General features: G+C 40.8%; 3 protein-coding genes and 1 long non-coding RNA gene across 12 annotated transcripts; 2 read left to right on the forward strand and 2 right to left on the reverse strand.

The window, feature by feature from the left end:
- Window positions 1-8,459: 8,459 nt before the first annotated feature.
- On the reverse strand, window positions 8,460-9,816 carry LOC149768152 (uncharacterized). Its single transcript, XR_016400015.1, has 2 exons — window positions 9,680-9,816; window positions 8,460-8,623 (listed from the first exon to the last, which is right to left on the reverse strand). It is a non-coding gene; the product is annotated as an uncharacterized LOC149768152 (long non-coding RNA).
- A 12,877-nt stretch (window positions 9,817-22,693) lies between these two features.
- LOC148702395 (uncharacterized) lies at window positions 22,694-27,038 on the forward strand. Its single transcript, XM_089929849.1, has 2 exons — window positions 22,694-25,872; window positions 26,380-27,038. The coding sequence occupies exon 1, from the start codon at window positions 24,111-24,113 to the stop codon at window positions 25,518-25,520; it is 1,410 nt and encodes a 469-aa protein (XP_089785975.1). The 5' UTR covers window positions 22,694-24,110; the 3' UTR covers window positions 25,521-25,872; window positions 26,380-27,038.
- A 1,620-nt stretch (window positions 27,039-28,658) lies between these two features.
- On the reverse strand, window positions 28,659-32,342 carry LOC149768153 (UDP-glucose:glycoprotein glucosyltransferase-like). Of its 9 annotated transcripts, none has more exons than XM_089929861.1 (4): window positions 31,722-32,342; window positions 30,317-30,754; window positions 30,040-30,193; window positions 28,659-29,031 (listed from the first exon to the last, which is right to left on the reverse strand). In XM_089929861.1, the coding sequence occupies exons 2-4, from the start codon at window positions 30,580-30,582 to the stop codon at window positions 28,822-28,824; spliced, it is 630 nt and encodes a 209-aa protein (XP_089785987.1). In that variant the 5' UTR covers window positions 30,583-30,754; window positions 31,722-32,342; the 3' UTR covers window positions 28,659-28,821. The 9 variants fall into 9 exon arrangements, with proteins under 9 accessions (XP_089785987.1, XP_089785986.1, XP_089785985.1 ...); XM_089929860.1 differs by having other exon boundaries at window positions 31,674-32,342; XM_089929859.1 differs by having other exon boundaries at window positions 30,317-30,807; window positions 30,987-32,342.
- Window positions 32,343-45,128: 12,786 nt separating this feature from the next.
- On the forward strand, window positions 45,129-49,612 carry LOC149768154 (uncharacterized). Its single transcript, XM_089929847.1, has 2 exons — window positions 45,129-48,608; window positions 49,121-49,612. Exons 1-2 carry the CDS (start codon window positions 46,415-46,417, stop codon window positions 49,363-49,365), a joined length of 2,439 nt encoding a protein of 812 aa, XP_089785973.1. The 5' UTR covers window positions 45,129-46,414; the 3' UTR covers window positions 49,366-49,612.
- Window positions 49,613-64,028: the final 14,416 nt, after the last annotated feature.

Here is a 64,028-nt window from a genome sequence, read left to right on the forward strand (position 1 = left end):
TCTTTAATGCTGAAGGGTCTTTTTGGAAAAAAATAAAAAAGGAGTGATTCCCACCTCATGGGAAAGTAACTTTCCCATGTTTCTCATGGGAAAGACTTTTCCATGAAATGTGGGAATCATATTCCCATGGGAATACCACTTTCCCATCTCTCTCCTTTGAAAACTCCAACCAAACAAGAGGCATTTCATTACTTTCCCGTTGACCACACTTTCCCCCCTCGTTTTCCTGCGAACCAAACGAGCCCGTAAAGGTAGCAGACCACAATGGTGTATACGAAAATCCATAAGTGTGGGGCTCAAAATGGCTTGGGTTAAACTGAACCCAGACTGAAATTGGCTAAATTGTCATTGATTGGACTAAGCCTCCAGGGAAGAGTGTGGTTCATTTTGGATCAGCATCCCATCAAGAAAAATTCCATCCAACTAATCCCATTCTAAAAATATCCAATTGAACCTGTTGCTGGAAATTCCGAACTCGGGGGCCGCCGCGAACCGAGAAGGGGGAGGAGCCTCCGCTGCCGGGACGGTGGGTGGCGGTGCGCCGACGGCTAGTGGCGTCCTCCTGGGGGGCGTAAGTCCTGCAAGAAAAACCGGTGGCCGGGCTCCCCGGCGCCGGCCCTCCGATGCTTAAGTCAGAGGGGGGCTTAACTTTGAAGAAGAGAGAGGGATTGTATGTAGAAGTCCGAAAAAATCCCCTTGGGAGGAAGAGGCCTCCCCTATCTTAGAGGGAGAAGCTCCCCTTTTATAGGGAGAGTGGCAGGATTACCTGTGATGTGACTGGACGAATTAATGGGTTACCGTCACTGTCAGGGAGCTGTCACGATTGATCGGACCCGTTGGGGTGGTTGAACCGCCGGCCGTGGTGGGCCTGGGGTCCGTAGATGACAAGCGCATTGATTGCTGAGTGAACCGGTGGTCAGAAAGAGCCGTACGCTTTGATGGTTCAGTGATCCGGAGATCATCTTGAGCCGTGTTCATTTAATGACTGAGTGCATCGGAGGCCTGAGGGGGTCTCATGCATTAATGATAGGGTGTGCCGAATGCCTGCGGAGATCTTGTGCCTTAATGACTTGGGGATGGTGGCAGATTGAAGTGGAGTCATATATTTGTTGTCAGATCCTTTGGAGGGTTAGGCGGAGATTGGATATTTGGCCAAGGCATGGGCTCGGCGGGGTTGCCTTTCTGGTCGGCGCTCTCTGGTCTCGGCCTTCTGGTCTCGGCTCTCTGGTCTCGGCCTTCTGTGCTCGGCCTTCTGTGCTCGGCAGCCTTCTGTGCTCGGCAGCCTTCTGTGCTCGGCTCGGCCTATGAGCTCGATCACTTAGAAGAGCCCGATCACTTGATGAGCTCGAGAGCGGAAGAGCTCGATCACTTGGATGAGCTCGAGAGCGGAAGAGCTCGATCACTTGGATGAGCTCGAGAGCGGAAGAGCCCGATCACTTGGATGAGCTCGAGAGCGGACGGATTTGGGTGCTATAATTGCATTTATGGGGTGGTCCATTTTTCCACCAACACTACCCTCCGACTTCCGAGTTCGAGCTGCCTTTTGGCTCGGACGAAGGAAGTAGTCCAGTCGTCGATCATCCTGTAATATAGCCAAATATATATGGAGATGTGCGTGCCAAGCAGGATGTACCTTTCATGCAGTTAGAGTTATAGTGCTTTAGGTCGACTCAGCGGCCTTCTTTGGCTTGTGGTCAACTCAGCAGGGTGCCCCCACTCAGATCGGGGCGTGTTGTCGTAGGAGGCGTCGAATGGCGTTGAAAGACGTCGAATGGCGTTGAATGTCGTCGAATGTCGTCGAATGGCGTCGAAGTGTCGTCGAATGGCGTCGAAGTGTCGTCGAATGGCGTCGAATGTCGTCGAATGGCGTCGAATGGCGTCGAATGTCGTCGAATGGCGTCGAATGGCGTCGAATGTCGTCGAATGGCGTCGAATGTCGTCGAATGGCGTCGAATGGCGTCGAATGTCGTCGAATGGCGTCGAATGGCGTCGAATGTCGTCGAATGGCGTCGAATGTCGTCGAATGTCGTCGAATGGCGTCGAATGGAGTCGTGTGTCGTCGAGTCGGCGTCCCGAGCTTAGCTAGAGCATCATTGGAGACGCATACAGGAGACGGACTTCGTCCGTTGGCGATCGTGCGCCCTATTCGGGGCGACGTTGGTCGTTTTTTGGATTCTCCGACCTGGAAATAGATAAAATATTGAAATTATTTGAAGCCAAAGTGGCGTCCTGTACCTTTTGGAGATATTTTGATGGCTTCCGAGCTTCGAAGTCCCTTAGGACTTAGCTTGGCACTAGCTTTCTTTGGCTCGATTTTCTGGGGGAGGTGTTCTGCATTCGGGCTTCTGAGCTCGGGCTTCGGAGCTTGGCAGCCTTCTGAGCTCGGCGGCCTTTGGTGCTCGGCCTTCTGAGCTCGGCGGCCTTCAGAGCTCGGCCTTCTGAGCTCGGCGGCCTTCTGAGCTCGGCAGCCTTCTGGACCATGAAAGGATTTAGCTTCATAGTACTTTCTTGGGGTAGAATCTCCTATGAATCTAGCCAGAGGAGCGCTCATCCTTTGGAAGGCATACAAAATAAGGCATCAGCCGAGCTTTCATTATGTACTAAAATCCTTTTTTAAAACCTTGCAATGATGAGGGAAATAGCTACAGCGTCGTCATAAAGAGGGCTCAACACCCTTTTGGTCTTCATCAGAAAAGGAGATGTGACTTTCACAGAGCACGGATGCTTTGAGGAAGCTCTTTTTTCCGAGCTCGGAGCTTCTGGTGCCTCTAGTTGCCCGCCCTCTGATGGTATTGATGATGCCCGTGAGAGGTCAGTTGTCATTCTGCTCCTTATGCGGCACTGAATTTTGTTCCTCGGGCTCTCTCCTGTAGGCATGATCACGGACAAAATAACTCAACCGACCTCGGCAGACAAGTGCCTCGATCTCATCACGAAGCTCGTAGCAATCCTCCGTATCATGGCCGCGATCTCGGTGGAAGCGGCAGTACTTTTTCGAGTGCTTCCGCGACTCTGTCGGACGCATTCTCAATGGAGGTCGGAGGTAGCCCCGACCCTCAATCTCCATGAGGATTTCTGCTCGGGTGGATGTGAGAGGAGTGTACGTCTGAAATTTTTGGAGGGGAGACCCCGGGCGAGCTAGGCTCTTGGGCCAAGGAGGCTCTTTCTCATGCCAGGGGAATCTGCTACTTGGTTGGGAGTGCTCCTGGTGCTTCTTCTGCATCTTGGCAGGTTGTTCGGCTTCCTCCCGCCGAGAGGCCATGGCTTCCTCAGCCTTGGCGTACTTGCGAGCTCGGGCCAACATTTCCGTGAGGTCCGCAGGGAAGTTCTTCTCGATAGAGAAGAGGAACCTGTAAGACCGGGCTCCAGTCTTTAGTGCCGACATGGCGATTGACTGGTCCAGCTCTCGGACTTCCCATGTTGCGGCAGTAAACCGATCCAAGTACTCCTTGAAGGACTCTCCCTCCTTTTGTTTGATGTCAAGGAGGGAGTCCGACGTCCGCCGCTGGGGCTGGCTAGCGGCAAAATTATTGGCAAACTGCCTGCCGAGCTGCTCAAAGGAGGAGACAGTACTCGGCTTCAGCCCGGTGAACCAAAGCCGGGCCGGTCCTCGGAGCGTTGTTGGAAAGGCTTTGCACATCATGGCCTCCGAGGCTCCTTGTAGGGCCATTAAGACCCGATAACTCTCCAGGTGGTCGAGGGGGTCGGCCCTGCCGTTGTAAGGCTCCACCTGGGGCATCTTGAACCGCGGCGGGACTGGTTCGTCATCAATTTGCTGGGAGAAGGGGGACTTTGTGGTGAACTCAAAGTCACCATCACGTCCCGGTTTCCTTCCATGGAGTGCCTGGATCTGGCGCTCCAGCTCCTCGACCTTCTTGTCGAGCTCATCATTCTGGGGGATCGCTGCAGCGGTCCATTCTGGTGCAAGTTGCCCTGGAACTGACTCGGCCTCTGAGGGTTGGGGCCAGCCACCAGGGCCTCTAGCTGGGTGTTCTCTCCAGAGGGAGGCCTGGACTTGAGAGTCCTGACCTCGAAAGGGAAGTCCGCTTGTAGGAGGCTCCGGTTGAACTGGGGCCGGAGGGGGCGGTACCGTCGGGGCGCCCCTAGGTTGCAAGCCTTGGACAGCGGTAGCCTATTTAGCCCCAATTGTTATATATCGGACCTGTGACCATCTCATCGTTTCGGCCAGTCAATATTGATATGCCCATGTTCTCATTCAAGATTCCTCATGCACTGTAATGTTTTCTCTAATGACTTGACCATTTGAAAGTAAGATTAGGCCCTTGGTGGCAGAAAGCACAGCTTTAGAGAAAGCAACTGACAAAATGTGATAGCCATTTCACTGCAAAAGGCATTGCCATGTAAAGGTAGCAGACCACAATGGTGTATACGAAAATCCATAAGTGTGGGGCTCAAAATGGCTTGGGTTAAACTGAACCCAGACTGAAATTGGCTAAATTGTCATTGATTGGACTAAGCCTCCAGGGAAGAGTGTGGTTCATTTTGGATCAGCATCCCATCAAGAAAAATTCCATCCAACTAATCCCATTCTAAAAATATCCAATTGAACCTGTTGCTGGAAATTCCGGACCCGGGGGCCGCCGCGAACCGAGAAGGGGGAGGAGCCTCCGCTGCCGGGACGGTGGGTGGCGGTGCGCCGACGGCTGGTGGCGTCCTCCTGGGGGGCGTAAGTCCTGCAAGAAAAACCGGTGGCCGGGCTCCCCGGCGCCGGCCCTCCGATGCTTAAGTCAGAGGGGGGCTTAACTTTGAAGAAGAGAGAGGGATTGTATGTAGAAGTCCGAAAAAATCCCCTTGGGAGGAAGAGGCCTCCCCTATCTTAGAGGGAGAAGCTCCCCTTTTATAGGGAGAGTGGCAGGATTACCTGTGATGTGACTGGACGAATTAATGGGTTACCGTCACTGTCAGGGAGCTGTCACGATTGATCGGACCCGTTGGGGTGGTTGAACCGCCGGCCGTGGTGGGCCTGGGGTCCGTAGATGACAAGCGCATTGATTGCTGAGTGAACCGGTGGTCAGAAAGAGCCGTACGCTTTGATGGTTCAGTGATCCGGAGATCATCTTGAGCCGTGTTCATTTAATGACTGAGTGCATCGGAGGCCTGAGGGGGTCTCATGCATTAATGATAGGGTGTGCCGAATGCCTGCGGAGATCTTGTGCCTTAATGACTTGGGGATGGTGGCAGATTGAAGTGGAGTCATATATTTGTTGTCAGATCCTTTGGAGGGTTAGGCGGAGATTGGATATTTGGCCAAGGCATGGGCTCGGCGGGGTTGCCTTTCTGGTCGGCGCTCTCTGGTCTCGGCCTTCTGGTCTCGGCTCTCTGGTCTCGGCCTTCTGTGCTCGGCCTTCTGTGCTCGGCAGCCTTCTGTGCTCGGCAGCCTTCTGTGCTCGGCTCGGCCTATGAGCTCGATCACTTAGAAGAGCCCGATCACTTGATGAGCTCGAGAGCGGAAGAGCTCGATCACTTGGATGAGCATCACTTGGATGAGCTCGAGAGCGGACGGATTTGGGTGCTATAATTGCATTTATGGGGTGGTCCATTTTTCCACCAACACTACCCTCCGACTTCCGAGTTCGAGCTGCCTTTTGGCTCGGACGAAGGAAGTAGTCCAGTCGTCGATCATCCTGTAATATAGCCAAATATATATGGAGATGTGCGTGCCAAGCAGGATGTACCTTTCATGCAGTTAGAGTTATAGTGCTTTAGGTCGACTCAGCGGCCTTCTTTGGCTTGTGGTCAACTCAGCAGGGTGCCCCCACTCAGATCGGGGCGTGTTGTCGTAGGAGGCGTCGAATGGCGTTGAAAGACGTCGAATGGCGTTGAATGTCATCGAATGTCGTCGAATGGCGTCGAAGTGTCGTCGAATGGCGTCGAAGTGTCGTCGAATGGCGTCGAATGTCGTCGAATGGCGTCGAATGGCGTCGAATGTCGTCGAATGGCGTCGAATGTCGTCGAATGGCGTCGAATGTCGTCGAATGGCGTCGAATGGCGTCGAATGTCGTCGAATGGCGTCGAATGGCGTCGAATGTCGTCGAATGGCGTCGAATGTCGTCGAATGTCGTCGAATGGCGTCGAATGGAGTCGTGTGTCGTCGAGTCGGCGTCCCGAGCTTAGCTAGAGCATCATTGGAGACGCATACAGGAGACGGACTTCGTCCGTTGGCGATCGTGCGCCCTATTCGGGGCGACGTTGGTCGTTTTTTGGATTCTCCGACCTGGAAATAGATAAAATATTGAAATTATTTGAAGCCAAAGTGGCGTCCTGTACCTTTTGGAGATATTTTGATGGCTTCCGAGCTTCGAAGTCCCTTAGGACTTAGCTTGGCACTAGCTTTCTTTGGCTCGATTTTCTGGGGGAGGTGTTCTGCATTCGGGCTTCTGAGCTCGGGCTTCGGAGCTTGGCAGCCTTCTGAGCTCGGCGGCCTTTGGTGCTCGGCCTTCTGAGCTCGGCGGCCTTCAGAGCTCGGCCTTCTGAGCTCGGCGGCCTTCTGAGCTCGGCAGCCTTCTGGACCATGAAAGGATTTAGCTTCATAGTACTTTCTTGGGGTAGAATCTCCTATGAATCTAGCCAGAGGAGCGCTCATCCTTTGGAAGGCATACAAAATAAGGCATCAGCCGAGCTTTCATTATGTACTAAAATCCTTTTTTAAAACCTTGCAATGATGAGGGAAATAGCTACAGCGTCGTCATAAAGAGGGCTCAACACCCTTTTGGTCTTCATCAGAAAAGGAGATGTGACTTTCACAGAGCACGGATGCTTTGAGGAAGCTCTTTTTTCCGAGCTCGGAGCTTCTGGTGCCTCTAGTTGCCCGCCCTCTGATGGTATTGATGATGCCCGTGAGAGGTCAGTTGTCATTCTGCTCCTTATGCGGCACTGAATTTTGTTCCTCGGGCTCTCTCCTGTAGGCATGATCACGGACAAAATAACTCAACCGACCTCGGCAGACAAGTGCCTCGATCTCATCACGAAGCTCGTAGCAATCCTCCGTATCATGGCCGCGATCTCGGTGGAAGCGGCAGTACTTTTTCGAGTGCTTCCGCGACTCTGTCGGACGCATTCTCAATGGAGGTCGGAGGTAGCCCCGACCCTCAATCTCCATGAGGATTTCTGCTCGGGTGGATGTGAGAGGAGTGTACGTCTGAAATTTTTGGAGGGGAGACCCCGGGCGAGCTAGGCTCTTGGGCCAAGGAGGCTCTTTCTCATGCCAGGGGAATCTGCTACTTGGTTGGGAGTGCTCCTGGTGCTTCTTCTGCATCTTGGCAGGTTGTTCGGCTTCCTCCCGCCGAGAGGCCATGGCTTCCTCAGCCTTGGCGTACTTGCGAGCTCGGGCCAACATTTCCGTGAGGTCCGCAGGGAAGTTCTTCTCGATAGAGAAGAGGAACCTGTAAGACCGGGCTCCAGTCTTTAGTGCCGACATGGCGATTGACTGGTCCAGCTCTCGGACTTCCCATGTTGCGGCAGTAAACCGATCCAAGTACTCCTTGAAGGACTCTCCCTCCTTTTGTTTGATGTCAAGGAGGGAGTCCGACGTCCGCCGCTGGGGCTGGCTAGCGGCAAAATTATTGGCAAACTGCCTGCCGAGCTGCTCAAAGGAGGAGACAGTACTCGGCTTCAGCCCGGTGAACCAAAGCCGGGCCGGTCCTCGGAGCGTTGTTGGAAAGGCTTTGCACATCATGGCCTCCGAGGCTCCTTGTAGGGCCATTAAGACCCGATAACTCTCCAGGTGGTCGAGGGGGTCGGCCCTGCCGTTGTAAGGCTCCACCTGGGGCATCTTGAACCGCGGCGGGACTGGTTCGTCATCAATTTGCTGGGAGAAGGGGGACTTTGTGGTGAACTCAAAGTCACCATCACGTCCCGGTTTCCTTCCATGGAGTGCCTGGATCTGGCGCTCCAGCTCCTCGACCTTCTTGTCGAGCTCATCATTCTGGGGGATCGCTGCAGCGATCCATTCTGGTGCAAGTTGCCCTGGAACTGACTCGGCCTCTGAGGGTTGGGGCCAGCCACCAGGGCCTCTAGCTGGGTGTTCTCTCCAGAGGGAGGCCTGGACTTGAGAGTCCTGACCTCGAAAGGGAAGTCCGCTTGTAGGAGGCTCCGGTTGAACTGGGGCCGGAGGGGGCGGTACCGTCGGGGCGCCCCTAGGTTGCAAGCCTTGGACAGCGATAGCCTATTTAGCCCCAATTGTTATATATCGGACCTGTGACCATCTCATCGTTTCGGCCAGTCAATATTGATATGCCCATGTTCTCATTCAAGATTCCTCATGCACTGTAATGTTTTCTCTAATGACTTGACCATTTGAAAGTAAGATTAGGCCCTTGGTGGCAGAAAGCACAGCTTTAGAGAAAGCAACTGACAAAATGTGATAGCCATTTCACTGCAAAAGGCATTGCCATGTAAAGGTAGCAGACCACAATGGTGTATACGAAAATCCATAAGTGTGGGGCTCAAAATGGCTTGGGTTAAACTGAACCCAGACTGAAATTGGCTAAATTGTCATTGATTGGACTAAGCCTCCAGGGAAGAGTGTGGTTCATTTTGGATCAGCATCCCATCAAGAAAAATTCCATCCAACTAATCCCATTCTAAAAATATCCAATTGAACCTGTTGCTGGAAATTCCGGACCCGGGGGCCGCCGCGAACCGAGAAGGGGGAGGAGCCTCCGCTGCCGGGACGGTGGGTGGCGGTGCGCCGACGGCTGGTGGCGTCCTCCTGGGGGGCGTAAGTCCTGCAAGAAAAACCGGTGGCCGGGCTCCCCGGCGCCGGCCCTCCGATGCTTAAGTCAGAGGGGGGCTTAACTTTGAAGAAGAGAGAGGGATTGTATGTAGAAGTCCGAAAAAATCCCCTTGGGAGGAAGAGGCCTCCCCTATCTTAGAGGGAGAAGCTCCCCTTTTATAGGGAGAGTGACAGGATTACCTGTGATGTGACTGGGCGAATTAATGGGTTACCGTCACTGTCAGGGAGCTGTCACGATTGATCGGACCCGTTGGGGTGGTTGAACCGCCGGCCGTGGTGGGCCTGGGGTCCGTAGATGACAAGCGCATTGATTGCTGAGTGAACCGGTGGTCAGAAAGAGCCGTACGCTTTGATGGTTCAGTGATCCGGAGATCATCTTGAGCTGTGTTCATTTAATGACTGAGTGCATCGGAGGCCTGAGGGGGTCTCATGCATTAATGATAGGGTGTGCCGAATGCCTGCGGAGATCTTGTGCCTTAATGACTTGGGGATGGTGGCAGATTGAAGTGGAGTCATATATTTAGTTGTCAGATCCTTTGGAGGGTTAGGCGGAGATTGGATATTTGGCCAAGGCATGGGCTCGGCGGGGTTGCCTTTCTGGTCGGCGCTCTCTGGTCTCGGCCTTCTGGTCTCGGCTCTCTGGTCTTGGCTCTCTGGTCTCGGCCTTCTGTGCTCGGCCTTCTGTGCTCGGCGGCCTTCTGTGCTCGGCAGCCTTCTGTGCTCGGCCTGCTGTGCTCGGCTCGGCCTATGAGCTCGATCACTTAGAAGAGCCCGATCACTTGATGAGCTCGAGAGCGGAAGAGCTCGATCACTTGGATGAGCTCGAGAGCGGAAGAGCCCGATCACTTGGATGAGCTCGAGAGCGGACGGATTTGGGTGCTATAATTGCATTTGTGGGGTGGTCCATTTTTCCACCAACAGAACCCAAGAAAAAACCAGTGAGAGCAGCCGACCAATATAGTTGATAAGATAAATAGACCGTACCTGACCTAGACTAACCTGTCTTCCCTGTAGCTGTTCTTGGAACTTTTTATCTGTCCACGTTCTCAGAGACTCTTCACCCACGGCTGGTATTCTATCATGAGAAATGGTATGCTCACACCAAACCTCAATACTTCTTTCAAAGCCCTTCTTCTTTTCCAGAAATAAATGTAACAATAACAAACTGGTGAACCATTCTTCAAATTTGCTTTTGCTGTTCTTCATTAAGTCTTGTTCTTCAATGGATTGATGCTATCGTGTTGAACGCCACATAGATGATTCCTGTCACTCTAAGACCCTCCCATGTTAACTGACCTGGCTGGAAGAGCCTCCTCAGGCTTTTGGAGGATTCTATTTACTACTGAGGGCTCGTTTGGTTCGCGGGAAGCATTTTTCTTCCTAGGAATATGATTCCTGGGAAACAAATTCCTAGGAAGAGGATGCCTAAAAAAGTATTTTTGGCATGTTTGGTTGACCATAGGAAAGTGACAAATTTCCAAGGTGCTTATGTTTGGTTGGCCATCCACTTTCCTAGGAAAGTTATATATAATTCCTATTATGCCCTTAATAAAAATTAGATTTTTAATGCCTCTTTAATGCTTCTTTAATGCTGAAGGGACTTTTTGGGAAAAAGTAAAAATAGAGTGATTCCCGCCTCATGGGAAAGTAACTTTCCCATGTTTCTCATGGGAAAGACTTTCCCATGAAATGTGGGAATCACATTCCCATGGGAATATAACTTTCCCTTCTCTCTCCTTTGAAAACTCCAACCAAACAAGAGGCATCTCATTACTTTCCCGTTGACCACACTTTCCCCCCTTCTTTTCCCGCGAACCAAACGAGCCCTGAGGATTTTGCCGATTGCGACAACCAACTCTGTTGATATTGTACAATTTCCCTTTGTCTTGATGCCAGTTCTAGCATCTAATCCGAAAGTACCTCGCTATGAAATTTTGCTAAACACCATGTCTTCAAACCAACTTTAGCATCTGCCGAAACCAAAATAAATAGCAAAGAGAAAATAGCTTCAGCAAATGTCAAATAATTTCTCAGAAAATGCTACGAGACTCTGAAAGTCTTAGGTATCAGTGGTTAAACAAATTCAATGAGATGTGATTTGCACAATGAGACTCCAAAACCTCCACACTAGCTATACATGCTTTTTCTACATTGAAAAACCTTTGTTTGTGTATACATTGAAAAATTTTACTTATGCGAAAACAATGCTACTATAGCTTTTATGCTGTTTCAGACAATCTCCATGGTGAAAAGGTCCCTCAAAGCAACAAGAAGACAGAACCCAGATGTATTACCATTATCAACAGTACCATCACGCAATAATACTATGCTAATATTTTCACTCTACTTTCACTTGAAGACCTGTCAAGCGCTAGCATTACATCCCAGTGAAACAGATAAGGTGGTTAATGGACAAATCTTGTGCAGTCATTGACCAAAGTTGCCAAACACATGCAGTATTATTCAAATTATTGATGAATGCACTGCATGCAAAAGGGCAATGCTTTTATATAATAATCACAGGTATAAAACTAGGCAATATATTGGATATATACTATGTTAATAGCTAAACAAAGGATTCTCTCAATGTTTATGTTTTCCTGCAGGCATATGGTGCCAGAAGTTGACAGCTTGTGAGGACCGTTAACATGTTCTTTTGCACCCAAACAAATGTTTACATGTTCCACATGGAACCACATTCTTTGCTTCAGTATTTAAACAGACTATATCTAGAATCAGTCCATAAGCTTCCAGTAGCGCCATTGAACTTCAAGCAGGCGAGCACAAAGATCCGATATGTCTCATCTAGCAACAGATCATTGTGAACTGGTTACTTACCATCATCAGCCACTTGCAAACATTAAACAGCTATCAATTGTGAGGCCCAATAGTCCCACATCGGAAAGACTCGTTCTGGCGCCACCAAAGGGGGGAACACGGGGCTCCCCTGCCAGATATTGTCCGGTTCTGGGGCTTCACGCAAGCGTCCTTCACCCCTCCCCGGTTTTGTTTTCTACCCAAAACGCGTCTGCAGGATTTGGAGACACCCGTCTCATATGCCCAGGCTCTGGAACGAGTCTTTCCGATGTGGGACTATTGGGCCTCACACCATGGTGGGGAATACGAGAAATCCTGAGAATGTCACAACAGATCCAGTGGGGTTGAAAGCTTATGTGTGTGGTGAGTGACTCCTAGCAACTCAAAAAGACCAAGGATTCTAAGTGGGAAGAGCAGTAGAACGTAGAAAAAATCGGCCAGTATAGAGTGAAAATAGTCAGATCATATTGCCTATTCCCTTTATTTTGCATTCAGAATTTGACAAGTGCGGAACCATTCTGAATCATTTTTTTCATGTTTTGAAGAAATTTTTTTTGGTGAAATTGATATTTAAGGAAAAGCAGCAAGTCTTACCTCCAGCTAAAGACAGCCTTATCCCAGTCCACGTAAGTACTGAAAGACCTCCCAAACAAGTACACTAGAAAGAAAGATTTAGCATTACTGACCTTAATGAAAACAGCTCTAATCAATTGTATTGTTATAACATATAACTCCAGAGACAAGCTGAAGTATTATGTCCTGCAACAACAGAAAAATATCTTAAATTTGCAAACATTTGGAAAAAGAAGAAATATTTAGCTGCAGTAAAGTCTCATTTAATAGCTAAATAAAATTCCCCTGTATTGAACATACCAGAAAATACTGAATTTTTTTTCGAACGGATTGGTTATCAATACTACATGTATTGAACTTGGTAGCCTATGCATCGATTTGCAAATTTTTCATGCATTTGTTTATTTATATAAGATATGATATATGATCTGCTAAACTATGTGTTTTTTCCAACTCTACCATCATTGTGGACTACCAGTCAGAAATCACCTTACTGGGACCTAGGACATACCTGATCTGTCAATTGTTACACTAAAGAAGGTTCCGGTTTGCAAATTTACTCTTGGGAATTAATTGGGAATATCCCAGTGAATCCCTTATGGTTCCTCATGGTAATGGTTCCTCCAGTGAATCCCTTATGGCCACCTCCCTTGGTTAAAGGTCATTATCACATTAATTTATGGCACCTCTTTGTTATGTTTGCTTATGAATAAATTCTTCATAGTTCCAGTGAAATATGGAAGATAGATTAACAGTTTGCTTTGTTTCAGCTGTGCTATTAAGACATAATTGACGATTCAAATTTCAACTAAACAAAGTCAGTTTCCTTTCAGGAGTTATGACTCAAGAACATACACTTTAGGTAGGTAAATGTGCATCTTGAGAAGCCAGATCGCATCGTTAGTTATGTAGATTTTTCAGTAATTTTGAATTATTATTTTTCAGAGATGGACCAAAATCTGGTCTTGGGATTAGGCTAGGATATGGGTCATCTAAACAATAGAAGCATGATTCTAATTTCACTAAACCAAAATTCTTGGGAAACTCCCATAAGAACAGGTGAAGCTTGAAGTTACCACCCTGGCTCTCTTTAATTGATAGCTCCAAATATCTGTTTGAGAAGGTGGTGGTTGTTGGGGGCCCGTTGCGCGGGGGGGGGGGGGGGGGGGGGGGGGGGGGGCGGGGTGGGGGTGTTATCAAGAAAGTGGACAAAGAAGAGTGAAATTGAGCCCTATATCGAGAAAGAAAATGGCAACAAGATCATAGACATGTAGAGTGTCATTCCAATGTTATTGGAAGTGCATGAAGAGATACAGATGCAGAGTGGAATTGAAAAAAAGCTAGGGTTTGATAGGTTATCTACTATTTCGAGGTTCCCTAAGTTCTGCCCGAATTACACATAGATTTCCAGAACCATATTAAAGTCCATAGTGAGTTATTTGTAAATAACCCATTGTCTTATGGCAATTAGTTTAATATTAGAAAGATTCTTCGCCAAAAATGGCCCATAATAATCGAACATGAGAAACTTATAACAATATTATTTGAGATCTGTGTAGGTAGATAAATATTTAGATTATTCAAAATTTATGTAGGTAAATGAATAATCTAATCATCTGCCGATCACTTTGAGATTCTGTGCATGTGGATCAATATCTAAATCATCCATATAGTTGCTTGGAGATCCATACATGTAAATGACTATTTAGATTGCTTCGAGATCTATGCAACCGAAAAAATAATTTTGATCATCCTCTCATCATTTTAAGATTTGTGCAGATAGATGAATATATAGATCATCTTGATTCTTTAAGATCTGTGCAGATGGAAAAACATTTGGGTCATTCGAGGTTGCTTTGACAGATGTGCCGGCACCGTCACCTTCTTCCTCTTAAATCACCTCTTCTTCTCTTCTTCCTCTTCCTCCATGTTGCCAAAGGCCGATGGAGAGCACATGCAGCAGCACCGGCATGCCTCTCGCAGCACCATCGGTGCATCACTCCTCCCTTTGTGGTGAATCCCTCTCTTCTACCCAATGTCTAGGGATCTCCATTTGCTCAAACTCTAATTTCCCGACATTTCCCCTAATTTCCTCTAATCTCTCGATTTCCAACTCCAAATTTCGCCCCAATGATCCGCCGCCTAATTTCAACCTCTCTTGCTGCCTCGATACATTCTCATCCTCTAGCCTCTGTTGGATACAAGACTTGGATTACCCTCTTGACTCTCTCAATTTTGGCATCCTCTTCGACACCGCTCTACGTCAATATCTCATGTCTTCTCTATCTTTATTTTCTCGTGTATTTTTATCTAGGATTATTAGTCAATAAGGATGCGCAATTGAGAGGCAGCGCTCAATTCTTGCCAACCATGGTTCGCCAGATTCCAGAGGTGAAAGAAAGACAAATTTTATATCAATTTATTTTTACCTCTATTGAATTTGTTAGTGCTTTTTATTCAGGCAATTAATTGCTCTGTCTGTCCATGAACAAAAAATTGAAAATTTCCTTTCTCCTTATCACCTCTCTGTTTCAAGATCCATCGTCATTCTTGCAAATATATATGCTGGGGCAGGTTATCTAATCGTTGCACTTACTAACAATTTCCTTTTGCTCCTTTTCTTCTCTCTCTCTCTCTCTCTCTCTCTCTCTCTCTCTCTCTCTTTTCTTGTTGATTTGGTATTATTAAGTTATATGTTTGCCATCAGCTTTGTAACCTGAAGGCATGGAGCATATCTAAGGTGTTCTGCAATGCATTAATGCCTCGATCTCCTTGTTCTCGACTTCTCTATAAATTAATGTTTTTCAACGCCCTGAGCTCTACAGTTAGCTTCATTAGTTATCTGAATACAGACGAGGAAAGGGAAACGACTGATTGGAGACCTACAAACATAATGCTTTGCATTCCCAATTAAATTATAAGTTCTTGAACGTCTTTGCATGTCTGTAAATCCTGTTTGCCAGATGAGACATGTTTTAAACTTTTACATCAGCATCTTGCTATGTATTCTACCAATTTAAGAGATGAGCAAAGAAAAGTAATAGATTGTTCCATTGCCCAGGTTCAGAGATCCTTTTTAATATAGACAAATTGATTTTTGCACCTTACTGGATATTCGTCTTCAGAAAATTCCTCTGGGTTAATAGCAACCGTTTCTTGTATGATGGAAAACCAGACGATTGCTCATCATTCACAAGGTTTTGAAGTTGGTGGTGGTATGGAAAGATGGATGGCTTCTTATCCTTCAACAGGGTTTTCAACATTATAGAGGCCTTGGATGATAACAAGATCCATTGATGTGCTAAAGTCTAGTCAGACCCCATGGTACAAAAGAGACTATTCCCCAGGGTTTTGGCACCCGAGACTAACTTTATCTGTGCTTTATAAATCATCTCATGGAGCAAGTATTATTATGCATAATATTGAAAAGAGACTCAAGATGGTAGAAATTAAGTGGATTGACTAGGGATTGAATTTGGGAAAGTGAAACAGCCATACAACAGCGTGACATTATTTTGAGAATCTTTCTCCAGGGGGAAAGAACAGACAAGTAGTCATCCAAAATCATTTAAATATAAAAAAGTTTGCTATTATTTTTACTTGCTACTATTCTAGTGGAAGGTACGATGATGAAGCCGTCAAAACTGAATTTTTAAGTTTCCCTGCTAGAACAAATTAAGCAAACACAGATCCTGAAATTTGTCAGATTATGATATTAAACAAAATAGGCTTTGCACCAACAGTTGTAGATCTTATTACAACCACTAAGAATAACAATGCCGATATAGCAGCCAATAAATGATACAGGAAGCTCAGCAGCTGCATCCCAAGTCCCTAAGAATTTGGTAAAGATGTTACTTAGGAGTGAGGTAGATATCCTAGCTACCATATCCTTCTGCAAATTTGGAAACCATCTAAAATCTAAAATACAAGGTGATGCGAGTCTAAGATGGTCGCACAGAGCAATTCAACAGTTACAGGATTCTTTTGCAACTCTACTAGCTTAAAGAAAGCGTATTTAGCCCTAATTTTTATATCTCGGGACCTACAACCATTTCACTATTGGGGCCATTCATTATTGATATGCCCATGTTCTTATTCAAGATTCCTCGCGCCCCGTAACGTTCCTTCAAGATAAATTCCACCCAACTTAACCCCCTCCTAGAAATATCCAATTGAACCCAAGAAAAAACTCATGGAGACAAATAAGCTTGACTTGACCCAAAGCAACCTGTCCTCCAATTGAATAAGATATGTACCCAAGAAAGGCATTATCCCGAGAAGCACCGTTTTCTATTCTTGGAGCTTTTCATTTGTTTCCAATTGAATAAGATCTGAACTTTTTGTCGGATCATAAAAGTATTCAATCAAACTTGGTTGCCCTCCCCTTCTCTCTGCTCTTCATCATGTGCGACTCTCTTCATAAAAATATCCTATTGAATAGAGTTTTATAAGATGACTTACACCCACCGAGATGACAGTTTTGTCCGGAACGAGTCGAGAGATATAGTTGTATGTATTCATTTTTTATTTATTCAAATTTTTTTATTAATTTTACTTCTTTTAAAATATTAATGTGACTGTTTTTTTTATAGAGAGATATAGGAAAGAGTTACAACTCTTATTTCAGAGCGCGTCGGGGAGTCATCATCATCTGACGTGGCCAGTCGCGTCGAGGCTCAGGTCTATGCTAAATTGATGGGCCCAGAACATTATGGTTGAGTGAGGGGTTATGGTGTTGGAGTTACCCCCACTCAGTTGTCTGCAATGAGCCGATATACCTAAGATGCCATACAAGGTAGTAGCATTATAGAGGTTTGTAGTCTGAAAACAGAGATGGCACAGATAAAGCAGTCATATGAGACAAGAATAGAGGAGATGAGGTAGAGTCATAGGACCGATATGGAGGACTTGAAGCAGAGCCAAGAGTTGAAGATACAATCTTTGCAAGATTAGCTTGACTATATTTCATCTTTTTTGCAGAGATTTGCTTCTCCACTAAAAAACTAAATCTATATGAATATTTTACGTAATTATAATGTATTCTTGTACGAGCGTGATAACTTCTGTATTCTTAGTTTCTAAAATATATTTTTTTCTTGTAGGTTGTTGATACTTCATCTACTCGTAGAGATGATGATGCCGTCGACCCTTGATACATCGTAGATTGTTTATTTAGGAATTTGAGATGTATGTTTTTAATATTTTTGAAATACAATGTAATCAAATATGATAATATGAACATTTTGAATGAAAAGTTCTTGTTTGTGGCGTGCATTTTGTTATCTATGTGATTTAGTGTATTTGTTTTGTTGGAATTTAGTGTTTCTTTTAAACGTCGGCAATAGCAAATGGCACGGAATCTTGCACGCCTTTACCGATGCTTTAAAGCGTCGGGCAAGAACGAAGATAAGCTGACACTTTTAAGCGTCGGCCTAGTCCGACACAAACCCACGATTTTAAGCATCGGTCCATATTGGCCGATGCTTTTAAACGTCGGTTAACTCCCAGTAAAACGACGCTTAAAAGCGTCGGCATAGATCTCGTTTTTGGCCGACACTTTTTGGAAGCGTTGGTGCAAACTATGCCCACCCCCACCTGCCCGACGTTTTACCCACGCTTTTGGACCCGTTGGCAGGAAATCTACCGACGCTTAAAAGCATCGGTAAAGACTCAAAAAAGCGCCGGGATATATCCTTTCTTTTGTAGTGCCTTTTTCCTATAGCTATTCTTGGAACTTTTCATCTGTTTCTAATTGAATAAGATCTGAACTTTTTGTCAGATCATAAAAGTATTCAATCAAACCTGGATGCCCTCCCCTCCTCTCCGCTCTTCATCATGTGCGACTCTCTTCATCACGGATGTGACTCTCTCCATCATGAACATCTCTCTCCATCATGGGCGACTTTCTCAATCACGGACGACTTTCTCCATCACGAACAAATCTCTCCATCACGAACGACTTTCTCCATCACGGACGACTTTCCCAATCATAAGACATCGATGCATCGCCCAATAAAATCACCTTTCAATTTTCAATCACCCTCTGGCTCTGCTGGCTACTTCAAGCCTCTAAATTTCTAATCTAATATGTATAATGGACTGCTAGACTTTTCCATCACCACATGATAATTAGAGAGGTTTTTTTTTTTTTTGTGATGATAAGGGAGGCAAAAAAAGTCATCGGACCATTAATGATAAGGGAGGAATCTTCAAAGTTCTTTACCCCAAAACAAAACATGAGTAATCACAGAAAGGGAGAGAAAAAAGACGAGGAATCTTCAAAGTTATTTACACCAAAACAAAACATGAGTAATCACAGAAAGGGAGAGGAAAAAGACGTGAGTGTCGTCAATTCTAATCTAATAGGAGATGGCCTGCTTGACTTTTTATTTCTGATATAATAGAGTGTCTGAAATTTGGCTAATTGTTATTCTGCTTGACTTTTCCATCACCACATGATGATTAGGGAGTTTTTTTTTTTTTTTTTTGTGATGATAAGGAGGCAAAAGAAGCCATCTGACCATTAATGTTAAGGGAGAAATCTTCAAAGTTCTTCACCTCAAAATAAAACATGAGTAATCAAAGAAAAGGAGAGGAAAAGGATGTGGGTGTCATCAATTCAAATCTAATAGATGATGGCTTGCTTGATTTTTTATTTCATCTAATCTAGTAGAGTGTATGAAATTTGGCTGATTGCTCTTCTGCTTGACTTTTCCATCACCATGCCCCTGCGCGTAAAAAGGCACCCAATCCTCACCTCAGCACCAATCAACGGAGCCAAAAAAAAAAAAAAAAAAAATCACCCGGCACTCTTGGACTGCCGTTTTTCTCCTGTCGACTGAACAGCCAATTAATACTTATCCTGAACCGCTCTATTCTCTCCCTCTCGGTCATTCCCTGTAGCATAAAAAGTGTGATTGCATATCTCTGTCCAACATAAATGTATGTTGTTTGTGAAAGCGCTTTTGTTCCAGCATAACAAGAATTTACTGCAAAGCCAATGAAAATATCAAGGGACCTAAGTGGCATGAGCTCCCTATTCAACTTGAATCCATCGCATTCAATGCATGAAATTAATTTAACATGGTAGAATTAGTTGATGGTAGCAGTCCTACTAAATGCAACTACTTCATGAGCCGACGATGGCTAATGAAATTTTTGGGATTGAGGGTTTTTTCTCCCCAAGATCTGATTATTATTGCACATCCCAAAAGGATGAGTGCCGCTGCCATCCCATTATATGCAAAACAAATAAATGATCAAAATGGCGGGAGAATTTGAAAGATGGATTGAAAGACTTTTTAAAATATGAGTCCCTCGGTATACTTGCAGGAAGGAAACCCTGGTACATTTCTTTGTTCTTGGTTAGTGCTCCTGCGTTCAGCTCCCTCCTTCTTCTCGCAGAAATTGGAAATTAGAGTTAAACAGTCCCATTTTCCTGCTGCAAGGCCCAGCCTCTATCTTTTTTGTCTTGCTGATTAGAGATTGGAGTGGAGATTTTATAAATTTTCTTTAGAAAAAAAAGATAGTTGGAGCACTGCACTTATCTTTGTATTGAGACACACAACAAAGGACAGATCATCAAAAAGATCATCCCTTAAGTGACCCTATTTTATAATTATGAACTCGTGCTCGACTCACTTTAGCACCCGGTTTGCATTATCTATAATTCAGAAAAAGACAAGCATGAAATTATTATATGTCATGGGACAAAATTATCATCAGGGTGAGTAGATATGCAACAAAATTAAAGAATTAGGCCAATTGGTATCACCAAATGTTTGCCTAGGGGAATGCAATGTTCCACTTGCTATTTGAAGTGGTTTGATACTGTTTTTGCCGTATGTGATGTGCTTATTAACAAGTTTATGAACTTGGAAAGAGCATTAATAATTTTGGCAGATTGACGCAGACTGCAGTGGTTTAAATGCAAAGTTGCAAACAGTGAATTGGTGCAGTCGTTGGAGCCAATGCCGCCAGCCGAGTCCATGTTCACTGGTCCATATGGCTTGGTGACAAAAGGAGGGGGCATGTGCGACCATCATTACGGAAGTAGTGACATATGTTTGGCCCAGACCACAATGGCGTGAAACAAACTCCAACGTGTGGGGCTCAAAATAGCTTGGGTTAAAGAAAAACCCAGACTGCAATCGGCACAATTATTCTTGACTGGACCCAACCTCCGTGGGAAGGTATGGCTCATCTTCGATTAGCATTCCTTCAAGATAAATTCCGCCCAACTTAACCTGTCCTAGAAATATCCAATTGAACCCAAGAAAAAACTCATTGAGAACGGACGACCATATAGTTGATCAGACAAATAAGCTAGACCTGACCCAAAGCAACCTGTCCTCCAGTTGAATAAGAGATGTACCCAAGAAAGGCATAATCCGAGAAGCACCGTTTCCTATTCTTGGAACTTTTCATTTGTTTCCAAGTGAATAAGATCTGAACTTTTTGTCAGATCATAAAAGTATTCAATCAAGCCTGGTCGCTTCCCCTCCTCTCTACTCTCCATCATGTCCGACTCTCTCCATCACAGATGACTCTCTCCATCGTGGACGACTTTCTCAATCATGAGACAAGGATGCCTCGTGGAGTAAAGTCCCCTTTCAATTTTCAATCACCCTCTCGCTCTGCTGACTGCTACAAGCCTCTAAATTTCTAATCTAATATGTACGATGGACTGCTTGACTTTTGCATCACCACATGATAATTAGGGAGTTTTTTTTTTGTGATGATAAGGGAGGCAAAAGAAGCCATCAGACCATTAATGATAAGGAAGAATCTTCAAAGTTTTTTATCCCAAAACAAAACTTGAGTAATCATAGAAAAGGAGAGGTTCTTTACCCCAAGACAAAACATTAATAATCACAGAAAAGGAGAGGAAAAAGACGTACGTGGGTGTCATCAAGTCTAATCTAATAGATAATGGCTTGCTTGGCTTTTTTTTTTAATCTAATAGAGTGTATGAAATTTGGCTAATTGTTCTTGTGCTCGACTTTTCCATCACTGCATTATAATTAGGAAGGGTTTTTTTTTGTGATGATAAGGGAGGCAAAAGAAGCCATCTGATCATTAATGATAAGGGAGAAATCTTCAAAGCCCTAAAACCAAACATGACTAATCATAGAAAAAGAGAGGAAAAAGACGTGGGTGTCATCAATTCTAATCTAATAGTGTATGTAATTTGGCTAATTGTTCTTTTGCTTGACTTTTCCATCACCACATGATAATTAGGGAGGGTTTTTTTTTTTGATGACAAGGGAGGCAAAAGAAGCCATCTGATCATTAATGATAAGGGAGAAATCTTCAAAGCCCCAAAACCAAACATGACTAATCATAGAAAAGGAGAGGAAAAATAAGTGGGTGTCATCAATTCTAATCTAACAGATATCTACGATGGCCTGCTAGACTTTTTTTTTCCTAATATATTAGTGTTTGAAATTTGGCTAATTGTTCTTCTCCTTGACTTTTCCATCACCACATGATAATTAGGGAGTTTTTATTTTTTATTTTTTTGTGATGATAAGGGAGGCAAAAGAAGCCATCTGACAATTAACGATAAGGGAGGAATCTTCAAAGTTCTTTACTCGAAAACAAAACTTGAGTAATCTAAGTGAGACACATCCCCCGCAAATTTATTAATCAAAATGGTATGCATGAATTTTCACTTTTATTGAAAACAGAATAATATAGACTAGGTTCTTGACTGGAATTCTATTATGCGAGAATTACAGGATTTCAATCATGCAAATGTTGCTTGTCCTATAACTTTGGTATGGATTGAATAAAAGATGGTTGCTTATGTGTAAGTTGATTTTGCCGGTCATTTGAATTAAAAAGCTCCAAATAATTTCATCAGCTTGATGAAATGAAACTACCACAGGCCAACGGTCGTGTTGGGTCTCAAAATCACTAAAGGAGAGGGTAGGATAGCAAAGCAAGCAATTGTGCAGGACATGTATAGCATGGAAACTAAACATGCTTCATGTCAAAGTCAATTGAAGCTAATCAACCGAGCAACATGCCCCCGCATGTAAAAGGGCACCCAATCCTCACCCCAGCACCAATCAACCGAGCCAAAAAAAAAAAAAAAATCACCCGGCAGTCTTGGAGTTTCCTAGAGCTCTATGGATTCCAAGCCCTTGCACCCTTAAGCCAATGATGATCGGGCTCTTTGACAGTAGCTTCTTCAAACAAAATACAAGATTTCTCCAGATCCCTATTTCCGGTAGAACAATGGAACGAGTTCATGTACCGCGGTCTATATTTTGGAGGCTTCCATTGGGCTCATTAGATGGATTCTACATGATACAAGATTTCGCATACTCATTAGATTGCCTAAATATATATTTTTATATATCCTATTTTCAGATTTGCCTAGTTACATCTTTTGTTCGAGCAGTCCATATACAAAATTGCATTCAAACAACTTGGAGGGTAACCTCGTCGGCCTCTCCTCCCCTCTGCTCCCCACCCGAGTGACTCTCTCAATCATGGGCGACTCTCACAATCAAGGGTGACTTTTGCAATCACGGGCGACTATCATGACCATATAAAGAAATATGCATATTAGTTTGAAAACTCCGAGTTTGCAACCTCTACAATTGCTAGCATGCCAAAGCATCTCTACTCCAAAACAATACTTCTTCCCTCGGTCTATAAATAGGGCTCTCCAATCCCCATTTCGGTACCAACCAGCACAACTAGAAACCACGTACGGAAAACTTAGAGAGCCTTATTAATTATGGATCCTAGTCGTAGGCAAATCCTTCTTCCTCTAAATCATTTATCAATTAGCCTTCTCCTGCTATTCTTCTTCCTTCTTCACTACTCATCAGCAACGACAATTGCTGCAACTGCTGCTTCTTCAATCGTTGAATCCCAAGCGAGAGTTCTGCTCCATTGGAAATCCACCCTTCAAAATTCACACGCCCAACAACTCGGTTCTTGGTCTCTCTCCAACAACGTGTGCATGTGGCATGGCATCACCTGCATGGAGAATGGAGGCCGAGCTGTGATCACGGGCATCAGCCTACCTCGTGCGGGCTTGGTAGGTAAGCTCGACGGCCTCAACTTCTCTGCCCTCTCATCTCTCACTCGCCTCCACCTCCGACGCAACTACTTATTTGGAGCAATCCCGCCTAGCATACGCACGCTTTCTGCTCTCACCTCTCTCGATCTCTCACATAATCGCCTTTCCGGCAATCTGCCCCTCCCTCTTGCCAGCCTCTCTAACCTGACTGAGATCGATCTTTCTTCAAACAAATTCAATGGTGAGATTCCTCCTTGTTTCTTTGCCAACTGGACCAAACTGATCTCTCTCAAATTCCAACAAAATTTACTTGGTGGCACACTGCTTCCAGAGATTGGCCAGCTCAAGAGTCTACGTGTGCTTTATTTATACGAAAACAATCTCGCTGGTCCCATCCCTTCGACCCTTGGTAACTTGACCAACCTAAGATTCCTCTTCCTTTACAGAAATCAGTTCTCTAGTAATATTCCCCAGGAACTGGGCAATCTTGTTAACATGTTGGATCTACGAATCTCACATAATAATTTAATAGGTTCCATCCCCTCCAGTTTAGGAAATCTCATCAAACTCAAAATTTTGTACCTTAGTGTAAATAATTTATTGGGCACCATTCCGCATGAATTAGGCAACCTAGTGAACTTATATGAAGTATCTATTTTTGAAAATCAACTATCAGGCTCCATCCCTTCTACTTTAGGAAACCTCAGCATGCTTGACTTCTTAGACCTCTCAGAAAATCAACTATCGGGCTCCATTCCTTCTACTTTAGGAAACCTCACCATGCTTGATACCTTGCACCTCTACACCAATAATTTATCTGGCACCATTCCTCGTGAATTAGGCAACCTACTGAACTTACGTGATCTAGATATCTAACTAAATCAACTATCAGGCTTCATCCCTTCCTCTTTAGCAAACCTCACCATGCTTGACCACTTGCTCCTCCACACCAATCATTTATCAGACTCTTTGCCCCAAGAACTAGGTAATCATACCAACCTCATCACTCTAGAGGTAGCTGACAACAATTTCTCTGGTTACTTACCTTCAGAGATTTGTAAAGGAGGTGCGCTTCAATATCTTGCTGTGGAAAAGAACTACTTTGAGGGCCCCATTCCAAGAAGTTTAAAAAATTGCTCTAGCTTATTTAGAGTTCTCCTTGAAAGAAACAAGCTTAAAGGAAATATCTCTGAAGACTTTGGGATATACCCGAATCTAAACTACATTGACATGAGCCACAACCAATTATATGGCCAGATCACACCAAATTGGGCACATTCTCAAAATTTGACATGCATCAAGATTTCAGGAAACCTACTTACTGGGAACATACCCTCTGAATTCGGGAAGTTGCTTCACTTACAAGTCCTGGACCTTTCCTCAAATCAACTTGCAGGAGAAATACCAAGAGAGTTAGGTACCATGAGCTTATTGTTTAACCTGACTTTGAGTGATAACAAAATATCTGGAACAATTCCTTCAGAGTTTGGAAAATTATCCAAACTGGAAATTTTGGATTTATCTAACAACGACATCAGCAGCCCAATACCACCACAATTAGCAGGTTGTATTAAACTTCGCTTCATGAATTTGAGCAAAAATAAATTTGATGGGATCATTCCGTCTCAACTTGGAGAGTTGAAAGGATTGCAAGATTTACTTGATCTGAGTGATAATTTTTTTGGAGGAGAGATACCATCACAACTGGCAAGTTTGACATATTTAATATCTTTGAACTTGTCCCACAATAATCTGTCGGGTGCCATTCCTTCATCTTTTGGAAGCATGTTGAGTTTGTCATCAATAGATGTATCGTACAATAATTTGGAGGGGCCAGTTCCGAGAAGCAAATTGTTTCAAAATGCTTCAGCAGAGTGGTTTATCCATAACAAAGGTTTATGTGGTGAGGTGCCAAGTTTGCCTTCTTGTGGACCAACCACTGTAAGCACTCATTATTCAACTAAAAACCACATTATACTCTTTGTTATCACTCCTATAGTGGGCAGCTTGGTTCTTTTCGGTTTGTCTACTATAATAATTATTGTTCTTCGTAGGAGAGGAAAACCTACAAAGAAAAAGGATACTAATGTTATTATTGGCGATCTATTTTCGATATTGAATTTTGATGGAAGAGTTGCTTATGAGTACATCATCAATGCCTCCGAAAATTTTGATGAGAAATACTGCATCGGATGTGGAACATATGGCAAAGTTTACAAAGTAGAACTTCCAATGGAACAAATGGTGGCTGTTAAAAAACTTCATCCAATGGAGGAAGAAGTATTTGATGAGAAAAGTTTCCAAAGCGAGATTCAAGCATTAACCAGAATTTGACATCGTAACATTGTAAAACTTTATGGGTTTTGCTCCAGTTCAAGTTGTAAATTTCTTATATATGAGTATATTGAGAAAGGAAGTTTAACTAGCATCCTTCATAATCAAGAAACAGCAGAGGAATTGAATTGGGAGAGAAGAGCTCATATTATCAAAGATGTGACCCATGCTTTATCATACATACACCATGACTGCAATCCATCCATAGTGCATCGTGACATCTCCGGTAATAATATATTATTAGACTCTGATTTTAAGGCTTATCTTTCAGACTTTGGCACTGCAAGAATTCTGAAATCTGATTTATCAAATTGGAGCACACTAGCAAGCACATTTGGATATGCTGCCCCAGGTAAGTCATTCTTCCAATTTGTCTTGCTTATTATTTAGTTATTCTATTTGTTATATATAAATATATTCTTATAATTTGCTTTATTTTTCTATTTCAATGTCTTATGTGGCTTACCATGCTTTTGAAAAATAGGATTAGTATATATTTGCCAAATAGAGATTTTTCAGTAAACTTTTGATGATGATTATATCTTTCATTTGTGAATTTATCCATACCAGAGCTTAGATATTTAAATAAAAGCAAACTAGTGCCTATAGATAATTAATATTTTCAAATGATGGCTATATTATTTAACTAGTAATTATTTAAAGAAAATAAAAAAATAAAAACTATTACTAAGCATAAACTTTAATTAATCAATAATAACATTTATTTTACAAACATCAAAGTATTTCCAAAAATTAATATATAAAGTAAGTTTGGAGACAAGATTTCGGCATTTTTGTTAAGTTTGAGAAAAAATATTTAAATTGAAAATAAACAGATTATTCCTTTATTTTTTTGCAGAGCTTTCGTACATGACAAGGGCGAATGAGAAATGTGATGTATACAGCTTTGGCATCGTAATATTAGAAGTAATAATGGGAAGGCATCCACGTGATCTTGTCTCCTCCCTATCTTCATTAGACGTCCAGCAGATGCTATTTAGTGATGTATTAGATCAACGCATCTCACCTCCTGCAGCTTATATGGTAAAAGAAGTGGTGCTACTGGCTATTATAGCATTTTCATGCATCCGTGCTGTACCACAAGCACGACCAACCATGCAAAGGATATCTCACTTATTCATAAGTGGCAACATTCCAACTATTCACGAGCCGTTCAACTCAATTAAATTATGCCAATTGGTGGAGTTTTTAACATAGATGCAGTGCTTAATAGCTACAAAAATCTTAAGTAGTTCTTTCATGTTGCATGGAATAAGTTATTGTAACTCTTTTTTATTTTTACCTTCTAGAAACACCATTATATGAACCTCTACTCTATTGTTCCCATTCACTACTCTTTTCAACAAATTTAAGGGAAGTGTCTCACTTCGTCCATTTTCCCAAAATAGATTGTTTTCTTTACCTTTCTTTTTATATGTAGTGTCATCACTTAATAGATGGCCTATGATGCTGTGATCCATGTGATAGTTTCAAGTGGAATGATTTGTTTTTAATGGATCTATGAGTATTAAAAGGACGGGAAAAAAACAAAAGTCTGTGATCGATCATTATGATATAACCATGGCAGCATTCAGAAAATTCTAGATGCAAAGGAGACTTCTTTTTAGAATTGTATGCATAGTCACGGCCCGTTGTCAAGTTGGCAAATGTAAAGTCGAGCAGGACTAGAAAGACAAACTTCTAGTATGACTCTCGGAAGAAGAATAAGCAATTAATGTATTTTAAATAATTTTTTTAAAAAATAAATTTCTGAATCTTACTTAAAGGTTGGATAAATATTCAAAAAGAAAATAAGAAAGACAATGGAAAGAGAATGGTTTGAGGAATCTATAAAGAAGACAAAACATTTCTTAGTCAATAATAGATATAGCTAAATCATTAGGACACGACATGGAAGACATGTCAACAGACATGTAAAAATCCCGATGCCAATACTTCCCCATGTAAACAAAGTCCTCCAGATAAAAGCCGCCCAAAGTAATTTCTCCGATAAATACCCTAAACTAGAAATATTCCTAATTTAAGTATGAATTTTAATCTATTCAAGCTCTACATAGAACATAATAGTTTTGCAGGCTCACGCTTAACTCTCTTAGGCCATGGTTCATGGTTGGTTAAGGCTATAAGGTCGTGCTTGACCATGCTAATGACTTAAACTTGTCTTTTGCTTTACTTGGATTGGGCAGGACAAAGCCTAATCTACTAAGATTAAGATGTCAGTTGCCGGCAGTGATCCATTTTGATGCCCATTTCATTATTCCAATGCTAGTTCACTCTCTGAAGATTTTGGGTCGCAGCCAAATAGCTCGGGTAGAACAGGCCAGTATGTATTGTTTGCGTAGGAAACCTGTGAGCTCTTGTAGCAGGTCCAATACAACTGGGAGTAGAAAGGGGAAAAAAGTAACCAAAGATGAGTGCAGGAAAACCTCAGCCAATTCATTGCTTGTTTCCTTTACGACCTTGGAAAATCCAGCAAACGCTCACTTTTGAGGCGGAGGAGAACCTTGAAAGTTAAGTCATATCAGCTCCGGCCCTTTCTTGGTTGGAGAGCAGCTGATTGGGATCTGCCTATTTGACTCGATATTTAAAGAAAAGAGAGAGAGAGAGGGATGGAGAGAATCTGCAGCACCATAAAAATTGTGGAAGTGCAGGAATAGGAGGAACCGCATTAAAATTTGGCATGGTTTGTGGAGAAATTAAAGGAATTTACTAGCAGCAAAACAAAGTAAAAGCATATTCTCCAAGCTGTCCAAACACTGGACAATCCATGAGATTCACCAACTGATACATTACCTTTGCATCTTGGCATAAATGCATTTAAATATAAAAAAGTTTGTAATTACTTTTACTTGCTAATATTCTGATGGGTGAATTTAAAAGTATATTTAACAAAAGTAACACAACCATTCTAAATAAAGCGAGTAAAGAAATGATGGGGTACAAATGTGATAGGCAACAAGGTCAGGGCACTGTTTCTTGAGAGTTTTCCAAAAACTTAAGCACAACATAAACGAGAAGTGAGCAATCCAATGACGTCAGCTAAAATGTAATCCAAATGAAAGCCTAACCAAAAAAAAAAAGATTGGTCTAAAGTGGCACATCAGTTGGAGCAGCAGGTTGAACTGGTGCATAAAAGAGTACAAATTAAAGTATATCTATCATCAAGTCTGCAAACAGATATACAAGAAAAAACCTATGAAACTTCAATGCCATAAAAAAAGTCAGTTGTTGCTAATTTTGGATAGCACTGAGAAGGAAGGAAAAAGGCAACATTTGAAAATTAGGCATATAGCATTTTGCTGAGAGTCCTGCAACGACCTTTCTTGACTGTGCTATCATCCGTAGCTTTGTACTCCATGTTCTTCAAAGCAAGTTCCACACCATACCCACCCAAATTTACTACATCTGAAGAACCAACAGCACTACAATAGCTGCTCGCTGCTTGACATCCAGAAGGCAATACAGGTCTCACTACGTATTTAATTTTTCCCTAAGAACAACAGAAAACACATTTAAACAAAAAATAAAAAGAACAGGGCAGCAAAGTTCTGACAGTGAATCTAGAAAGAGAGTAAATAAAATGGCTAAGAGCAGACAAACTGAAAACAGTTACCAACATAATAAAGGAAACTGTATGTTAAGTTGTTTTCATTTAGGAAGAATGAAATGACTAATAAAAAATAAGTTTCAAGTCCACATTATGGCAAATCTGAAGGTTGGGCCTCAAACTAATACATAAGAATGCCGTAATTATGATACAAAAAGGCATTGCAAGGCATGATATATGATATCCATGAGTAAGCAAAAGGAGAACAAATAAAAAGTAAAAAAGAACATTTCGAGTCAGTACAACCCAGTAACAGGCAGAACCAGCTGGTGCTGGCCCTGTCCTGGTTGGTACTGGTCAGCATAGAATCGTACCAACTAGGTTGCAAGTTCTTCGCAAAGACCCAGGTACCATGGGCATCCCAGGTACTGGTACCTCACTGGTCCAATCCAGGAAGCCTGTCTTGCTTCCTTGGTCCAGGCTTTGACTACCCATTTCAGCTCAAACATTGATTTCATGTCCTTGAACAAACATGCATCAAAAGTTTCCCTCCACCCTTATATCTTCGTCATCAGTACTTCTTTCCCCCTCTATTTCCCATAAATTTCTGTGAGTTAGTCATCCTATGCAGTCACTCCAATCAAACAAACATCAAAAGTTTCATCAATCAAGTAATTGTAAATCTTCCATGCTAACACTAGGTGTGCTACATTTCATTAAAATTGGAAGTAGAAAAATGTTAAGGACACATCAAATGGAACAATCAGTGAGTTTAAATTTTATTGAGTAATCACATCTCATGCAAGGAAAGAGATTGGTTTTGCAGTTTTTTCTTAACAATATGTATGTGCGAACATTGTTAATTGCTATATGCCATGTTATTCTAACTGAGAGACAGGAATGTGTTCACTGTTCTACATATAAAATAAATAATGGCTCATTAGTTAATACCTTTTTTGATGCTTCCACCAAGGTAACATGAAAGTTTTTAAACCAGTCTGTTCCAAGAGCTCCATATAGAATAGCAACTGGACTGGCAATACTTGAACCAAAATATATGTGATCAAAATCAAAAAGTTCAGGCTGCTCAGCAGATTCCACAGCTCTGGCAAAATCCAAATAAACATATAACCTCACTATATAACAAGGAAGCAGAAAAGATCAACAAGAGTTGCAATGACAGAAATAGAAATTCAACAAAGCCACAGAAAAAGTGGATATGACTTACAGTTTTGCTGAAGTGTCAAACCATGAAAGAAGTTCGGTAACATTGAACAGTAGTCCACTACCAGTATCTACGTAGCAGCAACTTCCCTCAGGGCTTCTCGGGTTTCTGCTTATGAGAAAAGGCTCTGCCTTGACTCTCGAAAGTGGCTCTGACAAGTCTCCCATAACATGTTCTGAGTTGGTTTCGTCGTCAGAAGGATAAGAAGATAAAGAATCCTCCTCCAACTGCCAGTAGAGCATTAGTCTAGGCGATGCTGACCGAAGCATAAGAGAAAATTCAAAAACTGATCCCAAGGGTTCACTTTGAAGCGAGCGCGCATCATGGACAATTTTGTGAATGTAGCATTTGGCTGTCAAACAATCGGAGCCTTTATCTGGTTCGAGCCAGAGATCAGTAAACTCCCAAAACAGGTTTTTCCATTCTTTAGAGAGCAATTCTCTGTTGATATATGTTGTAATAATTCTTTAGTAACCCATCAAACTGAAGTGCACCTTAACCAAAGAAGATATAAACTTAAAAAACAAATAACAAGCAAAATAATACTTCAATGCCAACAATGCATCATACACCAGTGCCAACAATGCAACTATAAACTGAAAGCAAACACAAAAATTATCATGCAAGAGAACAACAAAATCACAGATTCTCAGTTACTCATACCTTTACTTACCACCAACAGAGAGTTCTCGGCTAGGGCAAGCATCCAGATTCCATCAGGCAAGCCTACTTTTGAATTTCTTTGGAATTTCATTTGTTCAGGAAGGGGAAAAGAAAATCTTAGTCCCCTACTTTTTGATAAGTTAACTATTACACTCGTACCAGCAGATTTCCCAAGTCTTTTTCCTAAATAAAAGGGATATTCTCGATGCCTGATTCTCACTAACACCATTTGCAATCAGAGATACATAGTTCAGTTCCAACTCCTTGACTTTCTTTACAAAATCAGAAAAACTCCATCTTGTAGGCAAGATCAAGTTTATCGTTGGCGACACAACTTACAGTTAAGAGGGGAAAACATCAATAGAGGATCAAATAAGAGTAGCATATGAATTTTATAACCAAATAATGGAAGGCAGGCCAATCGCTCCCTAATAATAAAAGAAGATCAAGTATGTTCATATCCAGCGAGATCCAATCCTTTCTTCCAAATAAAAAATCAACAAGATCTTGGCAATGTCATGAATTCAACTATTCAGCGAAAAGAGAACAAAGAATAGATGAAAGTAACATTCAAGATTTACAGATCTAATCAGATACCTCACTTTCCAAATTACGAAATTTCATCGTGCATATTATGTCCAAAAGGAGTTAAGAAAAGTAACGCATGAATGTAAAAAGGATTCAAGAAGAAGGCTACTCGGCTTCCAACAGCAACGGAGTGCCGGTCCACTTAGCCCGGAGCTACCTGGAAGTTCTTCGGCCGACGGTTCTCGGCGAAACACAAGTCTCCGGCGAAGTTCAGAACGAGGAGGAGAGAGATCAAGAACGCCACAGAAACCCTAGATCGGCGACGGAGCTCCGTGGCCGGATGAATTTTGGGAAAGAAAAGCTCCCTCACGCGTAAAGAAATCCGAAGAAAGGAATGGAACGGAAGGAAACGCGAAATCCGAAGAAAGGAATGGAACGGAAGTAAAAGTTAAAAATTTCGATGTTTGTGAGTTTTTTTTTAGTGAAGTGAAAGAAAAAAAAAAAATTTGGTCAATAATTTTTTTTTTTCTAGAAGTATTTGAGGAGAAAAAAATTGAAACTTTATAGTACCTATTTTACCCCCTCTATTCATAAACATATTCATATTTTAGTAAAAATGTTAAAAATTTTTTTTTTTTTTTGCTCTTCAAACTTCCAAATAAAGAGAAAGGTAGTACTTTCAGAAAAATTTATTCTATTTCATCCTTTTCTTTTTTTTCTCTTCATTAAAATATTTCTTTCTTTTTTTCTCCCCTCAAAGCTTCCAGGATCCAACGCTCTGGTGGACTCGGCCGTGGTCTCGGTGACCGGCCTCAGCGAAGGTGAACGGTATACGAGCAGCGAGGATATATAATAAATTCGAGACTCGGGGGACTGTCCAATCGGGGGACCCTGTGCTTTACATCACACGCTTCATCATGTCTCTAATCGCTGGAGGGAATATCTGGTGCGGCATAAGACAACCCGGTTATCTGAGCCGTTGGATGTTGATACCTCGATTCAGGGCTTCGCTCTCTTTTCTCGCTTTTAAGCCAATCGGAAGGCTGACATGGTTTCCATTGTTTCGTGAACGGTCAAGTCGCATGACATTACGTGGAAATCCGCGGTATCGCGCTGGCACGTAGAATTGCGCCGCATCGTGGCCTGGTGAACATTACGACGGCATTCTAATGCGTCTCCTTTCTACTTTCTAGATAATCGATCATGACGACATTAATTCTTATATTTCCATTATTAGGAATGTGATGTAACTGCAAGGGATCCAAAATTGCTAGCACAGTCACTATAAATTTAAAATAATTAACCACGAGTATTTTGAAGTTTAAGCAATGCCACGTGTGAGATGCCATGCCCGAAGTCTCTCTCTCCTCTCATTTCTCCCTAACCATTTAGCCTCATCGCTGCCAATCTCTCCCTCATTCTCCTCGATGAGTGTGATCGGCCTTCCTCTTTCTTTCTCTCCTTAATGGTTGATACAGGGCAGCCCTCCCCCATTTTTTCCTCTTTCTTGTTTCTTCCTTATGGCCAGAACGGTAGCCTCGGTTAGCTTTGGCATTATAATATTAGAAGTCATAAAGAAAAGGCACTGGGGTGATCTAGTCTCCTTCTTATTATCATTAATGTCTACTAGATATTATTCAGAGATGCGTTAGATCAACGTATCCCATCTCTTATAGCTTATATGGTAAAAAAAGTGTTGTTGCTGGTATGTTAGCTTTTGCATGCATAAGTATTCTACCACAAGTATGACCAACCATGCGAAGGATATCTTACTTATTCATAAGTAGCAACATTCTAACTATTCACGAGCCGTTTAATTCAATTAAATTAAGTCAATTGGTGAATTTTTAACATATATTTAGTGTTTAAGAACTGCAAAAATCATATGGTTATTCAATGTTGCATGCATAAATGATGTTAATTTTTCTACTACAAAGCACTTTAGAAGGTAGCTATTTCGGAGAAAGTTGAGTGTTCCTATGGTCGGTACTGAAGAATACCTGAAACACCAGCAAGCTTCCTTCTAAATGGAGCTGGTAGCTTGGGCTATCAGGTGTGCAACAAGAGCGAAGCCAACCATCACTTACTATAGGCATATGGTCTTCTCTAACCACTTGTCTAAATCTTGATGACCGACCTCCTAATCTTCATGCATTCTGGACACCTTGGAGGCGAAAGAAATCAAGCCATTAGTTAGAAAAGCTTGGGTCAACTTCTTATGGCACTTAGCTGGCACGTTTGGTACAAGCAGAACTAGAGAACTTTTCTATGGAAAACAATACCATAAACGCGAGACGTGGACTTAGCACTCCTGAAACCTCCACTTTTTTCTGCTGCAGGTAGCCACAGCCTACGTATCAATCTCGAAACTCATTTATATTTTTTTTAAGCAACACCATTATATGAACCTCCGCTATAATTTGTACTCATTCACTAATTCTTTTCATTAAATTTGGAAGAAATGTCTCACTTCCTCTGCTTTTCCTCAAACAAAAAAATCTTTTTTACTTCTTTTTCCGTGTCCTGTCATCACTTAAAACGAAAGGTTTGATGCCACGATGCATGTGATAGTTTCAAGTGGATTTATTATTTGATGGATCTATGAGTTAAAAAAAGGGGAAAAAAAACAAAAGTCTGCTCAATACTTCGAAGGATCATTATGATATAACCATGGAAGCATTTAAAAAATTCTAAATGCAAAGGCAACATTATAAATATAGAATTATCTCTTCAAATAGTATATATAGTCACGTCCAGTTGTCAAATTGAACAGAAGTATGTTTGAGCAAGACCAACTGGATAAATTTCTAGCATAGCTCCTGGAAGAAGAATCAGCAATTAATGTATTCTAAGTGAGATTTTTTTAAAAGAAATAAATTTCTAAATCTTAGTTAAAGGTTGAGTTGTGACATGGCCCAGTTTCTTCCCTGCTTACATTTTCAAACCCAGAGCTCACCCAAGCCAGACTGAGTTGTCATCAACTCTTGCATTTATGCATTGCATTCTTGTGCGCATACATGCATACTAAGTTTCCTACTCCCAGTTAATGTTAATCTGCTCGATACCGCGATTCTTCTATCTCAAACGCGTCTGTGATCGCAATCACCACCGTCAGATTTTGATTTATTCACGAGATGCCATGGATTTGACAGCAACCCGGGTTAGCAATCCTTTACGTCTCATTAAATTAATTCGGGAGCTTTGAGTTTGTAAGTCCAGAAGGTGGAAGAAATCTGAGTCAGAGATGACACCAATTGTTGGGATGTGCGAAGCGAGAGAATTAGGTTTGATAGGGATATTACGAGGATAGCTAAAATTCTCTAAACATCACAAAAATATTTTGGGATAGGAAATAGAGGTACTATGAGAAAGATGAAAGTTTTCATCTAAGTTATTTCATACTTATATAATTTTTAGGATTGGATTTAGAATTATTATTTTCCAGAGGTGGACCAAAATCTTATCTTGGGATTAGGCTAGGATATGGGTCATCTAAACTATAGATGCATGATTCTAATTTCACCAAACCAAAATTCTTGGGAAACTCACATAAGAACAGGTGAACCCCAAAGTTACCACCCTGGCCCTGGCCCTCTTTAATTGATAGCTCCAAATATCTTTTGATCTTGGGGCATCAAAGAAGACGACCGAGAAGGTGGGTGTTAGGGGCCGGCCGTGGCAGGGGTGAATGGTGAAAGAAAGCAAAAAAGGAAACAAACTCTTGCATTAAAATCTATGAAATCTTTGAGGAACACTAAATAAAAAATTGTATGAAGCAATTATCAATTTTTTTGTCAAGAAAGTGGAAAAAGAAGAGCGAAATTGAGCCCTAGAACGCGAAAAAAATGGCAACAAGATCATATAGCTGTAGAGTGTCATTCCAATTTTATTGGATGTGCATGAAGAGATATAGACGTAGAGTGGAAGTGAAAAATGCTAGGGTTTGATAGGTTACGTACTATTTTGAGGTTTTCTAAGTTGTGCCTGAATTACACATACGTTTTCAGAACTATATTAAAGTCCATAGCAAGTTATTTGCAAATAATCCATTATCTTATAGTAATTAGCGTAATATTAGAAGGCTTGCATGCAAAGAATGGCTCATAATAATCGAATATGAGAAACTTATAAGAATATTATTTGAGAACTGTACAGGTAGATAAATATTTAGATTATTTCAAAATCTATATAGATGGATGAATAATCTAATCATCCATCGATCATTTTGAGATTCTATACATGTGGATCAATACCCCAATCATCCATGCAGTTGCTTGGAGATCCATATCTATAAATGACTATTTAGATTGTTTTGAAATTTGGATAAATAATCTTGATCATGAGCCAGTAATTTTGAGATTTGTGCAGATGAATAAATATCTCGATCATCTTAATTTAGATCTGTGTAGATGGAAAAAATATTTTTGGATCATCTGGGTTGCTTTGGGAGCTGTGCAGGCATCATCCCATTCTTTCTCTCGAATAACCTCTTCTTTTCTTCTTCCTCTTCCTCCGTGTTGCCAACGGCCGATGGAGAACACATGCAGCAGCACCGGCATGCCTCTCGCAGCTCCATCGGTGCATCACTCCCCCGTTTGTGATGAATCCCTCTCTTCTCCCCAATTTCTAGGGATCTCCATCTACTCAAACCCTAATTTCCCCTAATTTCCTCTAATCTCTCGATCTCCAACTCCGAATTCCGCCCCAATGATCCACAGCCTATTTTTGACCTCTCTTGCTTCCCCGATACATTCTTATCCTCTTGCCTCTGTTGGATACAAGACTTGGATTACCCTCTTGACTCTCTCGATTTTGGCATCCTCTTCGACACGATCACTCTAAGTCAATATCTTATGTCTTCTCTATCTTTATTTTCTCCTGTAATTTTTTTGTAGGATTATTAGTCTCCGGACGCGCAATCGAGAGGCAGCACTCACTTCTTGCCAACCTGGTTCGCCAGATTCCAGAGGTGAAAGAAAGACCAATTTTATATCAATTTATTTTTACCTCTATTAAATTCGTTAGTGCCTTTTATTCAGGCAATTAACTACTTTGTCTGTCCATGAACAAAAAATTGAAAATTTTCCCTCTCCTTATCACCTCTCTGTTTCAAGATCCAATGTCATTCTTGCAACTATTTATGCTGGGACAGGTTATCTAATTCGATGCACTTACTAACAATTTTCCTTTGCTCCTTTTCTTCTCTCTCTTTTTTTTTTTGTTGATTTGGTATTATTAAGTTATACATTTGCCATTAGCTTTGTAACGTGAAGGCATGGAGCATATCTAAGGTGTTCTGCAAAGCATTAATGCCTCGATTTCCTTGTTTTGAACTTCTATATAAATTAATGTTGTTCAACTACCTGAGCTCTACAGTTAGCTTTGTTAGTTATCTGAATACAGACGAGGAAAGGGAAACGACTGATTGGAGACCTACAAACATAATGCTTTGCATTCCCAATTAAATTACAAGTTCTTGAACGTCTTCGCATGTCTGTAAATCCTGTTTGCCAGATGAGACATGTTTTAAACTTTTACATCAGCATCTTGCTATGTATTCTACCAATTTAAAAGATGAGCAAAGAGAGGTAATAGATTGTTCCATTGCGCAGGTTCATAGATCCTTTTTAATATAGACAAATTTGCTTTTCGCACCTTACTGGATATTCGTCTTCAGAAAATTCCTCTGGGTTAATAATAACCGTTTCTTGTATGATGGAAAACCAGACGATTGCTTATCATTCACAAGGTTTTGAAGTTGGTGGTGGGATGGAAAGGTGGATGGCTTCTTATCCTTCAACAGGGTTTCAACATTATAGAGGCCTTGGATGATAACAAGATCCATTGATGTGCTGAAGTCCTGTTATACCCCATGGTACAAAAGAGACTATTCCCCAGGGTTTTGGCACCTGAGACTAACTTTATCTTTGCTTTATAAATCATCTCATGGAGCAAGTATTATTATGCATAATATTGATAAGAGACTCAAGATGGTAGAAATTAAGTGGATTGAATTTGGGAAAGTGAATACTTATCATGGACATAAATTTGAGCTGTTATGGACAAAGCTCGGACGGACTGACCGTGTTTCTCCTGTCGACTGAACAGCCAATACTTATCATGAACTGCTCTATTCTCTCCTTCTCAGCCATTCCCTGTAGCACAAAAAGTGTGATTGCATATCTCTATCCAACATAAAAACCCTGTCCAACATAAAAAGTGAATACTTATGTTGGACATTGATGTCCAACATAAGTGGCATGAGCTCACTATTCAACTTGAATCCATCGCATTCGATGCATGGAATTAATTTAACATGGTACAATTAGTTGATGGTAGCAGTCCGACTAAATGCAACTACTTCATGTGCCGATGATGGCTAATGAAATTTTTGGGATTCAGGGTTTTTTGATTATTATTGCACATCCCAAAAGGATGAGTGCCGCTACTATCCCATTATATGTAAAGCAAATAATTGATCAAAATGGCAGGAGAATTTGATGGATGGCTGTGATATAACTACTGATTATGAAACGAAAAGTTTGATACTTGATTTTCCAGTACATTTTTCATTTTGGATGACTTAAAAAAATAAATATAAGCTATGCCTTTATCCAAAGCATTATGTTGGAAATGCTTCATATAGATTTCATATACTTCCTCAACCAACTCATAATTAGTTATTTCTATAAAAAAAGGTTACAGAACATTATGACGTGCAAAACTAATACCACATGTGCCTCCACAAGCATACTTATCTCCAACACCATTCTAGGATCGGAACAGGTCTGTATTTATTATTTGTGTCTATCGTCAAACTAAAAAAAAAAAGAAGCATCATTTGTGTAGGAAACCTCCGAGCTCTTGCAGCAGGGAGGAGAAGGGCCAAAAAATGAACCAAAGATGAGAGCAGGAAAACCTCATCCACTTCAGAGCTTGTTTCCTTCCAAGACCTGGGTAAAGCCAGTAAACATTCATTTTTGAGGCACAGGAGAATCTTGAAAGTTAAGGACCTAATGTCATGATGCTCTGGTCTTTTTTTGGTTGGAGGGGAGACTTTGACTTGGAGAACCTCAGTTGGAAATATATGGCGAGCAGGCGGCAAGCTTTTTGGAAGGATACGGAAAGCAAAGAAACCGTGTTACAAGGGCTGATATATATATATAGCCAAACCATCTAAAATCTAGAATACAAGATGATGTGAATCTAAGATGGTCGCACAGAGCTATTCAACAGATACAGGATTCTTTTGCGACTCTACTACCGTTTCCTGTAGCTATTCTTGGAGCATTTTATCTGTTTCCAATTGAATAAGATCTGAACTTTTTGTCAGATCATAAAAGTATTCAATCAAACCTGGTCACCCTCCCCTCCTCTCTGCTCTCCATCATGTGCGACTCTCTCCATCATGGATGCATCACCAAGTAAAGTCCCCTCTCAATTTTCAGTTACCCTCTGGCTCTGCTAGCTGCTACAAGTCTCTAAATTTCTCATCTAATATGTACGATGGACTACTTGACTTTTCCATCACCACATAATAATTAGGGAGTTTTTTTTATGATGATAAGGGAGACAGAAGAAGCCATCTGACCATTAATGATATGGGAGAAATCTTCAAAGTTCTTTATCCCAAAACAAAACATGACTAATCACATAGGAGAGGAAAAAGAGGTAGGTGTCATCAATTCCAATCTAATAGTTGATGGCCTGCTTGACTTTTTTTTCTCTAATCTAATGGAGTGTATGAAATTTGGCTATTTGCTCTTCTGCTTGACTTTTCCATCACCACATGATAATTAGGAAAGTTTTTTTTTTTTTTTTTTGTGATGATAAGGGAGGCAAAAGAAGCCATCTGACCATTAATGATATGGGAGAAATCTTCAAAGTTCTTTACCCCAAAACCAAACATAAGTAATCACAAAAAAGGAGAGGAAAAAGACGGTGGTGTCATCAATTCAAATCTAATAGATGATGGCATGCTTGATTTTTTTTCCTAATCTAATAGAGTATATGTAATTTGGCTAATTGTTCTTTTGCATGACTTTTCCATCACCACATGATAATTAGGGAGTTTTTTTTTTCGTGATGATAAGGGAGGCAAAAGAAGCCATCTGACCATTAATGATAAGGAAGAAATATTCAAAGCCCCAAAATCAAACATGACTAATCACAGAAAAGGAGAGGAAAAAGACGTGGGTGTCATCAATTCTAGTCTAATAGATATCTATGATAGCCTGCTTGACTTTTTGTTTTCCTAATATAATAGAGTGTCTGAAATTTGGCTAATTGTTCTTCTCCTTGACTTTTCCATCACCACATGATAATTAGGGATTTTTTTTTTTTTGTGATGATAAGGGAGGCAAAAGAAGCCATCAGACAATTAATGATAAGGGAAGAATCTTCAAAGTTCTTTACCCGAAAACAAAACTTGAGTAATCTATGTGGGACACATCCCCCCAAATTTGTTAATCAAAACGGTATGCATGATTTTTGACTTATTATCGAAAACAGAATATATAAACTAGGTTCTTAACTGGAAATCTATTCTGTGAGAATTACAGGATTTCAATCATGCAAATGTTGCTTGTCCTATAACTTTGGTGTGGATTGAATAAAAGAATTACGAATCTCTCTCAACGATCTTTGTTCTGGACTGAGCAATGGTGCCCAGTTGCGGTATTACCCAATTGCACTTAGCCCAATTACCTTGTGGGCCCACCCAACAAACGCTCACCTGAGGAGGCCCTAATTGCTCACCACATCCCCCTTTTCACATATTTTAAAGCATTTTCACAGATGGTGTTAGGGAGACCGACTTCATTGAGTGAATGAAGCAAACAAGAAGAGTGGGAAATGAATATAAGTGAGGCTTAATTTTGCTTATGGAACCTGATTTAAGTGTATGAGAGTGCAGAATGAGCTAGCCCAAGTTGATGTAGTAGTAGTCTTTGCCAAGTCTGCGAATGGGTAGATTAATCTAATTATCAAAATAACATATTCCAAACGATTATATCATTGCTATCTATCAGATCCAATTCTCTCAGGTCCATACCTTACCATGTTAAGATCTAGGAATACATATTTTTTTTATTTTGAACGGTTGGCCTTAAGGTTGATACCTTGGTACATTTTTACCCAATAACATTTATTTCATTGTGACTTCCACCCTTTTGCTCCCATACAAGCTCCAATTGGCGTCTCATGTCCGTTGGAATATAGAGTGATAATTGCTGATCTTTTTTCTTTGTATATAGAGTTTATCAATGATCTGATTCTAAGATAGCTGCAAAGAGACACACACACACACACAAAGAGAGGGAGAGAGAGAAAGAGAGAGAGAGAGAGAGAGAGAGAGAGAGAGAGAGAGAGAGAGAGAGAGAGAGAGATCAAAGCTGACATTGCAATCCATGTAATATGAAATGCATGGACTGTCTACATATTAACAAGATATTAATGAAACATTTCCAACTTGATATGAATGAATGCAATATTACACATCTCTCTTTAAATACCACCTAACAAATCAGAACTGCAAAACCTAAGCTAACAATGTCACGGCGATGAAAAAAAATATATATGAAGAATAGAGTAATAATTCTTTTCTGGGCTTCTGTAATTTCAAAATCCTTTGGTGACAGCCATTATTTTGAAGTTTTAAACGATGCCACGACTGAGATGCCATGACAGGGAGAAGCCAAGTAGTTTCATAATGATAATTTATGAATACAAGAGCAGAGTTATACAATTGAGTGTGTATAAATATTTCTTATTATCATTTCTAAAAGAATCAAGATTATGTGCATTCCTCTCTTTATTTTATCAAACCAGTGTGCATAAATATTTTGAAGTTTAAACCATGTGATAGTTTCAAGTGGATTTATCATTCGATGGATCTATGAGTTAAAAATAAGGGGGGAAAAAACAAAAGTCTGTTTGATACTTTCGATGGATCATTATGATATAACCATGGCAGCGTTTAGCAAATTCTAAATGCAAAGGCAACATTATAAATATAGGTTTTCTCTTCGAAATAGTATATGTAGTCACATCCAGTCGTCAAATTGAACAAAAGTATGTTTGAGCAAGACCAACCGGATAAATTTCTAGTATGACTCTTGAAAGAAGAATTAGCAATTAATATATTGCAAGTGAGATTTTTTGTTTTCAAAAATAAATTTCTAAATCTTAGTTAAAGGTTGAATTTTCAATCCCGGGGTTCACCCAAGCCAGTCTGAGTTGTCATCAACTCTTGCGTTTATGCATTGTATTTTTGTGCGCATACACGCATACTGAGTTTCCTACTCCCAATTAATCTATCTCAAACGCGTCTGTGATCGCAATCACCACTGTCAGATTTGGATTTATTCACGAGATGCCATGGATTTGAGAGCAACCCGGGTTAGCAATCCTTTACGTCTCATTGAATTAATTCAGGAGCTTTGAGTCTATAAGTCTAGAAGGTGGAAGAAATTTGAGCGAGAGATGACACGAATTGTTGGGATGTGAGAAGCGAGAGAATTAGGTTTGGTAGGGATATTATGGGGATAGCAATAAAACTTTAAACATCACAAAAAGATTAGCCTCTTGAAATTGAGATTAGCCTCTTGGTGACAAAAAGCCCCAGCTGTAGGGAAAGCAACCGGCAAAGTGTGATATCAATTTTGCAGCAGAGGACACTGCCATGTAAATTAAGATAGCAGACCCCAATGGCGTGAAACAAAATCCATGGTGTGGGGCTCGAAATAGCTTGGGTTAAAGAAAAACCCAGACTGCAATCGGCTCAATTATTCTTGATTGGACTAAACCTTCGTGGGAAGGTATGGCTCATCTTCGATTAGCATTCCTTCAAGATAAATTCCGCCCAACTTAACCCATCCTAGAAATATCCAATTGAACGCAAGAAAAAACTCATTGGGAGCGAACAACCATATGGTCGATCAGACATTATCCCGAGAAGCACTGTTTCCTGTAGCTATTCTTGGAACTTTTCATCTGTTTCCAATCGAATAAGATCTGAACTTTTTGTCAGATCATAAAAGTATTCAATCAAACCTGGTCACCCTCCCCTCCTCTCTGCTCTCCATCATGTGCGACTCTCTCCATCATGACACATCGATGCATCACTGAGTAAAGTCCCCTCTCAATTTTCAATTACCCTTGGCTCTGCTGGCTGCTACAAGCCTCTAAATTTCTCATTTAATATGTACGATGGACTGCTTGACTTTTCCATCACCACATAATAATTAGGAAGTTTTTTTTGTGATGATAAAGGTGGCAGAAGAAGCCATCTGACCATTAATGATATGGGAGAAATCTTCAAAGTTTTTTACCTCAAAACAAAACATGATTAATCACAGAAAAGGAGAGGAAAAAGAGGTGGGTGTCATCAATTCTAATCTAATAGATGATGGCCTGTTTGATTTTCTTTTTTATAACCTAATAGAGTGTATGAAATTTGGCTAATTGTTCTTTTGCTTGACTTTTCCATCACCACATGATAATTAGGGAGGTTTTTTTTGTTTTTTGTGATGATAAGGGAGGCAAAAGAAGCCATCTGACCATTAATGATAAGGGAGAAATCTTCAAAGTCCTTTACCCCAAAACAAAACATGAGTAATCACAGAAAAGGAGAGGAAAAAGAGGTGGGTGTTGTCAATCTAATCTAATAGATGATGGCCTGCTTGATGTTTTTTTTAATCTAATAGAGTGAATAAAATTTGGCTAATTGTGCTTTTCCTTGACTTTTCCATCACCACATGATAATTAGGGTTTTTTTTTGCGATGACAAGGGAGGCAAAAGAAGCCATATGACCATTAATGATAAGAAAGGAATCTTCAAAGTTCTTTACCCCAAAACAAAACATGAGTAATCATAGAAAAGGAGAGAAAAAGGACGTGGGTGTCATCAATTCAAATCTAATAGATGATGGCCTCCTTGATTTTTTTCTTTTTTCTAATCTAATAGAGTGTATAAAATTTGGCTAATTGTTCTTTTGCTTGACTTTTCCATCACCACATGATAATTAGGGAGCTTTTTTTGTGATGATAAGGGAGGCAAAAGAAGCCATCTGACAATTAATGATAAGGGAGAAATCTTCAAAGTTCTTTACCCCAAAACAAAATATGAGTAATCACAGAAATGGAGAGGAAAAAGAGGTGGGTGTCATCAATTCTAATTTAATTGTTGATGGCCTTGCTTGACTTTTTTTCTAATCTAATAGAGTGTATGAAATGACTAATTGTTCTTTTGCTTAACTTTTCCATCACCACATGATAATTAGGAGGCTTTTTTTTGTGATGGTAAGGGAGGCAAAAGAAGCCATCTGACCATTAATGATAAGGGAGGAATCTTCAAAGTTTTTTACCCCAAAACCAAACATGAATAATCACAGAAACGAAGAGAGAAAAGACGTGGGTGTCATAAATTCTAATCTAATAGAGGATGGCATGCTTGATTTTTTCTTTTTTCTAATCTAATAGAGTGTATGAAATTTGACTAATTATTCTTTTGCTTGACTTTTCCATCACTACATGATAATTAGGGAGGGTTTTTCTTTTTGTGATGATAAGGGAGTAGGGGTGGCAATCGGGTCGGGTCGGGTCATAAATGGGTCGGGTCACATGCAGGTCGGGTCAGAAAATCATAAACCTGAACCCGACCTGTTTATTAAACAGGTCAGAAATTACAACCTGAACCTGACCTGTTTATTAAACAGGTAACTCGACCCGACCCGTTTAACCTGTTTAATAAACAGGTAACCTGTTTACCCAGCCCGACCCGACCTGTTTAACCTGTTTACCCAACCTGACCCGTTTAACCTGTTTAGACCTGTTTAACCTGCCCAACCCAACCTGTTTAACCTGCCCAACCCGACCTGCTTAGACCTGTTTAGACACGTTTAACCTGTTTAACCCGTTTAATCTGTTTGACATGTTTAACCTGCCCAACAGTTAAACGGGTTAAACGGTTTAAACGGGTCAGACATCTAAAACCCGTATCCGACCCAATTAATAAACATGTTAAACGGGTCGACCTGTTTACGATCCGAACCTGTTTAGGCCAAACCCAAATCTGTTTATGGCGGGTCGAACATGGGTCGGATTGTCGAGTCGGGTCATATTTTGCCACCCCTATAAGGGAGGCAAAAGAAGCCATCTGACCATTAATGATAAGGAGAAATCTTCAAAGCCCCAAAACCAAACATGAGTAATCACATAAAAGGAGAGGAAAAAGAGGTGGGTGTCATCAATTCTAGTCTAATAGTTGATGGCCTGCTTGACTTTTTTTTCTCTAACCTAATAGAGTGCATGAGATTTGGCTAATTGCTCTTCTGCTTGACTTTTCCATCACCATATTCCTGAATGTAAAAGGGCACCCAATCCTCACACCAACACCAACCAACCGAGCCAAAAAAGAAATCACCCGGCACTCTTGGAGTTTCCTAGAGCTCTATGGATTCCAAGCCAATGCTGATTGGGCTCTTTGATAGTAGCTTCTGACAAAATACATGATTTTTCCAGTAGAACAATCGAACGAGTCCATCTACCGCGGTATATATTTCGGAGGCTTCCATTCATTGCTCCTTGTTGTATGTAAATATTTTTTTTATAAATGTTATTTTCAGATTCGCCTGGTTATGTCTTTTTGTTGGAGCAGTCCACATGCAAAATTGGATGGTTTGGTGCTCCCTTATAATTAGCAGTACTTGTTGCTCTTCCTTGGGTACCGGTGAATAAGTGTAAAAAGTAAGAGCTCCGATTGGGGTTAAAACAATTCAATCAACTTGGAGATGAGGGTAACCTCGTCGCCCTCTCCTCCCCTCCGCTCCCCATCCGGGTGACTGTCTCAACCACAGGCGACTTTCACAATCATGGGCGACTTTCGCAATCACGGGCGACTTCCATGGCCACATAAAGAATATGCATATTAGTTTGATCAGAGTCTCACCTTCACATCTCTTGAAAACTTCGAGTACAAACATTAGCATGCCAAAGCATCTCCGCTCCAAAGCAATACTTCTTCCCTGGGTCTATAAATAGGGCTCTCGAATCCCCATTTCAGTACCAACCAGCAGAACTAGAAACCACGTACATACGGAACACCTAGAGAACCATATTAATTATGGATCCTAGTCGTAGGCAAATCCAATACCAATCCCTCCCTCTGAATCATCTATCAATTAGCCTTCTCATGCCATCCTTTTTCCTTCTTCACTACTCATCAGCAACAACAGTTGCTCCGACCACTGCTTCTTCAATCGTTGAATCCCAAGCGAGAGTTCTGCTCCATTGGAAATCCAACCTTCAAAATTCACACGCCCAACAACTCGGTTCTTGGTCTCTCTCCAACAACGCGTGCATGTGGCATGGCATCACCTGCATGGAGAATGGAGGCCGAGCTGTGATCACGGGCATCAGCCTACCTCATGCGGGCTTGGTAGGTAAGCTCGACGGCCTCAACTTCTCCGCCCTCCCATCTCTCACTCACCTCCACCTCCGGCGCAACTACTTGTTTGGAACAATCCCGCCTAGCATACGCACGCTTTCCGCTCTCACCTCCCTCGATCTCTCGCTAAATCGCCTTTCCGGCAATCTGCCCCTTGCTCTTGCCAGCCTCCCTAACCTGACCGAGATCGACCTTTCTTCAAACAAATTCAATGGCAGATTCCTCCATGTTTCTTCGCCAACTGGACCAAGCTGACCTCCCTCAAATTCGGACAAAATTTACTTGGTGGCACACTACCTCCAGAGATTGGCCAGCTCAAAAGTCTACGTGTGCTTTATTTATACGAAAACAATCTCGCTGGTCCCATCCCTCAAGAATTAGGCAACCTAGTGAACTTACGTCATCTAGAAATCTCAATAAATCAACTATCAGGCTCCATCCCTTCCACTTTAGGAAATCTCACCATGCTTGATATATTATACCTCAACGTCAATAATTTATCTAGCACCATTCCTCATGAATTAGGCAACCTAGTGAACTTACATTCTCTAGCTATCAGTGAAAATCAACTATCAGGCACCATACCTTCAATCATTGGCAACCTAACCAACCTAACTTTGCTTTACCTACACAACAACCGGTTCTCTGGTAGTATTCCCCATGAACTAAGCAATTTAGTAAACGTCTTGGATCTACGAATCTCATACAATTATTTAACAAGTTCCATCCCTTCCAATTTATGCAATCTCATCAAACTCAAGTCCTTGTACCTTGGCGTAAATAATTTATTAGGCACCATTCCTCATGAATTAGGCAACTTAGTAAACTTACGTGATCTAGAAATTGCGGAAAATCAACTATCGGGCTCCATCACTTCCACTTTAGGAAACCTCACCATGCTTGAGAAATTATTCCTCTACACCAATCATTTATCAGGCTCTTTGCCTCAGGAACTGGGTAATCACACCAAGCTGATCTACCTAGAGATAAATGACAACAATTTCTCTGGTTATTTACCTTCAGAGATCTGTAAAGGAGGTGCGCTTCAATATCTTTCTGTGCAAAACAACTACTTTGAGGGCCCTATTCCAAGAAGTTTAAAAAATTGCTCTAGCTTACTCAGAGTTCGCCTTGAAGGAAACAAGCTTAAAGGAAATATCTTCGAAGACTTTGGGATATACCCGAATCTATACTACATTGACATGAGTTACAACCAATTATATGGCCAGATCTCCCCAAGTTGGGCACATTGTCAAAATTTGACACGCCTCAGTATTTCAGGAAACTTACTTACTGGGAACATACTCTCTGAATTCAGAAAGTTGCTTCAATTAAGATTCTTGGATCTTTCTTCAAATCAACTTGCAGGAGATATACCAAGTGAGTTAGGTACCATGAGCTTATTGTTCAACTTGAATTTGAGTGATAACAAAATATCTGGAATAATTCCCTCAGAGTTTGGAAAATTATCTAATCTGGAAATTCTTGATTTATCTAACAACGACATCAACAGCCCAATACCACCACAATTAGAGGGTTGTATTAAACTGCGCATCTTGAATTTGAGCAAAAATAAATTTGATGGAATCATTCCGTCTCAACTTGGAGAGTTAAAAGGATTGCAAGATTTACTAGATTTGAGCCATAATTTTTTTGGAGGAGAAATACCATCACAACTGGCAAGTTTGACATATTTAATATCTTTGAACTTGTCCCACAATAATCTGTCAGGTGCCATTCCTTCATCTTTTGGAAGCATGTTGAGTTTGTCATCAATAGATGTATCGTACAATAATTTGGAGGGCTCAGTTCCGAGAAGCAAATTATTTCAAAATGCTCAAGCAGAGTGGTTTATCCATAACAAGGGTTTATGTGGTGAGGTGCCAAGTGTGCCTTCTTGTGGATCAACCACTGTAAGCACTCATCAATCAACTAAAAACCACATTATACTCTTTGTTATCACTCCTATGGTGGGCAGCTTGGTTCTTTTTGGTCTGTCTACTATAATAATTGCTGCTCTTCGTAGGAGAGGAAAACTTACAGAGAAAAAGGATACTGGAGTTATTATTGGCGATCTATTTTCAATATTGAATTTTGATGGAAGAGTTGCTTATGAGTACATCATCAATGCCTCCGAAAATTTTGATGAGAAATATTGCATCGGGTGTGGGACATATGGCAAAGTTTACAAAGTAGAACTTCCAATGGAACAAGTGGTGGCTGTTAAAAAATTTCATCCGATGGAGGAAGAAGTATTTGATGAGAAAAGTTTCCAAAGCGAGATTCAAGCATTAACCATAATTCGACATCGAAACATTGTAAAACTTCATGGGTTTTGCTCCAATTTAGGTTGCAAATTTCTTATATATGAGTATATTGAGAAGGGAAGTTTAGCTAGCATCCTTCGTAATCAAGAAACAGCAGAAGAATTGAATTGGGAGAGAAGAGCTCATATTATCAAAGATGTAACCCATGCTTTATCATACATACACCATGACTGCAATCCATCCATAGTGCATCGAGACATCTCCGGTAATAATATATTATTAGACTCTGATTTTAAGGCTTATCTTTCAGACTTTGGCACTGCAAGAATTCTGAAATCTGATTTATCAAATTGGAGCACACTAGCAGGCACATTTGGATATGCTGCCCCAGGTAAGTCATTCTACCAATTTGTCATTCTTTTTATTGCAGTTATTCTATTTGTTATATATATATATACTCTTATACTTTGCTTTATTTTTCTATTTTGATGTCTTATGTGGCTTACCATACATTTGAAAAATAGGATTAGTATATAATTGCCAAATAGAAATTTTTTAGTGAACCTATGATAATGATTGCATCTTTCATTTTTGAATCTATCCATACCGGAGCTTAGATATTTAAATAAAAGCAAACTAGTGCCTATAGATAATCAATATTTTCTAATGATGATTATATTATTTAACTGGCAATCATTTAAAGAAAATAAAAAAATAAAAACTATTACTAAGCATAAAATTTAATTAATCAATAATAACATTTATTTTACAAATATCAAGGTATTTCCAAAAATTAATATATAAATTAAGTATGGAGACAAGATTTTGACATTTTTGTTAAGTTTGAGAAAAATTACTTAAATTAGAAATAAAAAGATTATTCCTTTTTTTATTTTTTTGCAGAGCTTTCGTACATGACAAGGGCGAATGAGAAATGTGATGTATATAGCTTTGGCATAGTGATATTAGAAGTAATAATGGGAAGGCATCCAGGTGATCTTGTCTCCTCCTTATCTTCATCAGACGTCCAGCAGATGCTATTCAGTGATGTGTTAGATCAACGTATCTCACCTCCTGCAGCTTATATGGTGAAAGAAGTGATGTTGCTGGCTATTATAGCATTTTCATGCATCCGTGTTATACCATAAGCACGACCAACCATGCAAAGGATATCTCAGTTATTCATAAGTGGCAACATTCCAACTATTCATGAGCCGTTCAACTCAATTAAATTATGTCAATTATTGGAGTTTTTAATATAGATGCAATGCTTAATAGCTACAAAAGTCTTATGTAGTTCTTTCCTATTGCATGGAATAAGTTATTGTAACTCTTCTCTATTTTTACCTTCTAAAAACACCATTATATGAACCTCCACTCTATTGTTCGCATTCACTACTCTTTTCAACATATTTAAGGGAAGTGTCTCATTTCTTTCATTTTCCTAAAATAGATTGTTAAAAAATAAAGAAGATTTTTATATGTAGTGCTCCAGATAAAAGCCGCCCAAAGTAATTTCCCTGATAAATACTCTAAACTAGAAATATTCTTAATTTAAGTACGAATTTTAATCTATTCAAGCTCTACATAGAAAATAATATTTTTGCAGGCTTGCCCTTAACTCTCTTAGGTCCAAGGTAAAGGTTGGTTAAGGCCGAAGAGTCTATTCATCGCATTACTGCTGCTAGTCATTCTTCAGTTCACTATTTCAAGGTTGCTTTACTTGGATTCGGCGGGATAAAGCCTTAACTTCTAAGATTAAGATGTCAGTTGCCAGCAGTGATCCATTTTAATGCCCATTTCATTATTCCAATGCTAGCTAATCAAAATCTGAGAGAAATTTTTCTAGTTGGCTCAAGTTCACCCTGTGAATATTTTGGGTCGCAGTCAAATAGTTCGGAGAGAACATGTCGGTATGTATCATTTGCGTAGGAAGCCTGCGAGCTCTTGTAGCAGGTCCAATACAACTGGGAGAAGGGGAAAAAAGAAACCAAAGATGAGTGCAGGAAAACCTCAGCCACTTCATAGCTTGTTTCCTTTCAAGATTGAACGTTCACTTTCGAGGCGGAGGAGAATCTTGAAAGTTGAAGTCATATCAACTCTGGCCTCTTTGACCTGATATTTAAAGAAAAAGAGAGAGAGAGAGAGAGAGAGGGAGAGAATCTGTAGCACCATAAAAATTGTGGACGTGCAGGAACAGGAGGAACTACTTTTTTAGCTCACGATTATAAGTGAATCTATTGTGCATTAAAATTTGGCATGGTTTGTGGAGAAACCAAAGGAATTTACTAGCAGCAAAACAAAGTAAAAGCATATTCTCCGAGCTGTCCGAGCACCACACAATGCATGCGAGATTCACCAACTGATACATTACCTTTGCATCTTGGCAGAAATGCTTTTAAATATAAAAAAGTTCATAATTACTTTTACTTGCTAATATTCTAATGAAATGTTTCTAAGTCCATAAGGATTTGCTAAAGATGTTACTTAGGAGCAAGTAGATGCCTGCCATATCCTTCTGCAAATTTGGAAGCCATCTAAAATACATGATGATGTACGTGAGTCTAAAAAGACCTTAAAGAAAGCCTATTTAGCCCCAATTTTTATATATCGGGACCTCTAACCATCTCACTGTTTCGGCCACTCAATATTGATATGCCCATGTTCTCATTCAAGATTCCTCATGCACTGTAATGTTTTCGCTAATGATTTGACCATTTGAAAGTAAGATTAGGCCCTTGGTGACAGAAAGCACAGCTTTAAAGAAAGCATTAACTGATAAAATGTGATAGCCATTTCACAGCAAAAGGCATTGCCATGTAAAGGTAGCAGATCCCAATGCTGTATACGAAAATCCATAAGTGTGGGGCTCAAAATGGCTTGGGTTAAAATGAACCCAGACTGAAATTGGCTAAATTGTCTTGGACTAAGCCTCCAGGGAAGAGTGTGGTTCATTTTGGATCAGCATTCCATCAAGAAAAATTCCATCCAACTAATCCCATCCTAAAAATATCCAGTTGAACCCAAGAAAAGACCAGTGAGAGTAGCCGACCAATATGGTTGGTAAGACAAATAGACCGTACCTGACCTAGACCAACCTGTCTTCCAAATGAATAAGATCTGGGTTGAAAGCATTTAATCAGATCAAAAAAGGCCCTACCCTGAGAAGCAAGGTTTCCCTGTGGCTGTTCCTGGAACTTTTTATCTGTCCACATTCTCAGAGACTCTTCACCCACCGCTGGCATTCTATCATGAGAAACGGTATAGATGCTCATACCAAACCTCAATACTTCTTTCAAAGCCGTTCTTCCTTTTCAGAAATAAATGTAACAATAACAAACTGGCCAACCATTCTTCAAATTTGTTTTTGCGGTTCTTCATTAAGTCATTGTTCTTCAATTGATTGATGCTATTGTGTTGAACGCCACATAGATGATTTCTGTCACTCCAAGACCCTCTCATGTTAGCTGACCTGGCTGGAAGAGCCTCTTCAGGCCTTTGGAGGATTCTATTTACTACTGACGATATTTGTCGATTGCAAGAACCAACTTTGTTGATATTGTACAATTTCCCTTTGTCTTGATGCCGGTTCTAGCATCTAATCCAGAAGTACCTAGCTATGAAATTTTGCTAACCACCATGTCTTCAAACCAACTTAAGCATCTGCCGAAACCAAAATAAATAGCGAAAAAAAATAGCTTCAGAAAATGTCAAATAATTTCTCAGAAAATGCTACAAGACAATGAAAGTCTTAGGTATCAGTGGTTAAACAAATTCAATGAGATCTAATTTGCACGATGAGACTCCAAAACCTCCCCACTAGCTATACATGCTTTTCTACATTGAAAAACCTTTGTTCATGTATACATTCAAAAATTTTACTGATGTGAAAACAAGGGTACTATAGCTTTTATGTTGTATTGACGCTAGTAAGGGGGGTCAATTGCTGTTTGAGACAATCTCCATGGTGAAAAGAAGCTAATGTAAAGGGGTCCCTCAAAGCTAATGTATTACCGAACATTAAACAGGTATCAGCAATGGGGAATACGAAAACATCACAACAGATCCAGTGGCGTTGAAAGCTTACGAGTGTGGTGAGTGACGCCCTGCAACTCAAAAAGACCAAGGATTCTTAGTGGAAGCACAGTAGAATGTAGAAAAGATCAGGCATCATAGACTGAAAACAGTCAGATCATATGGCCTATTCCTTTCATTTTGCATTCAGAATTCGACAAGTGCTGAACCGCTCTGAATCATTTTTTTGTCATGTTTTGAAGAAAAAAAATGGTGGAATTGATATTTAAGGAAAAGCATAGCAATTCTTACCTGCAGCTAAAGACAGCCTTATCCCAGTCCATGTAAGTACTAAAAGACCTTCCAAACAAATATACTAGAAAGAAAGATTTAGCATTACTGACCTTAATGAAAACAGCTCAATCAATTGTATTGTTATAACACAACTCCAGAGACAAGCTGTAGTAGTACGTCCTGCAACAACAGAAGAATATCTTAAATTTGTAAACATCTGGGAAAAGAAGAAATATTTAGTAGCAGTAAAGGCTCATTTAATAGCTAAAAAAAATCTCCTGCATTGAATATGACAGAAAATACTGAATTTCTTTCGAAATGGATTGGTTATCAATACTACAAAAATCAAACGTAGTAGCCTATGCATCAATATACAAATTTTCTAAGGATGCACAAACAGATATAAATGTGCATTCACGCATTGGTTTATTTATATAAGATATGATATATGATCTGTTAAACCATGTATTTTTTCCAACTCTACCATCATTGTGGACTACCAGTCAGAAAACACCTTACTGAGACCTAGGACATACCTGATCTGTCAATTGTTACATTAAAGAAGGTTCCTGTTTGCAAATTTACTCTTGGGAATTGATTGGGAATATATTAGAAGTATTCAGTTTTGGCATAGTAATATTAGAAGTATTAATGGGAAGGCATCCTGGTGATCTTGTCTCCTCTCTATCATCATCAGACATCCAGCAGATGTGATGCAGTAATGTGTTAGATCTACATATCTCACCTCTTGTAGCTTATATGGTAAAAGAAGTGTTGTTGCTGGCTATTATAGCATTTTCATGCATCCGTGTTATACCACAAGTACGACCAACCATGCAAAGGATATCTCACTTATTTATGAGTGGCAACATTCCAACTATTCACGAGCCATTCAACTCAATAAAATTATGTCAATTAGTGGAGTTTTTGATATAGATTTAGTGCTTAAAAGCTACAAAAATCTTATGTAGCCCTTTCAAGTTGCATGGTATAAGTTAATAGTAATTCTTCTATTGCTTCACTCTATCAAATGTTCAATTCTTCTATTACTTCACTCTATCAGATGTTTATCCCCGGAATCTATCACGATAACATGCAACCATGAGCCACTCTTGAGAAGCTAGATCGCATCGTTAGTTACATTGATTTTTGGTAATTTTGAATTATTATTTTCTAAAGATGGACCAAAATCTGAACTTGGGATTAGGCTAGGATATGGGTCATCTAAACAATAGAAGCATGATTTTATTTTCACCAAACCAAAATTCTTGGGAAACTCCTCTAAGAACTGGTGAAACTTGAAGTTAGCACCCTGGTCCTCTTTAAGTGATAGCTCCACATATCTCCCAACCCGGAGGCATCAAAGAAGATCCCTGAGAAGGTGGGTTGTTGGGGGCCCACTACAGCTGGGTGTGAATGGTGAAAGAAAGCGAAAAGGAAACAAAATCTTGCATTAAAACCTATGAAATCTTTCAGGAACGCTACATAAAAGACGGTACGCCGAAATTATCAATTTTTTGTCAAGAAAGTGGACAAAGAAGAGTGAAATTGAGCCCCAGATCGAGGAAGAACATGGCAACAAGATCATAAAGTTGTAGAGTATCATTCTAATTTTATTGGATGTGCATGAAGAAATATCGACATAGAGTGGAATTTAAAAAAGCTAGGGTTTGATAGGTTATCTACTATTTCGAGATTCCCTAAGTTGTACCTGAATTACACATAGGTTTCCAAAACTATATTAAAGTCCATAGCGAGTTATTTGCAAATAACCCATTGTCTTATGGGAATTAGCTTAATATTATAAAGCTTCTTTGCAAAAAATGGCTCATAATAATCGAACATGAGAAACTTATAACAATATTATTTGAGATATGTGCAGCTAGATGAATATTTAGATTATTTAAAATCTATGTAGGTGGATGAATAATCTAATCATCCATCGATTACTTTGAGATTGGATCAATATCCAAATCATCCATGCAGTTGCTTGGAGATCCATGCATATAAATGACTATTTAGATTGCTTCGAAATCTATGCAGCTGGATAAATAATCTTGATCATCCACTGATCATTTTAAGATTTGTGCAGATAGATGAATATCTAGATCATCTTGAAGTCTTTGAGATCTGTGCAGATAGAAAAATATTTGGATCATCCAAGGTTGCTTTGAGATCTATTAAATTCGTTAGTGCTTTTTATTCAGGCAATCAACTGCTCTGTTTGTCCATGAACAAAAAATTGCAATTTTCCCCTCTTGTTGTCACCTCTCTGTTTCAAGGTCCATTGTCATTCTTGCAAATATTTATGTTGGGGGAGGTCATTCTTGCATGTCTGTAAATCCTGTTTGCTAGACGAGACATGTTTTAAACTTTTACATCAGCATCTTGCTATGCATTCTACCAATTTAAAAGATGAGCAAAGAGAAGTAATGGATTGTTCCATTGCCCAGGTTCATAGATCCTTTTTAATATAGACAAATTCACTTTTTGCACCTTACTGGATATTCGTCTTCAGAAAATTCCTCAGGGTTAATAGGAACCGTTTCTTGTATGATGGAAAACCAGACGATTGCTCATCAATCACAAGGTTTTGAAGTTGGTGGTGGTATGGAAAGATGGATGGCTTCCCATCCTTCAACAGGGTTTTCAACATTATAGAGGCCTTGGATGATAACAAGATCCCTCAGACCCCATGGTACAAAAGAGACTATTCCCCAGGGTTTTGGCACCCGAGACTAACTCTATCTGTGCTTTATAAATCATCTCATGGAGCAAGCATTATTATGCACAATATTGATAAGAGACTCAAGATGGTAGAAATTAAGTGGATTGAATTTGGGAAAGTGAAACAGCCATACAACAGTGTGGCAATATTTTGAGAATCTTTCTGCAGGGGGAAGAACAGACATGAAGTCATCCGAAATCATTTATCCATTCAATATGAATTGTAGGCTTCCATCCAATTGTTGGTATATAATTGCTAGTCATGGCTTATAGCAAGTTGTTCTTGGAACGACATAAATTTGAGCTGTTACGGACAAAACTCGGACTGTCGTTTTTCTCCTGTCGACCGAACAGCCAATACTTATCAATTATCATCAACTGCTCTATTCTCTCCGTCAGTCATTCCCTGTAGCATAGAAAGTGTGAGTGCACATCTCTGTCCGACATAAAAGTATGTTGTTTGTGAAAGCGCTTTTATTACAGCATAACAAGAATTTACTGCCAAGCCAATGAAAATACCAAGGGACCTAAGTGGCATGAGCTCACTATTCAACTTGAATCCATCGCATTCAATGCATGATATTAATTAAACATGGTACAATTAGTTGATGGTAGCAGTCCGACTAAATGCAACTACTTCATGTGCCGATGATGGCTAATGAAATATTTGGGATTCAGGGTTTTTTCTCCTCAAGATCTGATTATTATTGTACATCCCAAAAGGATGAGCGCCGCTACTATCCCATTAGATGTAAAGCAAACAAATGATCAAAATGGCAGGAGAATTTAATGGATGGCTGTGATACAAGGACCAATTATTAAACGAAAAGTTTGATACTTGATTTTTCAGATCAACTTTCATTTTGGATGACTTAAAAAAATAAATATGATCTATGCCTTTATCCAAAGCATTATGTTGGAAATGCTTCAGATAGATTTCATATACTAACCTCAAGGTCCTCAACCAACTCATATTTGACGTGCAAAACTAATACCACGTGTGCCTCCCCAAAACTAATACCAGTTCTTAGAAATCCAATGACTGCTTATGTGCCCTTGAGAGAGATGATTGCGTGTTTACTAGGAGCATAAATAGTACGGCTTGTTCAATTGTTCATGCAAGAACGTGGGAATTAAGCGGGAAGCAACCCAAATAGTTCCAAATCATTTGCCTTACGAATTCATTACTTTTTAGTACAAAGACCAACATCAAAAGTTCTGTAATTTACGTAATATCGTTTTTGAAGCAATCTAGGTGGTGATAGTTTTGGAGTCAGCCTAACCTTTTCAGGTCGGACTCCTGCTCGACCATGCTTAATGACTTAGCCTTTTCCAATTTCCTTTACCTGGATTCGACTAGACAAAGCCCACTGTACTAGGATTAAGACGTCAGTTGCCGAAGGTGATCCATTTTAATGCCCATGTCATTATTCCATTGATTGTTAAATCAAAATCTAAGAGAACTTCTTCTAGTTGGCTCAGGTTCACTCTGGGAAGATTGTGGGTCTGAGTCAAATAGCTCGGGTAGAACAGGTCTGTATTTATTATTTGTGTCTATCATCAAACCAAAAAAAGAGAGCATCATTTGTGTAGAAAAACTCCGAGCTCTTGCAGCAGGTTCACTACAGCTGGGAGGAGAAGGAGCAAGAACCAAAGATGAGAGCAGGAAAACCTCATCCACTTCATAGCTTGTTTCCTTCCAAGACCTCGGTAAATCCGGTAAACATTCATTTTTGAGGCACAGGAGAATCTTGAAAGTTAAAGTCACGATGCTCTGGTCTTTTTTTGGTTGGAGGGGAGACTTTGACTTGGAGAACCTCAGTTGGAAATATATGGCGAGCAAGTGGCAAGCTTTTTGGAAGGATACGGAAAGCAAAGAAACCGTGTTACAAGGGCTGATATCTGGCCTCTCTCAAAGTCCAGACGTTGTCCTCGTGATGGAATGCAAGAGAGAATTGCAAGTAGATGGTGGACTTGCACTGCATACTGTTTTGTAACACATGAGCAATAGTAATGGATAGTTTACCAAAACAAATTACAATCATGTTCTCCGAGCTATCTAAACTCTTCATAATCCCATTGTATGCATACTCATCTCCAACGCCATTCTTAGAAATAGCTCGGGTAGAACAGGTCCGTATTTATTATTTGTGTCTATCATCAGAGGAAAAAAAAAAAGAAGCAGGTTCACTACAGCTGGGAGCAGAAGGGGCAAAATATGAAGCAAAGATGAGAGCAGGAAAACCTCATCCACTTCATAGCTTGTTTCCTTCCAAGACATGGGTAAATCTTGAAAGTCAAAGTCATGATGCTCTGGTCTTTTCTTGGTGGGTGGGGAGACTTTGACTTGGAGAAATATATGGCGGAACAGGTGTCAAGCTTTTTGGAAGGATACCGAAAGCAAAGAAACCGTGTTACAAGCTATCTAAACTCTTCATAATCCACGAGAATCACCAACAGATACACTATCTTTGCATCTTCGCATGAACACATTTAAATATAAAAAAAGTTTGCTATTATTTTTACTTGCTAGTATTCTAGTGAAAGGTACGATGAAGCCGTCAAAAATGAATTTTTAAGGTCTCCTGCTAAAGCAAATTAAGCAAACACAAATTCTGGAATTTGTCAGGTTATGATCTGAGACAAAATAGACTTTGCACCAACCATTGTAGATCTTATTACAGCCACTAAAAATAGCAATGTCGATACATTAGCCAGTAAATGATACAGGAAGCTCAGCGGCTGCGTCCCAAGTCCCTAAGAATTTTGTAAAAATGTTACTTAGGATTGAGGCAGATGTCCTAGCTACCATATCTTTCTGTGAATTTGGAAACCATCTAATATCTAGAATACAAGATGATGCGAGTCTAAGATGATCGCACAGAGCTATTTAATTCAGCAGATACAGGATTCTTTTGCGACTCTACTAGCCTAGAAAAAGCCTATTTAGCCCTAATTTTTATATCTCGGGACCTAGAGCCATTTCACCATTGGGGCCATTCAATATTGATATGCCCATGTTCTTATTCAAGATTCCTCGTGCCCTCCAACGTTTCTCTAATAACTTTGCTGTTTGAAATTGAGATTAGCCTCTCGGTGACAAAAAGCCCCAACTGTAGAGAAAGCAGCCGGCGGTATGATAACACTTTCATAGCTAGGGCTGTTAACGAGCCGAGCCGAGCCCGAGCCTCCGCGGGCTCGGCTTGGCTCATTCTGTAAAATTTCGGACTCGGGCTCGGGCTCGGTACCGAGCTCTGTATTGAGCTCGGGCTTGAGCTCGCTTGAAACAGCCCGGCTCGGGCTCGGGCTCGTAAGGCTCGTTTGCCCAAGCCCGAGCCCGCCCCATCCCCATCCCCATCGTTCGTCGGAGGAGAGAAGAATGAAGGAAGGAAAGAAAGAAAGAAAGAAAGAAAGAAAAGAAGAAGAGAAGAAAGAAGGGGGCGGCCGCGGGCTCGACCGCGGGCTCGGCCGCAGGGGAGGGAGTACGGCGTCGTCATCGTCATCGTCATCGGGGGCGGAGAAGGGAGAGCTGGGATCGGGTGTACGGCGTCGTCATCGGGGGCGGAGAAGGGAGAGGAGGAGGCGGCGGAGCTTCTCGGAGAGCTGGGATCAGGTGTACAGCATCTTCATCGTCGTAGCTGTCGTCGGAGAGGAGGGAGACATCGGCTTCGGGCTTGGGGGCGAGCCGGCGAGGAGAACGAAGAAGAAACTGAGAAGAAAGGAGGGGTTGGGAAGGTTCTAGAGAAACCGAGAAGAAAGGAGAAAAAATTAAGAAAAGAAAAATGGGTTAACGGGTTGAGTCCGAACCCGAACCAATCCAATTCGATTTAAAGAAATTAAATGGATTTGGGTTAGGTCGAGTTGGGTCTGATCTAAATCCAACTGGGTTCAATCAGATTGGGATTTAAATTGATTAAGCCAAATAAAATTTAATTGTGTTGAGTCCAAGTTTAATTGGAAACCAATTAAATTGTTAATTAGACTGAGCCCTCATTTGGACTCGTTTGGGCTCGTGAGCTGCTCGGGCTTGAGCTCGGGCTCGGATTTAAACAGGCCCCATTTTGGGCTCGGGCTCGTTTGACTAACGAGCCGAGCTCGAGCCGGGCCCTAGTAGCTCGGCCCGTTGATAGCCCTATTCGTAGCAAAGGACACTGCCATGTAAATTAAGATAGCACACCAAAATGGCGTGAAACAAAATAGCTTGGGTTAAAGAAGAACCCAGACTGCAATCGGCTCAATTATTCTTGATTGGACTAAACCTCCATGGGAAGGTATGCCTCATCTTTGATTAGCATTCCTTGAAGATAAATTCCGCCCAACTTAACCCATCCTAGAAATATCCAATTGAACCCAAGAAAAAAGTCATTGAGAGCGGACGACCATATAGTTGATCAGACAAATAAGCTAGACCTGACCCAAAGAAACCCGTCCTCCAATTGAATAAGATATGTACCCAAAAAAGGCATTATCCCATTATTCGCCTTTTGAGGAACAACGGAGGAGGTGAGACACATCCCGCCAAATTTATTAATCAAAATGGTATGCATGATTTTTGACTGATTATCGAAAAAAGACTTGTTTCTTGACTGGAAATCTATTCTGCGAGAATTACAGGATTTCAATCATGCAAATGTTGATTGTCCTATAACTTTGGTATGGATTGAATAAAAGATAGTTGCTTATGTGTAAGTTGATTTTGTCGATCATTTGAATTAAAAAGCTCCAAATAATTTCATCAGCTTGATGAAATGAAACTACCACAGGCCAACCATCGTGTTGGGTCGCAAAATCAGTAAAGGAGAGGGTAGGACAGCAAAGCAAGCAATTGTGCAGGACAGGTATCGCATGGAACTTATACATGCTTCATATCAAAGTCAATTGAAGCTAATCAACCGAGCAACATGCCCCTGCGCAATCACCAAAGCTAATCAGGGAATGGGAATGTATCGCATGGAAATCACTAAAGCTAGATGCCACATGCCCCTGCATGTAAAAAGGCACCCAATCCTCACCTCAGCACCAATCAACTGAGCCAAAAAAATATCACCCAGCACTCTTGGAGTTTCCTAGAGCTCTATGGATTCCAAGCCCTTGCACCCGTAAGTAGGGATGGCAATCGGGTCGGGTTGGATCATAAATGGGTCGGATCATATGCAGGTCGGGTCAGAAAATCATAAACCTGAACCCGACTATTTATTAAACAGGTCCGAAATTACAACCTGAACCTGTCATGTTTAATAAACAGGTAATCCGACCCAATCCGTTTAACCTGTTTAATAAACAGGTAACCTGTTTGCCCAACCCGATCCGAGCTGTTTAACCTGTTTGTCTAACCCAACCCGACCTGTTTAATCTGTTTGCCCAACCCGACCTGTTCAACCTGCCCAACCTGTTTAGATTCGTTTAACCTGTTTAGACCTGTTTAACTTGTTTAACCCGCTTAACCTGTTTAGACTTGTTTAACCTGCCCAACAGTTAAATGGGTTAAACGGTTTAAACGGGTCAGACATCTAAAACCTGTATCCGACCCAATTAATAAATAGGTTAAACGGGTCAACCTGTTTACGACCCGAACCTATTTAGGTCAAACCCAAACCTGTTTATGGCGGGTCGAACACGGATCGGGTTGGCGGGTCGGGTCATATTTTGCCACCCCTACCCGTAAGCCAATGCTGTCGGGCTCATATTTTATTTCGGAGGCTTCCATTGGGCCCATTGATGGATTCTACAGGATAGAAGATTTCGCATGCTTATTTGCATTCATTGCTCCTTGTTGCACGTCAATATATTTTTTATAAATTCTATTTTCTCCCGCTATCCTTCTTCCTTCTTCCTTGTTGCACGTAAATATATTTGTTGAATCCTAAGCGAGAGTTTTGCTCCATTGAAAATCCACCCTTTAAAATTCACAAATCCAACAACTCAGTTCTTGGTCTCTCTCCAACTACCTTGCATTAGGTACAGTATCACCTGCGCAGAGGATGGAGGCCGAGCTGTGATCACCAGCATCTCTCACTCGCCTCCATCTTCGATGCAGCTACTTGTTTGGAACAATCCCGCCTACCATACACACACTTTCCGCTCTCACTTTCCTCTATCTCTGGTATAATCACCTTTCCGGCAACCTGCCCCTTGCTCTCGGTAGACTCTCTAACCTGACTGAGAACAACCTCTCTTCGAACAAATTCATTGGTGAGATTCCTCCTTGTTTCTTCGCCAACTAGACCGAACTTATCTCCCTCAAACTCCCACGAAGTCTGCTTAGTGGCACGCTGCCTATAGAGATTGGTCGCCTCAAGAGTCTACGAAAGCTTCATTTATCTGAAAACAATCTCACTGGTCCCATCCCTCCCTCCGGCCCTTCATAACTTGACCAATCTATGATTCCTATCCCTTTATGAAAATCAATTCTCTACTCATATCCCTTCGTAACTTAACCTCTTGGATCTAGCAATCTCATACAATCCAAAAAATAATATATAATTGGAGATAAGATTTTGGCATTTTTGTTAACTATGGAAAAAAAATTACAAAACTTTGTCGACATTACACAATCATCTTTTGTTCAACAACAATTTTTTCATTAATATAATACAACCTCTTTTATATGAAAGAAGAGTGGAAAGTGAAGAGTTTATTCCAGAATTTTTTTTATAATAATAGCAAAATTAATGTTATAATTATTTTTTGAATAAAACTATAAGAAGTTGGTCACTAGGGATAATTTTATTTCAAGTAAATCCAATATCTAGTACAAGAAGAGAAAGTGACCTCATTGCTCATAAATGTTGATGTAATCTAAATTAGTATTCCTGTTGGCTCCTACAAGGCTTTGGCATGGATGATCATAGTACGTACAAGCTCTACATCATATACCAGTGAAGACCCATGCAAGCATATGATCATTAGTTCTATATTGATTATGTGTTGGAGAGATCTTAAGTATTTATATAGAACCAAAAAAGTCAAATAACATTTTTCAGCTATTTTTTGGATAAGGTTTTGGATTGTTGCAAATGATATGAGCATGGACCTAAGCTATAGTCTATATGAACTATGAACTCTGCAGCATCGACCCTTTTGGAGCTGATCACATGTTGATCAAGATATTTGTGATTCGATTTGACTGAATTTGGACCCTAGGTTGGCAAAGATGTAAGAGCCTAAATGGAAAGAGTATGTGAGGACTCTTGCAACAACACAAATGTGTGCTTAGTTCCACATCGATTATGTGTTAGAGAAATCTTGGATATTTATATATATCACCCATAAATCTAAATAATACCTTCCAACTAGCTTTTTGAGCGAGGTCTCAGGTCGTTACAGTATTGCACTGTAAAAACCAGCCTAAGCTAGTCCAACCAAACTGACTCGATCGGGCAATAAAGGGGCAAGCGGTGTAAATAGGGCTGCCATTATGCCCTGATAGCCCCGTGGCTTCGGGATGGCATCCCGACGGATTCACCACCTGGGCATCTATTTAATCAAGGGGCGAGGCACCACTATTTCTCCTCCCCCACCTCTGGTTTGATGGCACTAACCCGCCCCTTTCCTTGGCTTCCTCTCACCATTGAGTGCACCGCGACTCCCTCCCTTCAGTACCTTCCCCTGCGGTCACGGTGCATACATCAAGGCCACATTTGGGCACCACTGCATGACTAGCATTGAGGCCCCTCACCAACCTTTTCGAGCCTATTTTGAAGTCTCGCCAAAGTGTCTCTCTCCTTTGATTTCTCCCTCACCATTGAGCCTCATTATTGCCTATCCCTCCCTCTTTTTCCTCGATGGTAGGGTTTGATCAGCCTCCCTCTTTCTCTCTCTCCTTAATGGTTGACATAGGGCCGACCCTCCTCTATTTTCCCTCTCCCTTATTTTTTCTTTGGCAGCCCGAACATCCACATCGATGGGAGCCACAATAGCCTCGGTTAGCTTTGGCATTGTAATATTAGAAGTCATAAAAGGAAGGCATTCAGGTGATCTTGTCTCCTCCTTACCATCAATAGATGTCTACTATATGTTATTTAGACATGTGTTAGACCAACATATCCCATCTCTTGTAGCTTCTATGGTAAAAGAAGTGTTGTTGCTAGCTATGATAGCATTTGCATGCACAAGTATTCTATCATAGGCACGACCAACCATGCAAAGGATATCTCGCATATTCATAAGTGGTGACAGTCCAACTATTCACGAGCCGTTCCATTCAATTAGATTATGTCAATTGGTGGACTTTTGAATATAGATCTAGTATTTAAGAAGTACAAAAAACTTATGTAGTTCTTCAATGTTGCAAGTATGAATGATAATAATTCTTCTGTTACTTCACTCTCTCAAGTATTTGTCCTTGGAGAAGTCACGTGGAGTCTATTATAAGATATGCAATGATGAGCTAAACTTCTCAACTTAAAATAAGAGGCAGGAACTTAACATATGAGATGCATGTAAACCAAGCAGAGGAGGAATAATATATGGATAGAACTATATTCCTTCAAACCACTGTAATCTCAATGGCTGGCCTATGGTCTTATCTAACCAGCAGTCTAAATCTCAATGGATGGCCTTCTAATCTTCATGCGCTCCGGACAACCTAGAGAAAATCAAGCCGTTCGATAGGAAGGCTTGGAACGAGTGGGCTGTGATTGGCATCGTGCACCCCCATGCGGTGCACATGGCGTAGGCTCACTGCACCCAGGAGAAGGGGAAAAACCTCATCCACTTCATAGGTTGTTTCCTTTCAAGTAAACATTCACTTTTGAGGCAGAGCAGAATCTATGAA

Source organism: Phoenix dactylifera, chromosome 3 (assembly GCF_051530095.1).
Source record: "Phoenix dactylifera cultivar Ajwa chromosome 3, Ajwa_hap1_PhDact_Kaust_v1.1, whole genome shotgun sequence".
NCBI lineage: Eukaryota > Viridiplantae > Streptophyta > Magnoliopsida > Arecales > Arecaceae > Phoenix > Phoenix dactylifera.

Bases quoted from the DNA above. Each gene is read 5' to 3' on its own strand.
- LOC149768154 (XM_089929847.1), top strand. From the start codon at position 46,415: ATGCTTGATATATTATACCTCAACGTCAATAATTTATCTAGCACCATT. The intron at 48,609-49,120 runs GTAAGTCATTCT...ATTTTTTTGCAG, and splicing joins ATTTGGATATGCTGCCCCAG to AGCTTTCGTACATGACAAGG.
- LOC148702395 (XM_089929849.1), top strand. From the start codon at position 24,111: ATGCTTGACCACTTGCTCCTCCACACCAATCATTTATCAGACTCTTTG.
- LOC149768153 (XM_089929861.1), bottom strand. From the start codon at position 30,582: ATGCTTCGGTCAGCATCGCCTAGACTAATGCTCTACTGGCAGTTGGAG. The intron at 30,194-30,316 runs GTAAGTCATATC...GGATTTTGCCAG, and splicing joins TTTGACACTTCAGCAAAACT to AGCTGTGGAATCTGCTGAGC. The intron at 29,032-30,039 runs GTATTAACTAAT...TGTTGTTCTTAG, and splicing joins TGGTGGAAGCATCAAAAAAG to GGAAAAATTAAATACGTAGT.